Source organism: Carica papaya, chromosome 5 (genome assembly GCF_054855325.1).
Source record: "Carica papaya isolate Zhongbai chromosome 5, ASM5485532v1, whole genome shotgun sequence".
NCBI classification, from domain to species: Eukaryota; Viridiplantae; Streptophyta; class Magnoliopsida; order Brassicales; family Caricaceae; genus Carica; species Carica papaya.
In genome coordinates, this window is record NC_142313.1 from 35,371,106 (window position 1) to 35,443,194 (window position 72,089).

A 72,089-nucleotide genomic window follows, 5' to 3' on the forward strand; every position below is an offset into this window, starting at 1 on the left:
ATTTCGGGTGTTAAGGGTTAACGGGTAGCGGGACCCTATGGATCCCCATGGATACTAGTGGGCTGGTAAATGAGGAAAATATGTTGTGTAACGATTGAATTTCGAAAAACTTGATAGGTATTATGTTATACAGTTTATATATATATGGTTTCATGATGATGATGATGTTATTGCTTTCGTATATTGTTTTATGAATTTCACCGAGGTAAGTGAATGGTAAAGGTTTTATTATTAATAAAAGAATTTGTTGTAAATTATGCTCCATTGGTCTTTTTGTATTTTCTACCCACATTTACCTCCGTGACGGTGAGATATCGTGATGTCTTTACTGGGCTAGTATAGCTCATTCCTTATTTAATCATTTCAGATTAAGAGGACATCGTTCCCGAGCCGGTTCCGCAGGAGGACGACGAAAGGGACGCCTAAAGACTCCATAGTCACATTCGTAGTTTTTACTTTCAAGTTTCTCCTTTAGGTAGTTTGATCTTTTATATTTTGTGAGCACGTTTTTGGTTTTAGTGTAAGGGATGTTATTCAAATTTTGACTTCGCTTCCGCATTTGATATTTATAATATAAATTCCATTTAAATTCCGGGGCTGCTACAGACACTCTATTATCCAAGTGATGAAACATAGATTATAAATGACATGTTTAACTTATATTGAAATATAAATAATAAAAATAATCTCTTGGTAAACGTCTACATAACATGTAAACATCTCATATATTCTTATCATGTATAAATTTGGAAGCAATCCTTTGTTTTAGATCTATGCATGTTTCAATGTCTAATTTTGCTTCTATGTTTCAATGTCTAATTTTCATTCAATTAAAAAAATAAAAATTGAAAGCAAATTTGATTTTTTTAGGGGAGGGTGAGTTATTGTATGATATTGTCATCTAAAACGATAAAGTATTTCACAACAACGAAGTAGCTGACAAGATTGTCTTGGAGAGAATTAGGAGAAGTGAGTAAATTGAGAATGTAATATGTGAGATAAGGAATGTCTTTGAAATTTTTTGATGAGTACTGATTGTCAAAAGGAGCTGACTCGTGGATCTCTGAGCAGCATAAAGTGGGTGGTGGATCCCCGTAAGGGATTCGTGTGTGTATGTGTATATAATGTATTATGTATTTGTACAAATAGACTGTTTGTATTTAGGATTGGGAAGAGGATATACTCGTATGTGTTATGTAATGTCGGTATACCAATTTTCTTCCCCATATATATTCTCCTTTTTTTATATCGGTGATAATAAGCAAAAGAAAATTTTAGGGACAATCGATTAGGGTTTTTTGATAGATACATTGCTTTACAATTATTACGCTAGAAAATTTGTATGGAGGTTAGTCAAATTGTAAGCTCTCACAGTATAAATTATAACGAGACAACTTCAACAACAATGTTAGTAATAGCTTTATACTCATCATTAGTAGATAATTTAATAATTGTTACTTTTTTGCTTGCTAAGATATTAAATTTTAGCAAAAAAAAAAAGCAAAATCATATGTGGAGTGTTCATCATATGTGAATCTGGACTCAGTTAACATTTAATAATTAGTATAGAGTGAAAGGGGATAATGATCTAAGAGACAATATTTTTAAGTCATCTCAAAACTCTCTTTAATAATTAGGTGTATGAAAAAACCAACCGAACTTATTAACAAAAAAAACTATATTTAGTATGGTAAGTTATTATAGAGAACCCAGAACTTATTGATATAAGTCAAGATCAGAGAAGATTGCACAGGAGTTCTTGGCTAATGGTGGACTACAACTCATGCGAGTAAGACATGCTTTGGCAGAACTTGTGCATGTATTTTCTATAAGATCATTGACGTACTTATATTGAAAGAAGATAAAACCGTTCTTTATCCAGGTAGCTTCCATGAAAAGATAATGCAAGCGATCAAATGTTTTTAAGGCAAATTCAGTCAGAGCAGAACAAACTTCTTAAGGATTTCAACAAGCAGCCGTGTTCATGTATCACTGCAAAATATTATTAAATCTTGATTATACATTTGATGAGACTGAAATATTGTTGCAAATTAAGTTATTATCTTTTGTTAATTAATTACTTTTGGTCAATATATATATATATATATATGTATTCATATGTATAATGCTTACTACAATGGGTGCCGACGAAGTCAACTGTCAATGTAGAACTTTGCTAAGCAAATTGCAAGTTTATTTTTTTTAAATATTTTGAATATTTACTAATTGAAGTTAAAATTTACAAATTACTTTTTAAAAATGTTTAACCAAATATTTTTCTATAAAAGAAATTTTTTTTTTCTTCATGTATGTGTGTATATATATATATATTAAATTTCACCAACTTTCAATTATATGTATGTTCCTTTCCCTAACTTAGCAGATGTTGAGGGATTGGTCCATTAAAACCCCACAAATAGAGCATAACAAATCTTTTAAGAAATTGAATAAATAGCCGTGTCTATATGTCATTGTAAAATAAATATTAAATCTCAATTAAATATTTTACTGAGACTGGAACATTATTGCAAATTAAAGCATTATATTTTGTTAATTAACTTATTCCGATAAACTTATACATATATATTTATGTGTCTGTTTATTGTCAATCTAAAAATTTGTCAATCATTTTCGATTCTTTTCATCCATGTAGTGCATATGGAACCAACATAAGTTTAGGAGCCTTGCTCCTGATATAGTTACTAGACTCCAATAATTGTCACACTTGGGTGATGTCCATGAAGCGTGCTAAGAGAATTATAGATAAACTAGATTTTATTGATGGAATTTTGAAGGAACCTAAATATATGAGTAGTCTACTCATAAAGTGCTGGCTCTGATGCAACGACATTGTTATTATATGAATACAAAAAGCATTATCTATAAATATCAAATGTAACATATTTTATGCGGACATGACTTATCAATTTTGGATTGAGTTGGAGCAAAGGTATGTACAGACAATGCTCTCAAGGTTTGTGAGGTAAAGCAATCACTAACCAAAATTATATACAAAACTAGAAGACTATAAGTACTTATTTTTAAAAAATCAAACCAATTTTTAAAGAATTACTTAACTATTAAATGATTTCAAACTGTACATGTGAAGGATTAAAATTTGCAGCAGAGTATCATAAGAGAGAATGAGTGATAAAATTTTTAATAGAATTGAACGAATCGTATAAGAGTATCAAAATACAATTACTACTAATTAAATTGTTTCCTATTTTGAGCAAGGTGTACATAATTATATAACAAGAGAGAAACGCAGAGAAATATCACTAGGTAATTTACTTAGGAGAGCTTTGGTTTTTAGCATTAGGGACTCGAATAAAACCACAAGAACCCTTAGTTCAAACCGAGAGAGATATTACTGCTTATGCTGGAAAATGGCAGATCACTCGCTTGAAAGGTGTTTTAAGGTAAACCCAAATAAATTTGTGTGTTCCAATTCTAACATGTTAGGGCATAGCATGGAAGATTGCTATAAATCGAATGGATACCCAATAAGATACAAACTACATAGAAAGATATGATGGCATCAAGTGTTAATCAAGTTTCATCATCCTTAATATTTGAAGAGATATACTACAAAGTAGGTTGTGATTGGGTAGGAATAATATGAACAATTGATGACTTTAATGAGAAAGAATACCTTCTTCAACACATTTGGTATAATCATTATTATACTAGCTACATCAGCATATGACTTGCCTTTATCGGGATCAACAGCTTTTGTTCACATTTGTAGAACTTTCACTCAATTGTTTGATGTATCAAAAAGTCGCATGTTGTTTTGAAGAAAAAGGATATATATGCAAGGGTTTTGCAAGATTAATCCCTTTTGATGGTAACACAATGCTCCCAACCTTTTTCGATTCTTAAATTTTTTAAAAAATATTCTTATATTCATCTAGATGTTATTGAATCATAACAATTAATTAAACTTTATAATTTAAACAATTAAAATTCAAAAATTCAATAGACAACAATACTGAATTAAATGCAACATAGTATTATTAAATGAATACATGGTATTGTATGTATTTAATATTAAATAAGCAAAAAATATTAATTAAATTATGTATAATTTGATACTAGTATTATCTATTATAAATATAAAATTTTACTAAACGAGTATTAAACACTTTTCTATAAAAGAAAAAGGTTTTTCTTCACGTATATATATATAAATTAAATTTCACTAACTTTCGGTCGGTCATGTCTCTAACTCAGCAACTGTTGAGGGATTGTTCAATTAAAACCTCGATTAAACATTAAAAAATTGAATAAACAGTCGTGTTTTTATTAAATCTCGATCAAACATTTGACCGAACTAGATTATTATTGTAAATCAACATATAATATTTTGTTAATTAATTATTTCCTGTCAATATATATATATATATATACATATATATTCAATGCTCATAACAATGGGTACCATGAGATCAAATGTCAATATAAAATTTTGTTAATTAATTATTTCTGGTGAATATATATATACATATATTCAATGCTCATAACAATGAGTCCCGACGAGGTCAAATGTCAATATAAAATTTTATTAAGTAAATTACAAGTTTCTTTTATTTTTTTGAAAAAAAGATTATTTTGAATATTAACTAATTAAAATTAATATTTAAGAATTAAATACTCATTTGAAAAATGTCTTAATATTTATGTTTAAGAAATGTGTATTTAAAAAGTTTTAACTACTCATTTGAAGGATACAACGTCCCCAGCTAGCAATATAAGAGCTAGCTTTTTATTTTGTAGTTTACATAAAATTTATAACCAGCATGATAAACGTTAGCTAGGGTTTTGGTGTCACTGGTAATGGATTTGGCGGTGGTCTAGGATCTTTCCCTTGAGGTTTTGATATTTCCATCAGTTTCCTAATTGTGTTTTTCACTGATCTTGAAGCTACACCAATTTCTCCGTCCACTAACTTCATCTCATCACCTACAATATATATATATACATATATATACATGTGTATATGTATATATTAAAAGAAGTTAAAAACAATTTGTGGATAGAAAAATCTTATACACCACCATAAAAAATGATTTGTTATGTATACACAGTAAAACAAAGTCATAATTAATTATCTTTTTAGTAACTACGGGAAGGAATATTTGTTTTATCAATATACGTACCTCTGACACTCCATGCAAAAACAAGCATAATAAATAATGCAACAAAGCACGCAGGCCGCCATGATCTCTTCATTGCAAAACCCATATCGCCTTGTGAAGATATATCTTCACCTGTACATATATATATATATATATATAGGCACTGTAATGATCTGTTTACTATTTTCTTTAACTAGCTGTTTCATTTTAAATATTTGCTTTCTTTTTCCTTTACCCAGTCAAAGTAGAATATTTTTCAGTTTTTAACTAGCTGTTTCAATTCGTTGAGTGCATGGATGATTTGTTGTTTGAAAGGGGAATTTATGATATTTAATTAATAATGCACAATTCATTAGTTATGAATAAAATGTATGTATAACTAAATTTAACTTCTTCAATTGTTGTGGTCATATCGGTGATTCTTCAACTTCTCAAGTTCACCATTCTTCTTATCGTTTTGCTCCAGATCTATGATTCTTCATGTTTCATATCCAACACTTGATTTTTTGCTATAATAATTCCTTCAGTTATGAATTTAAATATTTATTAATATAATAATAAATTTTTTCATCCATGAAAACTAATCAAAATAGTTCAAGATCATATATATGTGCAAGGATATTTTAAGGCATAAGGAAAACTTTAAAGAGCTTTCTATTGGCAGGTAGATGACTGAATATACTTCATCTTTATATTGATATTACTTAGATTAGATTTTAAAGGCATGGTTCCATAACTTAATCTTATGGTGATTCAAGAGCAACATAGCATGAAACTTAAAATTTGATTCTAAAAGTATGTTTCGCTTGTATTTAAACTTTTCAATCCCTTTATGATTTGCAATGACATCCTTTTATTGATTAATTTTACTAAGCGATGACTGAAAAACACACTTTTTTTTTTCAATAGTTAACATAATAAGACATATCCATACTAAGGTCCTAATTGATTAATCTACATCACATGGTAAGCATCTCATATATTCTTATCATGTAAATTTTCGAAGCAATCCTTTCTTTTAGATTCGTGCATGTTTTAATGTCTAATTGAAGACTCCTATGAATAAAAAAGAGAAGCTGCATAAAGAAAATGAATTTGAACTTGTTAATGAAGGAATATACAGAAGTTTAATTTAATGTCTAATGTAACTCACAACAACAAGGTCAGTTATCTTATTTCCTGTTAGTGTTTTATCTAGATTTTTAAATTGTGCTAGTGAGTTGCATATGATGGCTGCTAAAAGAGTGGTTAGGTATCTCAAAGAAACTTTAACTTATGGCATCAAATTTAGCAAAAGTCAAAATTTCAAGTTTCATGGATATTCTGACAGCGATTGAGCCGAATCAATTGATGATATGAGAAGTATATATGGATATTGTTTCACATTTGGATCAGGTTGTTTTTTATAGTGCTCAAAGAAATAAGAAATGGTGACACAATCAATAGCTGAAGCAGAATTTGTAGCAGCTGTTGCTGCTGTTAATCAAGCATTATAACTAAGGAAAATTTTGATCGATTTGTAGCTGGAGCAAGAAGAAAATTCTGAGCTTTTTGTGGATAATCAAGCTGTCATAGCTATATCCAAAAATCCAGTGTTTCATGGAAGAACTAAGCATTTTAATATTAAGTTTTATTTTTTAAGGGAAGTGCAAAGAAATAGTGAAGTCATGTTAGTTTATTGCAAAACAGAAAATCAGGTAGCAGATATTTTTACCAAGTCATTTCATGCTAACATATTTAAATTTCTCTTAGAAAAGCTGGGAGTTTGCAGCTCCTGATCTAGGGAGATGTTGATTTATCTCAAGATCTGTTTTTTAAATATCTGTTGAAATTAGTCTTAGTCTTTACCTGATTTTTAAGGGATTTAAATTTATCTTTCTATTACAAAAGTAGCTGATATCTTTCAGAGATATCAGTAGATTTTTTGGCTATTTTTTTGTATTTCATTTCTGGTGTAAGTCTATATATTTGAAGTTGGAATTCAATAAAAATTACACTTTCCAAAAATAAATTTCTTGCTTCTGTTAATCTACGAATTAACAGTGGTATCAGAGCCTTTTTTTCTTAAGGGACTTGTGAGAATTTTAACTGAGTGTTTATGTAACGACCCGGAACTTAAAAGGAAATATAATTATAAATTGAATACGGAAGCGAAATAATAAAGTTAAGGTTACATTCCTTACACAATAATTCAGAATACCCAATATAACTATTGAAATGATCCTTCTAAAAAAATAAATAAAAAACCAAAGAAATAAATGAAAAGCAAATAACTGGGCATCTTAATCGTAACCCTCTTGGAGATCAGGATCTTGATCTTGATCCTCTTGATCTGAAATGATTAATGAAAGATTGAGCTACACTAGTCCAGTAAGATGTCATACTACTCACTGATACAAAAATGAAGGTTGATAAAAATCATAAAAATAACTAATGGAACTCTTAATTTAGGTAAATTTATTTATCATAATATCATTTATTACATACTTACCATAGTGAGATTTTTAAAACCGACCTATAGAGTTAATAACACAAACAATATTACAATCTCATTTTCAATTAGTTAGAACAACAACTTTTCTTTTTTATCTGTCTACTGGTATCCATGTGGGTCCATAGGAATGTCCCACTATACGTGAATACTTACTCAATATTATCAACCAACCGGCCGTCTCCATACCCCATCCAGTATGAGTGCAAAAAATACAATCCTCAATACCCCGTCCGGTATGAGAGTGAAACGGACTGTTCCCATACCCCATGCAGCATGAGTGCCAAAAATATCATCCCTTAATACTCAGTCCAGTACGAGGATGAAACGAGTCATCCCCATACCCCGTCCGATATGAGTGCTAAAGTACCAATCCTCGATAGCTCGTCCGGTATGAGACAACATTTACGGTAGGGTTTCTTATGTACCCGATCCGTTTACCATCTCCCAGGATATCTAGTAAGGCTACCATTCATTCATTCATTTAATTAAGTAATTTTTCGTTTATATTTAATTTTCAGTTTCATAATTTAACTATAATTCACACAAAACAAGCAATACATGCATCAAGAAAGTACAACTAAATCATCATACCAACTCCAGTGTAATATTATGCATTTGAAACAGTAAAATCAATCAAATAGGATCAACAGTGAATAATAACCGGTTCTGACTCTATTAATAACATGTGATTAATTATTGAAATCTTATAAATTGTACAAAATGTCACATTATTTATAATTAAACTTCAATTCTATAACAAAAAATAGAGTGAGGAATTATTACTCGAATCGATGTTTGAAACACTAACCTTTCAGCTAGACTTACTGGCAGTCCTCCAATTTCCTGAATTTTCCTTCGGATGTTAAAACACGCTTCAAGTACCTAGAAATACCCAAAAAAATCCAAAATTGGTGTTAAGAACCTTTTCTGACAAATTTCAGAATTCCGGTACGACAACACCGCCATGCTCCGGCGATGGCACCATCGCTCGTGGTGGTGATTTGCCTCGGACTGACCATTTTTGGTCGACTTTATACTCATTCCTACGAAAAAGCACGTTAAGGGGTCTCGATTGGCCCAAAAAAATAAAAACAATAGAAGCTTACCAACAACGGGGTACTCCGGTGTGACGGCTACACCGACTCACCTTCGCGATTGGATTTTTTCTTTGGTCAATATGTGGAAAACAGAATGGTGAATACAATGGTAGAAAAATCGTACGAAACAGGAATCGGGAAGGGCCTCATCGGAGGAGATTTTTTATTTTTCCTACGGTGGTGGTGTCAGGCTTTACCCGCGATTTTTGACTCATTCACTGTTTTTTTTACTCCAATTTAGCTATGGGGGTGTTCAAAATTAAATTTTGAACGAATTAATTTTTTTTTGCCTTTTTTGGCGGTCGAAGGTGGCTCCAGCGTGGTGGCAAACAGCGCTCGGCTCCCTTCTCATGCGACTGGTTCTTCTTCTCCAGTGGGGGGCTGGCGGCTAGGGTTATGGTTCGATGTGAAGTGAGATATTTATATTTGTATTTCTTTAATCTGAACCGTCCATCGCGTTTGATCTGTATCGTACGATCGTATTTAAAGAGAGAACAAATCTAAATCGTTCATCGCGTTTAATCGTGATTGTCCGATCGCGCCTAAGGAGGAAACGGATCCGGATCGTCTACGCGCGCAGGAACAAATTCCGATTGTCCGATTGCGAGCACGTGGATTGCTAGCATGGCATCGCGTCAGCGTGCCTTGCCATGCGACGCGTTCCAGTTTGTCGGTGCTGCTGACTAGGCGGTCCTATGTGACACATTTTTTTAAATTACGTTTTGACCCTCAATTTATGATTTTTTTTTTCAAAAACACTCCCAGAACTCAAATTTTTACCTTTTTTTTCCAAAATTATTTTCAATTTCATCATCCACCTATTTTTCCTAATTTTTACATTAAATAAAAAGTTATAAATTTAAAAATTATATTTTATATATTAATTTTAAATATTTTAAAATTAATTCTGCGTATTATAACTCTCCCCTCTTAAAAGAAATTTGGTTCCTCAAATTTATCTCTCTCTTACTCAATCAAACAATTGAGGATACTGGACTTTGAAATTTGATTCTAGCTCGCATGTGGCCTCTCCCTACGTGTGATTCTGCTATAGGACCTTAACAAAGAGAATTTTCTAGTTGCGGAGTACTCTGCTCTCTCAGTCCACAATACCGACCGGTACCTCCTTATAGGACAGATCCTCCTAAAGTGAAAAAGGCTCATGGGCCAAGACATAAGAGGGGTTCGGGTTGTACTTGCATAGCATAGACACATGAAACACATTATGGACCCTAAATAGTTCTGGAGGCAGTGTCAGTCTATAGGCGGCGGTGTCAATTCTGTCTAAGATTTCAAATGACCCAATAAACTGGGGATTTAGTTTTTCTCTTTTGCTAAACCTACTGATTTTCTTGAAATGAGTGACCTTAAGGAACATCTGATCACCTTTCTCAAATTCTAAATCCCTCCTCCAGGTATCCACATATTTCTTCTGTATGCTCTTAGCCATTTGGATGTTCTTCCTGATCTTAATTATTTTGGCTGTAATCTCATCCACAAGATCTACACCAAATAATCTTCTATCACTCACATCTTCACAACAAATCAGTGATCTGCATGAGCGACCATACAACGCCTCATATGGAGCCATACCGATACTTGTTTGGCAGCTTTTATTGTAGGCAAACTCTATTAGGGGTAAATGATCATCCCAATAGCCCCCGAAGTCAAGAACACAAACTCTGAACATATCCTCAAGTGTGCAGATCATCCTTTCTGATTGTCCATCGGTCTGATGGTGGAATGTACTAAGGGACAGTTTCATTCTCATGACTTGCTAAAAACTAGACCAGAACCGAGAAGTGAACATAGGGTCTCTATCAGACACTACTATCACTAGCACTCCATATAACATGACTACCTCTCGAATATACATTCTTGCTAACTTATCTAAGGGGTCGGTCATCCTGATAGATAAGAAGTGGGAAGACTTGGTGAGTCGGTCAATAATTACCCAAATGACATTATGTCCTGAGCATGTCCTAGGCAATCCTATCATGAAATCTGTTGTGATATGTTCTCACTTTCACTCCGAAATTGGTAATGGCTTAAGTAGTCTGCTTGAGCGTTGATGCTCTGCCTTAACTTGCTGACATACCAAACATTTAGAAACAAAGTCGACCACATCTTTTTTCATCATGTTCCACTAAAATAGGGGTCGTATACTTTGATACATCTTAGTGCTTCTGGGATACATGACAAACTTTGAGCTATGAGCATCGGTTATGATGTCCATTTTCAGCTCACTGTCACATGGAACACATACCCTGTTCTAAAATCTAAGCAACCCATCGATAGAGGCTCAAAATTCTGAATTTACTCCCTGGTCTGCATCTTTCTTGAGGGCTGCTATGGTGGAATCGGTGGATTGGACTTCATTTATTCTCTATATCAACTTAGGTTGGACAGTTAGGTGAGTCAAACATATAACTCTCTTTAGGCCCTGGAGTCATACTTATTGTGCGACCTCTATTGTCCTGCATTCTGAAACCGTTAAGTGAGCTAATATACATATACTTTTTCTGCTGAGTGCGTTGGCTACCTCGTTTTCCTTACCCTGAGGATACAAGATGTTGCAATCGTAGTCCTTAAGGAGTTCTATCTATCTTCTCTGACGCATGTTGAGATCCTTTTGAGTGAATATGTGTTTCAAGCTCTTGTGGTCGGTATAGATCTAGAAGGTCTCCCCATACAAGTAATGACGCCAAGTCTTCAAGGCATGGATAACCGCAGGAAGTTCTAAGTCATGGGTGGTGTAGTTTTTTTTATGACTCTTTAACTATCTAGACCCATAAGCTTCTCATGCTGCATCAGAACACAACCCAACCCCAAGTAGGAGGCATCACTATAAACTGAATATCCCCCTGTCCCGCTCGGCAACACCAATACAAATGTAGTGGTCAACCGCATCTTTAGTTATGAAAAACCCCTTTCACAGTCTTCGTTCCACTTAAACTTGACATTTTTTTGTGTGAGCCGAGTCAAAGGAGCGGCTAGGCTAGAAAATCATTCCATGAACCTGCGGTAATAACCTGTCATTCCTAGAAAACTACGAATCTCCTTGATTAATGTTAATTTTTTCCCATCCGAACACTACCTCAACTTTTTCTGGGTTCACTAACACTTCATCCCTTGATATGATGTGCCCTAGGAAGGTAGTTTGCTCGAGCCAGAACCCACACTTACACAACTTTGCATACAACTTCTTTTCTCTGAGAACCTGCAAAACTTGAGTCAGATGGTGAGTGTGGTCCTTTCTACTTTTTGAATATAATAGAATATCATCGATAAATATAATGACAAACTGATATAGGAATTGTTTGAAAATCTTGTTCATCAAATCCATGAAGATGGCTAGTGCGTTGATTAGTCCAAATGACATGACAAGAACTCATATTGTCCATACTTGGTTCGAAAAACTGTGTTGGGAATGTCTTCTGCCTTGATCTTTACCTGTTGTTAACCTAAACGTAGATTTATTTTGGAGAAGACCTGGGCACCCTACAACTGATCAAAAAGGTTATTGATTTTGGAGGGGGTACATGTTCTTGATCGTGACCCTGTTTAGTCCCCTGTAATCAATACATAATCTTAACGTTCTATCTCCCTTTCCTTGCAAATGGGACTCTAGCACTCCAAGGAGAAACACAATGTCGGATAAATCCACTGTCCTGCAGTTTCTTGATCTATTTTTTTAACTCTTCTATTTTTACATGACTCCTTCGGTAAGGAAAAACTGAGATAGGCTGCGTGGCAGACTGATGGTTTATGGTGACTTCAACTTCCCCGTCCACTGATGGTCCGAGATGTTCATCAGGAAACACATTTGGAAAGTCTAAGACTATCGAGATCTCTTGAATACAGATTTTTTTCTTAAGTTTATATATTGTAGAGAAAACAATCGAGTTAAAATGCTATGTGCTAAGGAATTTTTTAGGGGAGAATAAAATTCGAAACTTTTATTAGCTTCTAAATGACTTTTTGTCAGGAGGCTTAAATACAATTTTTTTCTCATGGAAACAATCTACAGTGGCGTATACGTCGCTAGCCAGTTCATTCTTGAAAATACATCAGGGTCCTTTATGTCAATCTCTATCAAGTCCATCATGGGTGAAACTGAGTCTTGTGGAACCATCGCCAGATGTTGCTGGGGAGCAACCGGTGGCCCTGTAACAGTGCTGGATGATACGATGGGAGCTCCAAATTGTATTGTGGCGATGTCGGATGATACGACGGAGGAGTAGGGTTGTATCAAGGTGGTGTTAAATCCTCTCATTGTAGGGGTGGCTCATAGTGTTGAAGTGGTGGAGGGTCAGATAGTTCCCTCCTCACTTCCCTAGCCCACTGAGCAGAGATGCACCTCTTTAAAATATCGAAGAGTAGATTAACATCCTTTCGAGGCGACCCGTTTCAGGTTGCCATGTTCAGTAATGGACCTCATCTCCTCATGTCTTTCTACCTATTTTTCACAATGAATGGTTGGGTGATAGTTTATATTTGGTGTTTTGTAAGAATTTTGTGTAAGAAATGGTTCTGAGGAATCCGGCTCTGATACCAACTGTAACGACTCGGAACTTAAAAGAAAATAGAATTATAAATTGAATGTGGAAGCGAAATAATAAAGTTAAGATTTACATTCCTTATACAATAATTTAGAATACCCAATAGGACTTCTGAAATGACCCTTTTAAAAGAATAAACGAAAAATCAAAGAAATAAATAGAAAGTAGACAACTGGGCATCCTATTCACAACCCTTTTGGAGATTAGGATCTTGATCTTGGTCCTCTTGATATGAAATAGTTAATGAAAGAGTGAGCTACACTAGACCAGTAAGAATATCACACTACTCACTAATACAGAAATAAATGTTGGTAAAAATCATAAAAACAACTAATAGAGCTCTTAATTTAGGTAAATTCATTTATAATAAATAAAATCATTTATTACATATTTACTGTAGCGAGATTTTCAAAACCGACCTATAGAGGTAATAACATAACCAATATCACAATCTCATTTCCAATTAGCTAGAACAAAAACTTTTCCTTTTTATCTGTCTACTAGTATCCATCAGGGTCCATAGGGATGTCCCCACTATGCGTGAACCCTTATTCAACATTATCAACCAATCGGTCGTTCCCATATCCCTATGGTATAAACGCAAAAAATACCATCTCCCAATACTCGGTCCGGTATGAGGGTGAAACAGGTCGTCCCCATATCCTGTTCGGTATGAGTGCAAAAAATATCATCTCTTAATACCCCATCCGGTATGAGGGTGAAACGGGCCGTCCCCATACCCCGTCTAGTATGAGCGTCACAAATATCATCCCTCAATGCCCCGTCCGGTATGAGGGTGAAACGGGCCGTCCCCATACCCTGTCTAGTATGAGCACCAAAAATATCATCCATCAATACCCCGTCCGGTATGAGGGTGAAACGGGTCATCTCCATACTTTGTTCGATATGAGCACTAAAATACCAATCCTCAATACCCCGTTCGATATAAGACAATGTTCACGGTAGGGTTCTCTATGTACCCGGTACGTCCACCATCTCCCAGGATATCCAGTAAGGCTACCATTCATTCATTCACTAAATCAATCAATTTTTTATTTATATGTAATTTTTAGTTTCACAATTTAACTGTAATTCACATAAAACAAGCAATACATACATCAAGCACAACTGAATCATCATACCAACTCCAGTGTAATATTATGCATTTGAAATAGTAAAATCAATCAAACAGGATCAACAGTGAACAATAACCGGTTTTGACTCTATTAGTAACCTGTGATTAATTATCGAGATCTTTTAAATATTACAAAATATCATATTATTTATAATTAAACTTCAATTCCATAAAAAAGAATAGGGTGATGGATTCTTATTCGAATCGATGTTTGAAATACTAAGGTTTCAGTTGCGCTTACTGGCGATCCACGAATTTTTTAAATTTTTTTTCGGAGGTTAAAACACGCTCAAGTACCTTGCTTCAAGTACCTAGAAATACTCCAAAAAACTCAAAATTGGTGTTAAGAACCTTTTTTGGCTAATTTTGAAATTCTTGCACGGCGGCACCGCCATGCTCCAGCGATGGCACGGGCAGCGATTTGCCTCAGACTGACCATTTTTTGCCAATTTCGGTTGATTTTCGTCGGTTTTATACTCATCGCTGCGAGAAAACACGTTAAGGAGTTTTGGTTGGCTGAAAAAAATAAAAGAACAGAAGTTTATCGGCGACGAGGTATTTCGATGCGATGGCTCCACCGGCTCAACTTCGTGGTTGGGCATTTTTCTTCAGTCAACCTATGAGAAATAGAATGGTGAATACAATGGTAAAAAAATCGTACGAAACGGGAATCAGGAAGAGCCTCATCAGAGGTAGTTTTTTATTTTTTCTACGGCGGCGTCGCCGGGCTTTACTCGCGATTTTTGGCTCATCCATTGGTCCTTTTACTTCGATTTGGTCATGAGGGTGTTCAAAATCAAATTTGAGCAAATAAAATTTTTTTAACCTTTTTTGGCGGTCGGAGGTGGTTCCAGTGCGGCGGCGGGTATCGGTCAGCTCTCTTCTCTGACGATTGGTTCTTTTTCTCCAACGGGGGGCTGGTGGCTAAAGTTGGGGTTCGGTGTGAAGTGAGATATTTATATCTGTATTCCTTTAATCTGGGTCGTCTATCGCATTTGATCTGGACCATATGATCAAGTTTAAAGAGAGAGCGAATATGGGTTATTCATCACGTTTAATCGTGACTGTCCAATCGTGCCTGAGGAGGGAACAGATCTGGACCGTCCACACGCACAGGAACAAATCCAAACCGTCCGATCACAGGCACGTGAATTGCTAGTGTGGCACCGCGTCAGCGTGCCTTACAATGCGGCCGCTCCAGTTCGTCGGGGCTGCTGACTGGGTAGTGCTATGTAACACATTTTTCTTAAATTGCATTTTGATCTCTAATTTATTATTTTTCTTTCAAAAATACTCCAGAACTCAAATTTGCATCATTTTTTTCCAAAATTATTTTTAATTTCATCTTCCACCTATTTTTCTTAATTTTTACATTAAATAAAAATTTAAAAATTTAAAAATTATATTTTATACATTAATTTTTAATATTTTAAAATTAATTCCGAGTATTACAGTTTACCCAAAACAACAAACAAATCTACTTTTGAAAAATACCATTAAAACAGTGGAAGGTGAGAGTTCTTTTCAAGCCATGGCTCCACCAATGTTTGATGGAGAAAACTACCAAGTGTGGGTAGTGAGAACGAAAGCTTATTTGGATGCATGTGACTTATGAGACACTATAGAAGAAAAAAATGAAGTGCCTACTTTACTAGAAAATCCAATCATTGCTTAGATCAAAATCCACAAGGAGAAGAAGACAGGAAAATCCAAACCTAAAGCTTGTCTTTTTGCTATAGTTTCTCCAATTTCAGCAGAATAATGATTTGTAGCTCAGCTAAAGCCATATGGGATTTTTTCAAGAATGAGTATGAGGGAGATGAAAGAATTAGAGGAATGAAGGTGCTGAATCTGGTCAGAGAATTTGAGATGTAACATATGAAGGATGCAGAAACTGTTAAGGATTATTCTTATAGGTTGATTAGCATTGCAAACAAGGTGAGAATACTTTGAGCGGAACTCACTGATAGTAGAATAGTTCAAAAAATACTTGTATCATTGTCTGAAAAATTTGAAGCCACCATTGTTTCTTTAGAAAACTCTAAAGATCTATTAAAAACTAGTTTGGAAGGATTGTTAAGTGCACTTTAGGGACAAGAACAAAGAAGGATGTTGAGGCAAGAGGAAACTATTGGAAGAGCTTTGCAAGCCAAGTTGCGGCTGAATTCTGGAGGTAGAAGTAAGAAATGGAAAGGAAAAAAAGGGAGTCTCAGTAACTTTGAAACTACATCAGCTGAGAACAATACCAATGCTACAAATAAAAGAGGAAAATATCATCCTTGTCAGCATTGTGACAAAAAGAATCATCTATACTACAAGTTTTGGAGAAGCTAGATATGAAATGCAGAAAATGTCAAAAGCTTGGGCATGCAGAGATTATTTGTAAGGAAAAAGAGATATAGGAGTAGGGAGACACTCAAGTTGCAGATCAACAAGAAGTAGAAAAACTATTTGTTGCATCTTGCTTTACATCCAGCATTTAAAGTGATAGCTGGCTCATTGATAGTGGTTGTACAAATCACATGACAAGTGATGAAAGTCTCTTTAGAGAACTTGATAAATCAGCAACATCAAGGGTAAGAATTGGAAATGGAGAATACATATTAGTAAAAGGAAAAGGGACTATCGCAATTGAAAGTTTCACAGGTACAAAACTTATTTATGAAGTTCTGTATGTCCCTAAAATTGATCAAAATCTACTCAGTGTTGGAGAATTGCTAGAGAAAGGGTTCAAGCTTTTATTTGAAAATAAAATGTGTTTAATTATTGATCTAAATGGTCAAGAATTATTCAAAATTAAGATGCAAGGCAAAAGATTTTCTTTAAATCCATTAGAGGAGGAGCAGGTGGCATTTCCTACTCAACTCAGCACAGCAGAAATGTGGCATAAAAGGTTGGGACACTTTCACAAAAGCTTATTGTTTATGTAAAAAAAAAAAAGAAATGGTAAAAGGACTATCAGACTTGGAGGAGCATGTTTCAAGCTATAAGGCTTGTCTATTTGGCAAGTAAATTAGACTTCCATTCAAAACATATACTTGGAGAGCTAGAGAGAAGTTATAACTGACGCATACTGATTTTTGTGGACCACAAACAACTCCATCACTAAATGGCAACATGTATTATATAGTTATTATTAATGATCTAACAAGAATGTGTTGCATTTATTTTATGAAGTTTAAGTCAAAAGTTATTGGAATCTTCTTGAAGTTTAAAAAAATGGATTGAAAACCAAAGTGGCTGCAAGATTCAAGTAATCAGATCAGATAATGGAACTGAATATACATCATAAAAATTTAATTCTTTTTGTGAAGAAGATGGAATTGAGCACCAATTCATTGTCCCTTACTCTCCACAACAAATGGGGTTAGTGAGAGGAAGAATAGGACAATCATGGAGATGACTAGATACTTGCTGCATGAGAAGAATCTATGAAAAAAATTCTAGGTAGAAGTAGTAAATACTGCTTTTTTTTGCTGAGTAGATTACCTACAAGAGCATTGGAAAGAAAGATTCCATTTAAGGTTTGACATGGTGTTAAAACTATTTTAAAAAATCGTAAAATATTTGGATGTATTTGTTTTCTTATGTTCACAGGTTAAAAGGGATAAACTTGATGAGAAGGCTGAACTTGAAATATTCATTGGTTATAGTTTAGTTTCGAAAGCTTACAAAATTTTTAAACCTCAGTCCAGGAAGATTGCGATAAGCAAAGATGTTCAATTCCTTAAACATGATCAATTGGACTGGAATGAGGAATCTCAAATCAAATATCATATCTTGCAATTAGATCCAGATGAGTTAGAAGATGAACAACCTATAAGGGGAATAAGATCACTTTCAGATATTTATAAAAAATATAATATTATTGTTTTTGAGCTTGCAAGATATGATGAAGCAAAAACAGATAAAAAATGGATAGATGCAATAAAGGAGGAGTTGACGATGATAGAAAAGAACCAGCCTTAGAAGCTAGTGGAGAGGCCCCAAGATTGAAAGATAATTGGGGTTAAATGGGTATTTAGGACAAAGCTAAATCCTGATGGCTCAATAAACAAACACAAAACAAGGCTGGTTGTAAAAGGTTATACACAATGAAGTAATCAAGGAGAGAAAGTTTGTGAGACAAGAAAAAAATCCTATAATTTTCTTCACTATTTTCATGGGTACAAATGTGCCAAATATATAGGTATTTGGCCAAGATAAAAGCGGTTAAAAGATGCTAAAAAATTTGAGGGTTTGTAAGCAATATTGGGATATGAATTGCGAGTATGTTTAGAGAATTGACATACTTCATATTGAAATGAACTTGGATTTTTATTTTTGAATAAAGCAGGAAATATTTTTCAGTATATATAGTTTGGATGTCCTAATCTATAATGCCATAACATAATAGATTCGTCAATATTAGAACATCCTACAGATATTGAATTAGCACATACTGCACTTAAAGTTTGTCTATTAAGAGGTGAGATTTTGACTAGTAAAAGATAAAGTTCTGAGTCTTTCTTAGCATTACCAATCATCGTCTCTGTGGCCAAGTCCTAAAAAGTACAAGAATCACTGTCAAATTTAATAACACAGTTCAAGTTGTTGTACAATTTACTTACAGATAGCATATTGTAGTCTAGATTAGGCATATAAAGAATGGACTGAAATATCAAATTTGTTGATATAGTGGTTGAGCCAACTCCTGGAACTCTAGAACTTGTTCCATCAACAATTATGATGGATGAGATTTCTTTACATTTCTATACCGATGAAGGAGTGTAATGTCTCCTGTCATATGATCAGATGTTCCTGAATCAATATTCCATATTTGCTTTTTCACAGAGTGAGCAAATAAACTGAGTAAACAATTACCTCTCTGAGCAACGGAGGCATTACCGAGAACACCTTTCTGAGAAAATATTTGCACGAGAGCCTCTAATTGGGCTGGACTGAAGGGAGAACTCTCAGTAGTACTAGCTGCTGGGGATAATTCTTCTGAAATTACCATGTTGCCCTGAGTGTTATTTTTGTAATTTTTACTATTTACTAGCTTTCCATGTAATTTCCAGCATTTATCCTTAATATGACCCAATTTTTTGCAGTAATCACACCAAGGTCCCCCTTTTTTTCCTCCAGCTTCAGAAGTACGCCCGACGAAAGCATAAGCATGCTCGTGATTTAGGGCACCAGGCTGAGGTTTTCTGAGCAGCAACTTCCTCTGAGCAGCAAGGGCAGAAGTTGTGTCCGTCGGGTTCGTGCTAGTGTAAAAATCACCCAGCATGATCTTCTTTCTACTCTCTTCTCGACGGACTTCAGAGAGAGCTTTTTTGAGATTTTGTAGCGAATTTGTACCCAGAACGCGACCATGAACCTCATCCAAGTTTTTGTTGAGTCCCATTAAAAATTGGAAGACCCTTGTGCGTTTAGTGTGAGTTTTAAAGAGTTTCCAGTCTTCGGGACAATTCCACGAGTGTTCATCGAAGACATCAAGTTGCTGCCAGTGCTGAGAGAGTGCATTGTAGTACTGTGTTACAGTGAGCTCCCCTTGTCGCAGGTCGTGCAGTTGAGTCTCAATTTCGAATATGACAGAGGTATTGTCTTGGCTGGAGTAAAACTTGTGTGTTGCCACCCAGATGTCGTGCGCGGTTTCATACAGTAAGAAAATTTTTCCTATCTCTGTTGTCATTGAGTTGACTAACCAAGACATTACTTACTAAATTATTTTCGGCCTTCCATGAACGAGCACTTGGATCATCCGCTGGTGGTTGAATAGCTTTTCCTGTAAGGTATTCATCCCTGCTTTTCCCTCGGATGAACATGAGAACGAATGAAGACCATCAAAGATAATTACTCCCATTCAGTCTGTGTCTAATGACAAATGAAGGTGTCTGGTCAATGTGAGAATGGTTGATAGGTATTGGATTGAAGGAACCCGAGACATGATCAATATGAGAGGAGTTTTGCTCATCCATGGCCATTTCGGCTTGAGTTGGATGATGAAAGATTTTAGATTAGAGTTGTGGCTCTGATACCATGAAGTAATCAAGGAGAGAAAGTCTGTGAGACAAGGAAAAAATCCTCTAATTTTCTTACTATTTTCATGGGTACAAATATACCAAACATATAGGTTTTTGGCCAAGACAAAAGCGGTTAAAAGATGTTAAAAAATTAGTGGAGAGAGCACCCAGCTGTCCTAACAATATCAACTGTCCTAATCACTTGAGAAAAGACTAAGTTGTCCCTAATGTAAGTATACATATGTATAAAAGACTAAGTTTTTCCTAATGTAAGTATACATACATATATTTATATTTATACATTCATATATATGAACATTCTACACACAAGTTTGGGGTGTAGATTTTTCTAAAACTTTTACCCCAGTGGCCAGATTGGATACAATTAGAATGCTTTTGGCTTTAGTAGCACAAAAGGGATGGAAGATCTTTTTAAATGGATGTGAATTATGCCTTCTTGAATGGTATACTATAAGAAGAAATTTATGTTGAGCAGCCACAAGGTTTCAGTGTACCGAGAAATGAAGAAAAAGTCTATTTATTAAAGAAAGCTCTCTACGGACTGAAGCAGGCTCCTAGAGCTTGGTATAGCAAGATAGATTAACATTTGCTCAACTTAGGCTTTGAAAAGAGTTTAAGTGAATCAACTCTTTATGTCAAGAAAGTTGGCTCTAATATAGTTATCATTTCTCTTTATATAGATGATTTACTTGTCACTAGAAATAATGTTGTACAGAATAAAAGATTCAAGAAAGAGATGATGAAGGTCTTTGAGATGACAGACCTTAGAGAGATGACTTATTTTTAGGTATGGAGATTAAACAAATGCAAAATGAAGTCTTCATTTGTCAAAAAAAAATATCTGAAGGAGATTTTAAAAAGGTTTAAAATGGAAAAATGCAATAGTGTGAAGACTCCTATGAATAAAAAGGAGAAGCTACATAAAGAAGATGAATCTAAACTTGTTGATGAAGGAATATACAGAAGCTTAATTTGATGTTTAATGTATCTCACAGCAGCAAGGCTAGATATCTTGTTTCATGTGAGTGTTTTATCCATATTTTTGAATTGTGCTAGTGAGTTGCATATGATGGCTGCTAAAAGAGTGGTTAGGTATCTTAAAGGAGCTTTAACTTATGGCATCAAATTTAGCAAAAGTCAAAATTTCAAGCTTCATAGATATTCTGATAGCGATTGGACCGAATCAGTTGATGATATGAAAAGTAGTTCTCGGTACTGTTTCACATTTGGATCAGGTTGTTTTTAATGATGCTCAAAGAAACAAGAAATAGTGGCACAATCAATAGCTGAAGCAAAATTTGTAGCAGCTGTTGCTATTGTTAATCAAACACTATAGCTAAGGAAAATTTTAATCGATTTGTAGCTGGAGTAAGAAGAAAATACTGAGCTTTTTGTGGATAATCAAGCTGCCATAACTGTATCCAAAAATCCAGTGTTTCATGGAAGAACTAAGTATTTTAATATTAAGTTTTATTTTCTAAGGAGTGTGCAAAGAAATGGTGAACTCATGTTAGTTTATTGCAAAAACAAAGAGTTAGCTGGAGATATTTTTACCAAGTCATTTCATGCTAATAGATTTGAATTTCTTTGAGAAAAGCTGGTAGTTTGCAGCTCCTAATCTAGGAGGAGATGTTGATTTATCTCAATATCTGTTGAAGTTAGTCCTAGTCTTTAGCTGATTTTTAGGGAATTTAAATTTATATTTCTGTTGCAAAAGTAGCTGATATTTTTCAGAGATATTAACAAATTTTTTTGCCATTTTTTTGTATTTCAGTGCTGGTGTAAGTCTTTATATTTAAAGTTGGAATTCAATAAAAATTAGACTTTTCAAAAATAAATTTCTTGCTTCTGTTAATCTACAAATTAACACTAATTTTTCTTCTAATAGGATAGTAGTATATTTCATTCAATTAAAATAATAAAAAGGAAAAGAAAATTTGGTTTTTTTTAGGGGAGGGTGAGTTACGACATGACATGTTCATCTAAGTCAATAAAGTAGTTCTCGACAACGAAGTAGCTGACAGGATTATCTTGAAGAAAATTGGGAGAATTAGAAAAAATAAGAATATAATATGTGAGATGAGGAACATTGTTGAAGATTTTCGATGATTATTAATTGTAAAAAAAAAGCTGACTCGTAGAGCTCCGAGCAACACAAAGTGGGTGGTAGAGCTCCATAGGGGATTCACATGTGTGTGAGTATATGATGGATTATGTATTTATACAAATTACACTATTTGCATTTAGGGTTGGGAAGAAATATGCTCATATATGGGTATGTAATATAGGTACATCGGTTCCCCATATATATTCTTCTTTTTTTCTATCAATGATAATAAGAAGAAAGGGAAAAATTTAAAGGCAATCGATTAGGGTTTCTTATCCTCTAAAATCATCTTCATCTTCTTCTTCATTTTTTGGTTGATTACAAGATCTTTTATGGTATATGAGTTAATAATGGAGAACAAAAACTTCAACTTAAACTCTGTTTAAAACCCACCTTCATTGAGTGGAATAATCTTCGATCCTTCTTATCCAAGTCGTTTGTATGAAGCCAACATAATCTCAGGACCCTTGCTTGGGAAATGACTACTGGACTCTAATAACTATTAAATATGGGCGAGGCCCAGGAAGTTACCATGAAAATTAAGAATAAACTAGGTTTTATCAATAGAAGTTTAAAGTTAATATATATGCAAGCAATCCACTCATAAAACACTAGCTTCAGTGCAAAAATTTTGTTATTATTTGGATACAAAAAGCATTATCTATAGATAACAAATATAACACATTTATGCTGATACAACTTATCAATTTTGGACTGAGTTGGAGTAAAGACATGCACAAACAATGCTATCAAGATCTGTGAGGTAAAGCAATCGATAACCAAAATCATGTATAAAACCATAAGACTATAGATACTTATTTCTTAAAATTCAAAGCACTTTTTGAATAATTGCTTAACTATGAAATGATTCCAAACTGTACATCTGGAGACTTAAAATATATAGTAGAGTACTAACAGAGAGAATTGATGATAAAGTTTCTAATAGAATTGAACGAATCGTATAAAAATAAAGAAATACAAATACTACTAATTAAATTATTCCTTAATTTGAATAAGGTGTACCCAATTGTGTAACAAGAAGAGAAACATAGAGAAATGTCTCTAGGTAATTCACCTAACATAGCCTTGGCTTATAACATCAAATACTTGAACACAACCACAAGGGCCCTAGTTCAAATCAACAGAGATATTATTGCTTGCACAGTAAAATGGTATATCACTAAGTTGAATGGTGTTTTAAGGCAAATTCAAATAAACTTGTATGTTCGCGTTCTAGCATATTTGGCCATAGCATAAAGGTTGCGATAAATTGCATGGATACCTAAAAGGACAAAAACTACATGAGAAGATGAAGGCATTGAGTGTTAATCAAGTTTCATCATCCTTAATACTTGAAGGATATATACAATAAAGTAGGTTGTGATTAGGCAGGAATAGTATGCATAATTGATGACTTTAATGCGACATAACTACTCTTCAACACATTTGGTGCAAGTCATATTATACTAGCTACAACAAGACGTGACCTGTTCTTGCTGAAGATAAATGGGTTTCATTCACAAATGTAGAACCTGAACTTAATTTAGGAGAGAGTTTTGATTTGTGGTACTATCGTCTGGGATATTCTGCACTATATAGGTTAGATTTCTTTTAACATATTTTAAAAAATGTTAAGCATGAATCATGTTATATTTGTTCTCTTATAAAGCTTATTAAATTTCCATTCCCCTTTAGTTAACATAAGTCAAAATATTGTTTTGATCTTATTTACTGTGATATTTGCAGATCTTATAATAAACTTTCATATGATGGATATATATTTTATTTTTATTATGGATGAGTTTAGTAAATATTTTTAGGTCTTTTTATTCAAGGCCAAATCAAAGGAAGGTTCTGTTTTATAAGGCTTCTGTGCTTTTATGGAGATACCAACTCAGTGTGAAAATATAAATTATTCGTAGTGATAATGGAAAGGAGTTTGAGATGAGAGATTTCTACCTAAAGAAGGAAATTGTACATGAGATAGTTGAGAATCCTACGGAATTCAATATAGTAACTTTTTGGAATCTTGGTTCTCATTATCACACTCTATTATTCCCCCATATTCAAATAAAAATTTACACCATGTAGGTAAATCAACACAATCCATCTCTTTAGGGTTCTAAATTCAATTATTGGCTCACTTCAGTTCCCTCTGTGATCTCAACAAGTATGGCTCCCAGACACCAGTATTACCCATTAAATGACACCAAATCTCTTTAATCATGCCAAAAGTTTGGAGAATCCAACAATGATATACTATAAAGTCGGTGCAAAGGTTGGTGAAATTTTAATTTATTGGAATAGGGATTGTAACAAAAAAACTTCAACAGGAGTGTTAGCAACTGCTACCCTTCTCAATAACTTCGTGGTGAGATAATGTATGGGATCCAAATTGGACATGAAATTTTAAAATAAATTGAAAAGAATTTAAGAAATCAATTAATTGTCTAATTCCACCTTTAAAATTTTTTACAACACTAAAAAATGCCAAAGGCATTGAAGAAAACTTAAATTGAAGCTGGAAGCATGGAGGAACAAAGTAGCACAAACATGTTATTTTGCCAACACCTACACTAGATGCATTGTGTGTACAGGTGCATACTTAAAAGATGTGTCTTGTGTGGAGAGACAACGTACGTATCTCTCGCACAAGGATGTGTCTTCTATGGACATGGTTAGTGTATGCGACATAAGCACACACCCCCACCCTGCATGCGACTCAATCTCCTGTATAGTGAGTGGCATTTCATGCCACTAGGATAAGCTTTAAAATCTAATTTTGACTTGAGTTCATGTTGTTTTAGATAGTTTGCTACTCAAACTTTTGTATTTAATTTTATTTGGATTTAGAGTCTAATATATTAAAATTAGGACTATTTGCATATAAGCACATGTTGAATTGATGAAAATAAACATAAGAAAAATTTCTATAACGTATGTATTTTATTGTCTACTGTGCTATTTTCTTTTTTGATGAATCTCTTTCTTTGTTATTTTTAGTATATAAAAAAAACCGCTTATTGTTTTGAAGAAGAAAGATCTATATGCTTGACCTCTTTGATGGTGGCACCATGGTCCCGATCTTTTTCTATTCTTAATTTTTTTAAAAAAATTATTGTATTCATCTAGAGATTAATTAAATTTTAAAATTTTAAAAATTGGATAGAAGAAGGTTAATAATAATTTTTGTTTTTATTTTATAATTAATAACAATTTATTTGATGGAAAATAAAAAATAATTTATTGATAGAAAAAGCTTATACACCACAATCAAACATTTATGCCCACAGGCCTTGGTGGCTCCGGACGCCATGGAGCTGGTGGCGGAGGTCTGAAATCGATCCTTCGAGGTTTTGGTATGTCCATCAGTTTCCTGATTGTGTGTTTCACTGATCTTGATGCTGCGCCAATTTCTCCATCCATCAACTTCATCTCATCACCTACAATATGTATATATATATAGATATATATATATATATTGAAAAAAGTAAAAAAGTAATTTATTGATGGAAAATGCTTACACACCATAATAAAAAATTTATGCTCACAGAGTTCATATATACAACCAAAATCACCTACAGTATATTCTATATTCATTTACAAACACATATAAAGATTTGAATTTTGATTTTTTTAAAAAATTATCTTTTAGTGCTAAGGGACGGAATATTAGTTTTATTAATATACGTACCTCTGAGGATCCATGCAAAAACTAGCATAATGAATAATGCAAGAAAGCACACAGGCCACCATGATCTCTTCTTCATTGCAGAACCCATACCGCCTTGTGAAGATATATCTTCATCTATACATATATATATAGCCACTGAAATCATTTGTTGAGGTGTTTCCTTTGGCTAGCTGTTTCATTTTAATTTTATGCTTTCCTTTTTCCTTTACCCAGTCAAAGTAGAATTTCTTTTGCTCTTTAATTAATCAGATTAAGATTTATTGGTTTTGAATTTGGATAAATAATATACACAGAAAGAAATTCGTTGAGTCTATGTAAGATTTGTTTTTTTTAAAGGAGAAATTTATGATATTTAATTCATAATGCACTATTAATTCGTTTTAAATAAAATGTGTATTTGACTAAATTTATTTTTTTAATTATTGTTGTAAGATAAGTGATGCAGAATACTAACTGTAAAATAAAAATAAAAAAAAATTAATTAAAATAAGTATAAAGTTGTTGCTTAGTCTAATTTAAACTTTTAAAAAAATAAAATTGAATTCAAACCAAAGTTGTGCATTAAAATTTTGAGAAAGTAGCAAAGGCCCAAACATACACTTTATGGAATGGATTACTTAGTCTAAGACTATTCAATTTAATCAAAGATTAAAAAAATCGAAACTAAATTATTTTATTAAAAGAAATTCATAAGCATTTTTTTAATGAAAAAATAAAATATAACAGAGAATCCATATGTCAAAAGTCAAAAGTCAATATTTTAACCTCACTTAGTTTAGCTAACCTCATCTAGTTAAGCTTAGTTAATTTGGTTAGATGAGTTCAGTTAGTTAGTTTATTTTGGTTTATAACTTAAATATAATTAATGTTGTTAATTATGATTAAGTGTCGTGTACAAATGCTGAAACTCATAAATCAAAGTAAGATGCAAATTTCATTCCCGAAGTAACTTTACTTTCTTTCTCCTTTCTTTTCCGATTAGTCTGTCATCATTTCTTTGTCGCAAGTATTCCTTCGTTCTTCAATCTTCGTCGTTCTCTAGTTTGATTTCTTGATAACATTTAACATGTATTAAAGCACAATTGTTCCTTCTGACTAGTTTTCTTCTTCATTTACTCTGCCAAAAGATAACAGAAAGAGAAAAAGAAACCCTAAATGTGAAATCACGAAATTTTTTAGATCTTACTTACAAAGATTAAAACAAGAGCTCAATAAATTACTAGAAATAATCGAACTCTATCTAACTAAAATAACAAAGCTTAGCTAACCGAGATCAAAATGTTGATTTTTGATTTTTGATACATGGACTCTCTATTAAAATTAATTAAACTAATTGAGGTTTTAATATTGACCTTTGACTTTTGGCACATAGACTTTGTCAAAATGACTATTTTTTATAATTCAAATGGTAAGTAAATCTGTAATACCCAATTCCGAAATTTAGTCCGGGATTAATTTTAAAATTAAATAATATATATATAAAAATATAATTTTAAAATTTATAAATTTTTATTTAATGTAAAATTAGAAAAAAAATAGGTAGAGAATGAAAGTAAAAATAATTTTAGGAAAAAAGGGTGAAAATTTGGGTTCGGATGGTATTTTTGAAAGAAAAATAAAAAATTAGGGGTCAAAACGCAATTAAGGAAAAATGCATCACGTAAGACTGCCCAGTTAGCAACCTCGACGAACTGGAGCACCCGCGTGGCAAGGCACGTTGACTCGGTGCCACATAGGAGGCCACGCTAGAAATTCACGTACCCGCGATGGGACGGCCTGGATGCGTTCCCGCACGGGTGAACGGTCCATATTCGTTCCCTCTTCAGGTGCGAGCAAACAATCGCGATTAAATGCGATGAACGGTCCAGATTCGTTCTTTTTTTAAACACGATCGTACGGTCGAGATCAAATCGCGATGAACGGTCCAGATTTATATTCTCTTTAAATGCGATCGAACGGCTGAGATCAAATGTGATTAATGACCCAGATTTAAGGGAGACAGATATAAATATCTCACTTCACACCGAATCCAAACCCTAGTTGCCAGCCCCCCGCTAGAGAAGAATAACCAGTTGTCAGAGAAGGGAGCCGACCGCCCCTGTCACCGTGCCGGAGCCACCCCTGACTGCCAAAAAAGGTAAAAATTCTCATATTCGCTCGAAATTTGATTTTGAACACCCCCATAGCCAAATCAGAGCAAAATAAACTGCGAATGAGCCAGAAACTGCAGTGAAGTCCAGCAGCAACCCCACGAGAAAAATCAAAAATCGCCTCTGATGAGCCCCCTTCCCGTTTCCCATTTCGTGCGATTTTTCCACAATTATGTTCACATTCTGTTTTCTACAGATTGACCGAAAAAAAATGTCCAGCCACTAAGGTGAGCAAGCAGAGCCGCCGCATCAAAAAATTTTGCTGTCGGTAAATTTTTGTTTCTCAACTTTTTTCGGCCAACTGAGGTCCCTTAACGTGTTTTCTCATAGGGATGAATATAAAACTAGCTGAAATCAGCCAAAACTAGCCAAAAAGGGCTAGTCTGAGGCAAACCACTGCCGCGGGCAGTGCCGTCACTGGAGCACGGCAGTACCGCCGTGTCGGAATTTTAAAATTAGCTAGAAAAGGTTTTTAACACTTATTTTGGGTTTTTTTTTGGTATTTTTAGGTATGTGAAGTGTGTTTTTACCTATACAAGAAAATTCAATAAACTTGAAGATCGCTAGTAGGCGCAGTAAAAAGTTCAGTATTTCGGACACCGATTCGGGTAAGAATCTCTCACCTTATTCTCTGTTATAGAATTGAAGTCTAATTATCAATAATACGGTATTTTGCGTAATTTAGAAAGTATCGAGAATTAATTACATGTTACTAATGGTGGTAGAACTAGTTATTTATTATTGTTGACTTGTTTAACCGATTGTTTGATTTTACAACTTTAAGTGCATGATAATATACTAGAATTAATAAAATGATTCAGCTATATTTCATTGATGTATGTATTGTTTGTCTTGTGTTGATTTATGGTTAAATTGTGAAATTAAAAATTAAATATAAACAGAAAATTGATTGGTTAAGTGAATGAATGAATTGTAGCCTTACTGGATATCCTATGAGATGATGGATGGACCGGATACATAAGAAATCCTACTGTGAATGTCGCCTCATACCAGACGGGGTATCGAAGATTAGTATTTTTAGCGCTCATACCAGACAGGATATGGGACGATCGGTTAGTTGACAGGGTTGGATGTTGGTTCACGCGTAGTGGGACATCCCCATGGACCCCCATGAATACCAGTAAGCAAATAAAAAGAGAAAGTTGTTATTCTTGCTTATTTGAATATGAGATTATGATGTTGTTGAGCTATTATCTCTATAGGTCAGTTTTAGAAATCTTGCAACGGTAAGTATGCAATAAATGATTTTACTTATGATGAATGAATTTACTTAAATTAAGAGCTCCATTAGTTATTTTTATGATTTTTACCAATCTTTATTTCTGTATCGGTGAGTAGTGTAATATTCTTACTAGGCTAGTGTAGCTCACCCCTTCATTAACCATTTCATATCAAGAGGACAAAGATCCAGATCTTGATCAACAAGGGGATTGTGAATAGTTCACCAGCCGGACTCTCTTCAAAGGCTAGTGAAGGTCGTCCTAGGATACCTAATTATTTACTTTTTATTTATTTCTTCGATTTTTTACTTGTTCTTTTAGAATGATCATTCCCGTAGTCCTATTGGATATTCTAAATTATTGTGTAAGTAATGTAAACCCTAACTCTATTATTTCGCTTCCCCATTCAATTCATGTCTTTATCTATTTTTCAGTTCCAAGTGTTTACAGTTAGTATCAGAGTTGCATTCCTCGGAACTATTTATTACACAAAAACCTTAGGAAACACCAAAAAAATGAATTATCACTCAACCATCTTTGTGAAATGGAGGTACAGATAGATGAGTAGAGGAAGACCCCCACTAAACCGAGCAGTCTGGGAGGGTTCGCTTTGAGAGGATATTGACCGACTATTTAAAATGCTAGAGAGACTCATCGTTGCCCAGCAGGCCCGGAAGGAAAGGAGGGAGCTACTTGACCTTCCCCCACTGCCACAGGTTGACCCACCCCTGTAGTGGGAGGATCTTAAGCCACCCCTGTAGTGGAAGGATCCTGAGCCACCCCAGTATGACTCTACTCCTCCACAGTACCATCCGGCACCACCACATTATGATACAGTGCCCACCGTATCACCTAACACCATCACAGTATAGCCTGGTGCCCTAACCACATTACCCGGCACCACCACAGTACAATTCGGTGCCCCCACTGTATCATCCAGTACCACCACAAGGTCATTTGGTCTATCCCCAGCACAATCTAGTCCCTCTTCCATGGGACCCAGTTCCTCTCATGATGGACCTAGACTACATTGAGAGATATAAAAGACTAAACTCATTTACTTTTATAGGAGCATCCTCATTTGAAGAGATCGATTACTTGTTAGTTAAGACAGAGAAGACATTCACGACTCTTGGGGTAATTACCGAACAGAGAGTCTGTAACACCCACACAAAAAAATAATAAAATAAAATAAATAAAAAATTTGTGTGCAATTAAATAATTAATAAAAATAATTTTTTATTAATTTAATTTATTTTATTTTATTTTATTTGGGGTAAAAATGAAGTAAAAATTGAATGAGGATGAAATTAGAAATAATTTTGGGAAAAAGGGGTAAAAATTTAGATTTTGAGAGTATTTTTGAAAGAAAAATTAGAAACCAGGGGTCAAAGTATAATTTGAAAAAGTTCTGCCACGTGGGACGCTCGGTCAGTAGCTCCAACGAACTAGAACGCGCCACATGGCAACTTTTACTGACGCGGTGCTACACGGGAAGCCACGCAGGGGATCTATGTGCCTGCGATCGAACGACCCAAGTCTATTCTTGCGCGCATGGACAGCCTGGATGCGCTCCCTCCCAAACGCGATCGAATGACTAGATTCAAACGCGATCGGACAGCCCAAAGTGGATGCGATGGACGATCCAGATTAGATCGCGATGAATGGCTCAGATCAAACGTGATGGACGGCCCAGATAAAAAACAGACGGATATAAATAACCCTATCCGCACCAAACCCTAACTCTAGCCGCTAGCCCCCCTCGCCGGAGAAGACAACCCAGCCGCCGGGGAGAAAACTGCCGCCACCTACCGCCACACCGGAACCCTTTTCGATCGCCAAAAAAGGTAAAAAAATTTCATTTTGAACAAAATTTAATTTTAAACTCACCTATGGCCAAATCAGAGCAAAAAGACCGGCCAATTGACCCAAAAATGCAGGCAAAGCCCGGCGGTGATGCCGCGGGAAATTTCACAAAATGCCTCCAATGAGGCCCTTCCCGATTTACGTTATGTGTAATTTTTCCACCGTTGTGATCACCACGTTCTTCTCTACAGGTTGACAAGAGCAAAACACCCAACCGCAACGTGAGCCAGAGGAGTCGCCGCATCAGAGAGCCCCACTGCCGGTGAGTTTTAATTTTTTGTATTTTTTCGGCCAACCAAGACCCTTTAACGTATTTTCTCACAAGGATCGATGTAAAATCGACCGAATTCAGCTGAAAACAGCCAACCCGAGGCGGACCATCACTGCGGTCGGCACCGCCATTGCCGGAGCACGGCATAGCCGCCGTGGCAGAATTCCAAAATTGGCCAACTGCGCCTTGGGACTGATTTTGAGTTTATTTTAAATATTTGTAGGTACTATTAGTGCGTTTTGATTCCTGGAGAAAAATTCAGAGAACCTAAGGTCCTCCCGTGGGCGCAGTAAATAGTTTAGCTTTTCGGATGTCAAATCGAGTAAGGATCCCTCACCCTATTCTCTATCATATAATTGAAGTCTAAATCAATGATAATATGGTATTTGTGCAAATTGAATAAATGTGCATAATTAATTACAGATTGCTAATTGAGCCCGAATCGAAAATTGTTCTTTGTTGATTTCTGTTGATTTATTTTACAGTCTAAAAGTATGATAGTATCTGGTTTATTAATTTTATTATTTTAATGCATGAATTGTTGTCTTACATGACTACTATTTGATTAAAAAATTGAGATATGATTGCATTCCCTGATGCATGTTTATTTGCTTATGTGATCATAGTTGATTTGAAAAATGGAGACTAAAGAAAAATGAAAAAGTTGTGTGATTAAATAAACAGATGGAATGACAGTCTTATTGGATATCCTGAGAGATGATGGACAGACCGCGTACATAGAGAACCCTACCGTAAACGTTGTCTCATACCGGACGGGGTATGAAGACTTGATAATTTGGCGCTCATACCGAACGGAGTATGAGGACGGCTCACTTCACCCTCATACCGAACGGGGTATTGAGGTTTAATAAATTGGCGCTCATACTGGACGGAGTATGAGAATGGCCCGTAATTGAGATTGTTAAAGGAAAGGGTTTACGTATAGCGGAGACATTCCTATGATCCTCCATGGATACTAGTAGGCTGGTGAAAAGATGACAGTTATTGTTTGCTTATTTGACGATGTGTATATATTTATGATATGTACTATGTTGTTGTTCCGACTGATTGCATATGAAATTATATTGTGTGTTATGTTATTGACTCTATAAGTTGGTTTTTGAAAATCTTGTTACGGTAAGTGAGCGGTGAATGATTTTATGATTGATAAATGAATTTACTAAATTTAGTGCTCCATTAGTTGTTTTTGTTTTATACCCACATTATTTCTGTGTCGGTGATATGGTGTGATATCATTACTGGGCTAGTGTAGCTCATTCCTTGTTTAACCATTTCAGATCAAGAAGATTAGGTTTCAGAGCCCTATCCGCAAGAAGACTGTGAGTAGATGCTCAATATTTTCTCTTTTCTGTTTATTTCCTTATTTCTTATGTTTCTTTTAAAAGAGTAAATTCCGTAATGTTGTTTAGTACTTTTAAGTTATTGTGTAAGGAATGTAAACCTTAACCCTTTTATTTTGCTTCCGCACTTAAGTTATTATCTATTTCTTTTGGATTTTTGGGGCCATTGCAGTTGGTATCAGAGCCGCGTTCCTCGGAGCCATTCCTTACACAAAATTCTTAGGGAACACGAAAATAATGGATTATCACTCAACCACTCCTTGTGAAATGCAGGTACGAATAGATGAAGAGAAGAAGACCCCACTAAACTGAGCAACCCCGGATGGCTCGTTTAGAGAAGATGTTGATTGGATATTTAAGATATTAGAGAGACTCATTGCTGCCCAGCAGGGCCGGGAGGAAAGGAGGGAGCTACCTAATCCTCCTACACTACCATAGGTTGAGCCACCCCTGCAACGAGAGGATCCCGAGCCACCCCGATACGACCTTACTCCTCCACAGTACCACCCGATACCACCACAGTATGATCCAGTGCCCCAGCTACAGTACCACTTAGTACCGCCACAGTATAATCCGGTGCCCCCACCATATCAGCAAGTACCACCGCAGGGCCACCCAGTCCATCCTGAGTATGGCCCAGTCCTTCTTCCACGGGACCCAGCTCTTTCCATGATTGACCCAAACTACATAGAGAGGTATAAAAGATTAAACCCATCTACTTTTGCAGGGTGATTCTCTTTTAAAGATGCTGAGTACTGGTTAGCAGAGATAGAGAAGGCCTTCAAGACCCTGAGAGTGACAATAGAAAGTCACCCTTGCTACCTGCATGCTAGTGGGAGAAGCAGATCGCTGGTGGGAACTCAAACAGACCATCCTACCTGTTCCAATTACTTGGGAATAGTTCATGGTGGCTTTTTATACAGAATACCTTCCAGAGCATCTCTGACATCTAAAGGAGATAGAGTTTGTACAGTTGGCCCAGGAGAACATGACTGTGTCAGAATATGCTCGCAAGTTTCTAGAGTTGGGCCAATATTCCCCTAAGACATTGTTGGATGAAGGCAGAAAGGCTAGAAGGTTCGAGTGGGGTCTCCGCCAAGAGATCAGATAGTATTTGTTTGTGCTGGAGCTCAGTACTTATTTGGCCGTTCTGGCCAAGACACAGCTAGTGGAGAGGAGCTTCTGCACCCTCTCACAGGCAGTAGAGAACCTCAAACCCTCAGCTCTACCCCACAGACCAGAGCCTACTGCGTCTGTTCAATAGAACAAGAGGCCCAAGCCGGTGATCCAAGCTCCCCCTCAGGCTCTAGTGGTAGGACGCAGTAAGATCTGTCAGCATTATGGCAGGGATCATGAGAACCGACCCTACTATCACTTCAACAACACCTGTCGCATATGTGGTAGTGCCCAACATTATGCGAGAGAGTGCTCAAAGAACCAGAATCAGGATAGATCTCCTATCCAGAGTAGATCTTACAATCTCACCCAGTAGGATACAGAAGCTAACTCGGACGTGGTACAGGGTATGTACACTATCTGTAACTATCTTGCTCATGTTTTGATTGATACTGGTGCATCACATTCATTTGTTTCACCTATTTTTGCATCAAAATTTAATGTATTACCTAATAAACTTGATTCTGTGTTGTTTGTGTCTACTACTGGGAGTATGACACTATTGGGAGAAGCGGTATACAGAGCCTGTGTCATAGATATAGTAGATAGGAAATTGAGTGTGGACCTAATAGAATTAGACATAGGGGACTTTGATGTAATTTTAAAAATGAACTGGCTAGCGACATAGCACACCACTGTAGATTATTTTAGCAAGAAAGTTGTATTCAATCCTCCTAATGAAGAGCCATTTACAAATTAATAAAAAAATCGTTTAGTGTTTTTTCTCTCACGGTAAATTTTCTCATTATCAAGTACTTTAGCCCTGTTGTTTTCTCTAACTAAAAAATGTGAAAAAATTAGTTAAGGATTTAATTGAAAATAATTTTGGGAAAAAATGGTGAAAATTTAGGTTCTGAATGTATTTTTGAAAGAAAAATCGAAAATCGGGGGTCAAAACACAATTTAAAAAAATTACACCACGTCAGATGCCCGTTCATTAGCCCCGACCAACCAGAACGCACCAGGTGGCAGAGGCGCTGACGCAGGAGGCCACGCAAAAGGGAGCCACGTGGGTGATCCACATACGCGCAGTTGAACGGCTGAGGTCCATTCCCGCGCGCACAGACGGTCCATATTGAATCGCACACGGACGGTCCAGATTGAATCGCGTACGGAGGGCTCAAATTGAATCGCGATGACAGCTCAGATTCACTTCTTATTTAATCGCGATCAGACAGTCCAGATTAAAAGCGATGGATAGCCTAGATCAACAGCGAATGGGTATAAATAACCCCATCTGCACCCAAACCCTAACTCTAATCGCCAGAGCCCCCCGTCGAGGAAGACAACCCGGCTGCCGGGGAGCCGAATGCCACCACTCGCCGCGGAGCCAACTGCCGCTGCCCGCCGCTGCACAGAAACCTTTTTCGATTGCCAAAAAAGGTAAAAAAATTTCCTCTTACATGAAATCGGAGAGAAAGAACCGGCCAATTGGCCGAAAAACGTCGCCAAAGCTCGGTGTCACCGTCGCGGAAAATTTCACAAACCACCTCCGATGAGGCCCTCTCAGATTCTTGTTTCGTGTAATTTTTTCACCATTGTGATCACCGTTTCCTTCTCTACAGGTTGACAGGAGCAAAATGCCCAACCGCAAAGTGAGTCAGAGGAGTCGCCGCACTAGGGAGCCCCGCTGCTAGTGAGTTTCAATTTTCTACGTTTTTTCGGCCAACCGAGAGCCTTAAGTGTGTTTTCTCACAGGAACCGATGCAAGTTTGGCTGAATTCGGCCGAAAATAGCCAACCCAATGCAGATCTCTTGCGGCAGCACTGTCGCCGGAGCACGGCGGAGCTGCCGTGCCAGATTTCTGAAATTGCCCGAGTAGGCCCTGGGTCTGATTTTTGGGTTATTTGTGACATTTGTAGGTACCGTAAGCGTGTTTCAGTTCCCGAAGAAAAATTCAGGGAATCCAGGTCCCGCCCGTAGGCGAAGTAAGTCATTTAGCTTTTCGACGTCAAACCAAATAAGGACCCCTCACCCTATTTCCTATCATGGAATTGAAGTTTGAATAAATAATAATACGGTATTTTGTACAAATTAAATAGATGTGCATAATTAATTACGGATTGCTAGTGGAGCCCGAATCGGACATTGTTCTCTGTTGACTTCTGTTAATTTATTTTACATCTTAAAAGCATGATGATATCTGGTTTATATATTTTATGGTTTAAATGCATGTATTACTGCCTTACTTGACCACTACTTGATTTTGAAATTTAAGATATGATTGCATTACCATATGTATGTTCATTGTTTATGCGATTATGTTTGATTTGATAACGAAGACTAAGGGAAAACGGGAAAGGGGTGTGATATAATAAACAAATAAGATGACAGCTTCATTAGGTATCTTAGGAGATGGTGGACGGACCGGGTTCATAGCAAACCCTACCATGAACGTTGTCTCATACTGGACGGAGTATGGAGACTTGGTTATTTGGTACTCATACCGGACGGGGTATGGGGACGACCCGCTTCACCTTCATACCGGACGGGGTATTGAGGTCTAATATCTCGGCGCTCATACTGGACGGGTTATGGAGTCGGCTATGTAATTAAGACTGTTAAGGGAAAGGGTTCACGCGTAACGAGTACATCCCTATGGATCTTTATGGATATTAATAGGCTGGTGAAACGAGAAATGGTTACGATTTCATTTATTGTTAATAAATATGAATTTATGATATATTTTATGCTGTTGGTCGTACATGAAATTATGATCTGTATGATATTATTATTTTTATAATTTGTTTTCATAAATTCTCCAATAGTAAGAAAAATGATAAATGGTTTTATCTTAAATAAATGTATTGGTGAAATTATTTATTATATATAATTTTAATTACTTATTTTTCTCAAAACAATCTATTTATTCTATATATCTTCCACCAAAGATTAAAGTATTATATTTTCAATATAAATCTTTTTAGTTTTATATAATTCTTGTTCAAAGAAAATAATACTTTAAAAAAAATTAAGTGACATTTTTCCAGATCCACAAAATTTAATCTCGAATTTTATTATTTGCTAGCAAAATTTTCATTTTTCATCCTCGAACTAAATATAATTTATAATTTAATAAAAAAATTTCAAGCCACTCCACCCACCTGAATAGTGAATAAAATTGTAATTCCCACCTTAATTACTATTGTTTTTTTTAATTTTTGGATTACTTCTACCACCAATTTGAATTTTTGAAGATATAGTTCTTCATAAAAAAAATTAAATTCTATCTCTAGAAAATGTATACTAAATGTAAAAATGATAATACAAAAACTACTTAGAATATACATTTAAATAAATAAATTAAATTAAATTAAACTAGAGTTTACTTTTGTCGACAGTAGAAGAAGAAATCCTTCCAAATAAATACCTTAACATTTCCTTCATACAAGTTTCCTGGCAAACATGTAAAAATTCTTACAACAAAATGGCGTTCCAAAAACAGGGGAAACAATTGAAAAGTTTAGGTTCCTGCTATTGGCTATAGAAGTAGCTATTTTTCCTTCTCAAGGAGATTCGATGTTCTAAACACTGCATCTCCTCTGATGAAACTCCACCATACACAGGTAAGAGGGATAGTGGTTGCGTGCCAAAGAGCATGGGCATCGACAAAACCTCGATATGGAGGAAAATCATAGATTTCTAGCAGCATCGCTAGGCCTCCACCAATGACTACCACCCACAATTTCCAACGAGAAGGGTGCCGGGTCACACCAGCCCAAGTTGCCCAAAGAATTAATTGAGCAGCCGCCATGACAACACAAACTTTCATATTCCACCCTGTAAGATGTCATAAATCTTGTTATTACCACAAGGAACAACTATAGTGCAGGGAGAGATTAAATCCTAAGAGAAATGACAGGAAACTGGAAAACCCGCTAACAATGCTAACTGCAGTAGCAGGTTAATTTGACTACTTTTTCTGTTCGAAGTGTTTGGCTTTGTGAGCCCCAAGGGACAGGATATCTAATCCCTATTAGAGGAATACGCATCCAAATAGCAAATATAGATCCATGGGATTAGCAAGAGTAATAATATTATTGACTAAATAGAGTAAACATGGTTGCCATGGCCCAAAACTATGCTGTCTTGATCAAGTATAATTCACTAGATTAATCTTATCAAAAAGAAAATGAACATACAAATACATGAACAGCCTGAATCAAGTGATAGTTTCTCATAAACAAAAATTTAATTCGAGACTGTTGCTATATTTTAGAATTGAATATATGAAAGGACAGAGAAGGTACCATAATCAAGGGCATAGAAGTTGATGTATAATATGTGGGTTGTTACAAAAGCAAGCAGAGGAGCAGCAACCATGACTCTTGTAGCCTCAGCCCTCACATTGAAGCTTCTTAGTATGGCTAAAATAAGTGAGTACCCAATTAATGCCACTGCAGATGAATAATCTAGTCTTTCTGTTAGTCCCACATCTCTGCAGTTCAAACAGATAAATTGTATAAGAGATGATATGCAGTGCAAATAAACTTGTTAGAAGAAATGGAAAAAAAAAAGAGGAAAAAAGGGATGAAGGTGAGGAAATAAGCAAGAAAAGAAAAGAAAGAGCCAAAGAAGAGAAGGCTAAAGATAACCGCTGAAATTATTGGTTCCCACATACCCTATTCTTTTTATTAGTAATCTTTATCTAGTTCTAATCTCATCTATAGAGGAGACCAAAAGAATAAACAAAAACAAAATTTTATTATAAATCTCAAGCAAGTTTCCTTGTTTAACTAAGACTCAGTTGTACCTAATCTTGGATGGCTTTGTATCACCATGAGAATAGCATGGAAATCGAGAAAAGGAAAACAATTGTATCCCAACCCCTGTACAATCCAAATTCTTGAATCATATATGCATAACATTTTTTTTAAAAAAAAAAGGAAAACAAAAGGAAAAACTTACCGACTGTGGAAAATAGCACTCCAGAACCATGAGTTCATTGACAAGAATGCATAGATGTGCCACAAACCTGCATACTCATAGTACACTTTCTTATCTGGTTTCAGAGGCAACTTATAGTACACCAAGATGAAAAATGATAGCCATCCATGGAAATGCATTGCTAGGTTGAGCATAGAGAAAGCCACAGAAATAGGCTCCTAAATCAATGAATAAGGATGTCAGAATGTTTACTATAGAAGACCATGATCACACTGCAAGAAACCTAGAAGAGATTAGTACATAGGCAAAAAGCATGTCAGAAGGCAGACCTGAATCCCAAATACTCGCTTGAAGGGCCATTTACCATGATATTTAACAGGTCCAAGACCAAGCCCTTCTCTTTGCTTCTCTCTGTCAATCATACAGTAGTAACGACAATCACTTTGACAATCCCATTGCTTCCACTGCAGGTAAAGAGGCTCTTGCGTGTACCAAGGACCATCATAGGATGCAGCATCCGAAAAAAACTTGCAGTGTGGAAAACATCGTTCTCCAACACATCCACTTTTTTCACATTCTTCTATACAAGCTCTAAAACCCAAAAGATACCAAATTTAAGAATCATACTGTAATCAAGTTTTATGAGACATTGCCATAAATGAAAAAAAAAAAAAAAAACTTACATGCAAAAGTCTTAACCTTTCAAGGCTTGCCAAAGCAAATTTTGATGAGGCCATCATATAAATCATGATTTCTAAGCGACACCAGAGAAAATTAATGAATGGTTTAGCTTGGACAAGGAGCTTTACCACAACTCCTAATTCCAATTATCTCTTACTCTTAGAAAAGGAAAAAAAAAAAGCAAAATTTAGTGTTTTATCCTTCTGAGCTTGAGCAAGAGCAGCAGCTGATGATAAGTGGGAATAGTCTTGCAACCTCTTCCACACTAGACTACTTTCCGTATCTTAAAAAAAAAAAAACCATTCTTCAGAACTGGTAGGGCAGTCACCATCTAAGCAGATTCAAGGTGCACTTCTCAATTGATAAAAATAGCGATACCAAAATCCAGTATTTTGGAATTCCAAATGGAAGCTGTACTTCATGCATTACTGAGATAACTGGGATACCTTTTATTTATGAAGATTTAAAGGTGTTAAAAGGCATAAAGGGGCCCCCACCATTGTACCCAAAGTTTTTACATTCTCTTAAAGAGAATAGATCGCTAAGATTAATTTATGTATGCCTTAATAAGAAAAGATTTATTAGATCAACAACATCAGCACCATCATAAAAGGGTGGCCCTTAAACCAAGTATGAAGCGTTTTGAGCCAATGGTCCTGAACTGAAACAAAAAGGAGGAATTTTCAGAATTCCTATTTTTCTCCTCTTTCTAAGTCGTCCAAACTTGATGTGGGGATGAGGGATAAAAACTTCCTCCTAGACTTCACTGCTGGAATCCCATTCCATGCCCATAACTCATCCTCAGACCCATTAACCACCCAGCACAGATTTGGGAGATGGAGGACAAAGATTTTAGAAAACTGTATATGATCCTCTAACAATGAGCAAATGAAACAACTACCTCGATAGAGTGTATCATCTTTTTGAAAGTCCAGTTAAAAAGTCAAGCTTGCTTCTAGTTAGACGAATTTCAATATTTATATCATGCTGTGTGATGATAGATATGAATGTGAAGCACTGGCTGTCAAGATGTTCTAGTATTTTGTGGAGGTTACAAGGGAATTCCCATAAGATTATGTTTTCATACATAGAAACCATGATTAACCTTGTTTTGGAAGAAGATTATGACAATGATATCGATATTCTTTAAAAAAAAAAAAATAGGCATCCATATTCTATTGAGTTGTTCTCTCCAATCTTACCATAGACAATGTGAAGTAATATTGCTGAAAATTTGGCAGAAAAAGTTCTTAAAACTTATTCATCTAAGCTTCAATATAGAGGTATCTCCATGCAAAATAATAGAATGATAAATGACTATGATGTCCAACCAGCTAGCATAGGTTTCTAGACTATTACTAGATTAGGGTTATTATATTTTCTTAGGTTTTTACTTCTTTTTTAATTGAGAATTTTATTTTGTTAGTCATTTTCCTATTTATGTGGATGATTAGGTACCAGTATGTACTTCTTTTGAGTAAAAAATACTAATGCTCTCATTGATCCTTATTAACCCTGTTCTTGAGGTTGTGATAATTGCCATTGTGTTTAATTTATGGAATTGCTTATGGGATTGTGGATGGCCAACCATTGTAATTATTTTTACAGAAAAAGAAATATTATTACAAGGATCACTTTGACAAACATGTCTAGCTTTGTGTTGCAATGGGTAGTGCTAACAAGAATCCAAGACCGACCAAGAACAAATCTTCCCAATGGCCTTCATAAGGCTCCACCAATGATCAACGTAACTGCCTAAAAACCAATCTCCTTATAACACTTCTTTTCCTCTCAGTCAATACCACCAACTTACCAATATTGTCCCCTCTAGTGGCAACCTAAATAAACCTTTTTTTCTTCATCCACGACAAAATTCCTCTTTCTTTTTTGTGAGGGAAGGACAAAGATCCTATCTCCCAATAGACCACACAAGGAACTGAAGGACCAATTTATCCAGCTAAACAATGAAAATGGCTACAAGACCTCTTTCCATATTCCCAAAATGAAATCAAATGATTTACTGTCAATTACTCAAACTACCCCCTCCCTTCTAATTGGAAAAGAACCTATCAAGAAGCTAATATAGCTCAAAACTTATATGCAAGTTTTATCTCTTCCGTATGTAATAATTTCACACTGCTTTTAAAGGAAGGTTGGCAAAAAAATAAGCCACAGTCTAATTAACTTTTTATTGCTCCTAGAACTTCAACAAGGGAAACAATCCGCACATTACAACATTTCATCGGAAAAGTTCTTTATTGTATATGTTGATAGAATTTTGATCTACAACTAAAATAAGAGTCCACATTAAGATCATCTTCTGCAAGTTCTTGAAATTCTGAAGGCCTAGATTTATGCCATTCCAACAAACCACCAACCTTGCAATTGCTATATTTCTTGATTCCTTATCATCCTTTTGTAGTTAACTAAGCATTTGAGTACCCTGACCTCCACATTTCTATTTCCCTTTCCATTTTCCTTTCCATCCATAACAAGAGGGCTTGACAATTTTGAAGCTTGGATAGTACGAGAGCACCTAAATAATTCTGTCGCCTGCTCTTCAAAAGTCAAAACCATCTAAATGGACCTTAAGTAGCTTGTTAGTTTACTTTGTTATGCTTAAAACCAAGGCAAATATAGAATGTCCATAAGAGGACAAATCAATGTGACACCCAACTGACATCCCTAGCAAACACCTTGCACCAAATCCTAGCATTCATGTAACCAACCACTCAACAGTAGCCACTGACCTAGATTCAAGATTGCCAAGCTAGATCTTGATAGAACAGGGAATCTAGGTGGTGAAGCATTATCTTCATCTACCAATTTTCTTTGAAAAAAAAACGTTACTAGTTAGTTAATGACATACAGTTCTTTGTTATCCAATGGAATTGCAGGACTTATTAATATATAAAGCTAAAAATTATGTTACAAAATGATGTCACTGTACATCAAAGATATTACTCAAAGTGAATATAGAAGGAGATCACTTGTAATTTAAAAATTAATCTGAACAAGTTTGTGGTAATGTAGAGTTCAAAATATCAAAACAATATAAAAAATCAAGAAACATTAGAGAGAATACCTGTAATGCAGATCAGCATCACCAGCACTAGCATCTGAAACGCAAACTAGGCATACAAGCACCAGACAGAATACGGCTGGATGGTGGTATACCATCTGATTGTAATATGAATTAAGCATGAAAGTTAGAATAGATTATGATGAACATTGAGCTCTGTAAAATGAAGATCTCAATATTCATAATCCTCTATGTAAAAAGAATGACAGTACCTTCACTACTCCGTTCAGAGAAGAGATGGAAGTAATAAAATCTATCCTTTATAAGAACTTAACAAATTAAACTTGTTCAAAACACGTGGGAACTTGCTTGCTCCCACACACACATCTCAAGCGCGCGCACACCCAAAGATACAAATATATATGTATATATATATATATATATATATTGAAAAAATCTAGAAACAATAATATCTATCTGATGCAACTTTTTAGGTCACAATCAAATTAGATATACATCCATGTATAAACTGCTATCACTCTAAATTATTACATATTACTCCGGAAATAATGGAAATATCATATTCAATATGCAAGAAAGATCAGCAAGAATCCCAAGTATCTCTGATTCTGGTATCGTTGAAGCAAGCAGAACCCCCTCAAGATCCGGTCAACTATTCAGCATCAACTTCTCTGTTTTTTTTATTATTTATTTCCAGTATTATCTTACCTTTTTGTTAAGATTTTCTTGGTTGCTACTAAGCCGTTGTGCTCCCTGGATAGCAGGGAAAAGTTGTTGTTTCCATTCCTATTTAAAGTCCCATCAGATTATAGATGAGGGGGACTAAATTAACAAGAAAATTGTGGGTTTTTCTATCCCAAAAATAGAAATTTTCGTGCAATCCTTCTTGCGTTTTTTTGGGCATCTATCATTTTGATATCAGAGTCATGTCGCACAAGGAAATGATTGAGAATTTGGAAGAAAGCGTTGGAGGACTACAGGACATCTTCAGCCGGATGGAGCTTGGAGTCACCGATAAACTTCACCAAATGGAGGATACCCTCAAACGATTAACAGAGACTCTGTTAATCAACTGTGAAGGCTCTAGCTGCAATACCCCAAACTGAAATAGAGGAACACGACCAAATCGCGACGAAGGAGCTGAGTGAAATGACAGTGGCCGACAACCATTCTTCTCCAAACTCACCAAGCTGGAATTTCCTATCTTTTCCGAAGATGACCCGACCGAATGGCTCAACTGCGTCACACAAGTCTTTTAGTATCAAGGAATTCCCGAAGAGCAGAAAGTCCAACTAGCTTCTTTCCACCTGGACAGCGAAGCCAACCAGTGGTGGCAGTGGCTTCGCCGGATTTATCAAGAAGAAGGAAGAGTGGTGACATGGACAGGATTTAAAGAAGAGGTTTGGGCTCGTTTTGGGCCGTCCAAATGTGAAGATTTCAACGAAACCCTATCCAGAGTGAGGCAGATCGGGCCCTTACGAGATTATCAAAAAGAATTTGAGAGGTTGGGCAACAAAGTGAGAAGCCGGACCCAAAAGGCCTTGGTGGGTACATTTATTGGCGGGGTGAAGCCTAAAATTGCTGAAGGTATTCGGATGTTCAGGCCCAAATCTTTAAAAGAGGAAATCAGCTTGGCCTGTATGAAGGAGGTGCAAGTGGGTCGACAGAGAAGGTTCAATCAGGTCAGACGTAACCCGATCAACCCGTCCCCAACCCTAGCTGCAATTCCGCCCCGAAGCGCCTCTCATGGGAAGAGATGCAGCGCCGTCGAATGCAGGGCCTCTGCTTCAACTGCGATGAAAAATTTACCGTTGGCCACCGCTACCGCCGAGCTCAAGTCCTGCTCTTAGAAGGAACCGAAGAAGAAGAAGAAGAAGAAGAAGAACCGAAAGAAGAGGAGCCCGAAATTTCTCTTCATGCTTTCACTGGTTGGTCCACCCTAAAAACGATGCGTGTTGATGCAACCATCCGCAGTGAACGCATTGTCATCCTCATCGACAGCGACTCAACTCACAACTTCATCAGTGAACGAGTCGCGAGCTTGCTGAAGTTACTAGTATTTCCGACTCAAGCCTTCTCGATCAAAGTTGCGAATGGTAATCCAATGAGATGTCACGGACGATTTGAAAATGTGTCGGTTAACATCCAAGGTATACTCTTCCATTTGACTCTTTTTGCTTTGCCATTAACTGATCTCGATCTTGTTCTTGGAGTTCAATGGTTGGAAGCATTGGGAGCGGTTATGTGTGATTGGAGTCGGATGACCATGGAATTCCAGTGGGATGGTCGACTGCGACAGTTACAGGGCCTTGACGCTCCACCTCTCTAGATTGCTTCAGCTGAAGAAGTCGCCAAAAGCACGCTTCGACACTCCTCTCTGTTTGCGGTGTATCTGCAGACAGAAAACACCTCTCTGATCCACCTCCATCCAGATATGCAAGCTCTCTTGGATCAGTACCAGGATCTTTTCAAGGATCCACATCAATTCCTCCCAGCCGAGACGTTGATCACCGTATCAGTTTGAAGAAAGGGGTTGAACCCGTCAATGTCAGGCCATACAGATATGCCTATTTCCAGAAAAATTGAAAAACAGGTGAATACCATACTTGATTCAGAGCTGATTTGGCCAAGCGCAAGTCCATTCTCCTCACCGGTGCTATTTGTACACAAAAAAGATAGAACTTGGAGGTTTTGTACAGACTATCGGGCCCTCAATTCAGTCACCATCAAAGACAGGTTTCCAATCCCTACGGTTGATGACATGCTGGATGAACTCCATCGAGCTGCTTTCTTTACTAAACTCAATCTCACCACAGGTTACCACCAAGTAAGGGAACATCCATTAGATATTCACAAGACGGCCTTTCGCACTCATAATGGTCATTATGAATATATCGTCATGCCATTTGGGCTTTGCAATGCCCCTTTCACCTTTCAAGCAGTCATGAACAACATCTTCCGCCAGCACCTCCGTAAGTTTGTTTTAATTGTTTTTTATGACATCTTGATATACAATCCCAACTGGGAATTGCACTTTGAGCAGGTTAAGCAAGTTTTTGACATCCTCCAGCAACATTAATTTTTCATTAAGCTAAAAAAATGTGTCTTTGGGCAAAAGGAACTTGAATACTTGGGGCACATAGTCACATCGCAAGGGGTCAAGGTAGATCAAACCAAAATTAAGACCATATTAGATTGGCTTCGACCAAACAACATCACTAAGTTAAGAGGATTTTTGAGTTTGACAGGTTATTACTGAAAGTTCGTTCGGCAGTACGGAATTCTTGCTCGACCCTTGACTAATCTCCTAAAAAAGGAACAATTTGAGTGGACCGAGGAAGTAGAATCAGCTTTCCAAAACCTCAAAATTACTATGACCACAACTCTTACCTTGACACTCCCGAATTTTGAAGAGCCATTTATCATAGAAACTGATGTTTCTAGTTGCGACATTGGGGCAGTCCTCACTCAGCATGGGCAGCCTATAGCTTACTTGAGTCGGGCATCAGGCGTTGCCAAGCAGTCATGGTCGACATACGCCAAAGAGATGCTTGCCATTGTTATTGCCATAAAATTGTGGAGTCCGTATTTGATGGGCAGAAAGTTCTATGTGCACACGGATCAGAAAAGTTTGAAGCATTTGCTGGACCAACGAATTACAATCCCAGAACAGTAAAAATGACTCACTCAGTTGTTTGGCTACAAATATAAGATCGTGTACAAACTAGGAAAAGACAACTCTGCCGTCGATGCTCTATCTCGTAGGGAAGATAGCCCCACCCTGCACGCTATCTCTATGCCCAAAAATAAACTATGGAACATCATCCAGGAAGCTGCGGATCATCCCTATATGCAGACAGCCCGCAAGTTAGCCACTAACTCAGCAGGTGGTTCCTTTTCACTCAAGAACAGGTTGATTTATTTTAAGCATCAAATTGTTGTCCCTCCTAAATCAGAAATCACACAACAATTATTGCAGGAATTTCACTCATCATTGACCGGTGACCACTCGGTTTTTCAACAAACTTACAAAAGATTGACCCAACACTTTTATTGGCCAGCCATGTACTAAGATATTAAAGAATATGTAGCGGCATGCGACACTTGTCAACGAGTCAAAGCCGAGACACTCTCACCAGCCGGCCTTCTCCAACCGTTGCCAATCTCTTCCCAAATATGGGATGATATTTCCATGAATTTTATTGAAGGACTGCCTATCTCAAATGGAAAGAATACTATCTTGGTTGTGGTTGATCATCTTAGTAAGAGTGCGCACTTTATCGCTTTGTCTCACCCTTACACCGCTAAGACCGTGGCAGAAAAATTTGTGGACAATGTGGTAAATTTATATAGTATGTCTCGCTCCATAATTAGTGATAGGGATCTAGTCTTTACTTTACTAGCCGCTTCTGGCAAGAGTTTTTTAAGTTATCTGGCACTCAGTTCTGAATGAGCTCCTCCTACCATCCGCAAACACATGGACAATCAGAAGTTGTGAACCGCAGTGTAGAACAATATCTATGGTGCTTAAGCCACCAACAACCACGCAAGTGGAGTTCTCTCCTTCCTTGGACTAAATTTTGATACAACACAACCTACTACTCCTCTATCAAGATGACGCCTTTTCAGGCCTTATATGGGAGACCACCACCGCCCATTCCCCGTTACCAAGACGGCTCAACCCTTGTCAATGAAGTTGACCAATAGCTTTGTAACCGGGATGCCCTCTTCAAACAACTTTGAACTAATTTACAAGTAGCCAACAGTCACATGCAAGCCACTGCCAATGCCCATCGACATGAAGTCAAATTTCAGGAGGGCGATTGGGTCTTTCTCAGGCTCCGACCATATCGTCAGCAAACAGTTTTCAAGAGAGCCTTCCAAAAGCTCGCATGTCGATACTACGGGCCTTATCAGATCCTCCATCGAATTGGCCCCGTTGCTTACAAGCTTATACTTCCACAAGGGTCGCGTATCCATCCCGTTTTCCATGTCTCCATGTTAAAAAAATATATTGGTGACGCAATTGCCCCTACTGAAAATCTACCAAAAATATATGAAGATGGGGAGCTACTACTGTAACCCCAAACCATTTTGGAGACCCGATGGGTCAAAAGGAGAGCAAAAATTGTTGAGGAAAGTCTTTTCCAATGGAAGAATTTGCCCCCAAAAGAAGCTACCTGAGAAAATAGCAAAAAACTAATAGATAAATTTGGCCACTTGAACCTTGAGGACAAGGTTCCTACAAAAGAGGGAGGCAATGATACAACCAGAAGATCAGCAAGAATCCCAAGTATCTTTGATTCTGGTATCGTTGAAGCAAGTAGAACTCCCTCAAGATCCGGTCAACTATTTAGCATCAGCTTCTCTGTTTTTTTTTTATTATTTATTTCCAGCATTATCTTATCTTTTTTTTGAGATTTTCTTGGTTGCTACTAGCCGTTGTGCTCTCTAGATAGCAGGGAAAAGTTGTTGTTTCCATTCCTATTTAAAACCCCATCAGATTATGGATGAGGGAGAATAAATTAACAAGAAAATTGTGGATTTTTCTATCCCAAACATAGAAACTTTCATACAATCCGTCTTGCGTTTTTCTGGGCATCTATCAAATTCTCATTACAACACGTCCTTTTTCCACTCCATTTGAAATTATATTTCTTTTGCAATCTCTGCTTCTTTTTTCTACTAATTCCATTATTTCTTCCTAAATCTTCCTTTAAACATGGACATTCCCAAATCTTGTAACCTAATATAGAATCACTGTTAAGAACCTATGCCAACTCACAACCTAACACTAAAATTAAAAGTAGTTCACCCTCGAGTATTGCTCCACTGCTGCACTAGATTCCACTGCTGATCTCGAAGAGCGACAAATTCATTCAGCTGACTCTCGTGCTTCTTTGATCATAAATTTAACCAATGGAATTTCCAAACATCTACTTCTGCCTTTGGAAAGAAATCAGAAACTACTTTCTTATTCAACTAAATGGACATCTCCAAATCAGACCATAAGAAACGCATCTTCAGCAACCACAATCTCAAAATTTCATGAATTGACCCAAAAAAAATAGTTCATAAAAAGGAGATTTGCATAAAACCTAAACGAGAACACAGATTTACCAAAACAAGAAGTTTCTCTTTTCCAATTTCTATTCAAATCTGCCATGCAACTAGTCCATAAAGACACTCCTTTAACCGAAAATTTTATGCCCGGAAAGATCATGCATATTTAATTTTAACAAGATGCTCACCTGAAATCGAGATAAAAAGAAAAAGCTAATCGTGGAATTTGGAGACGTAGTCGTTGGTGACGCTCACGGCTAGAATTGTTGGCTAGCTATGTAAGAGCTGCGTTCTGTGAGCAGTAGTAAGGGCTTCCGATAAGAAAACAGGCAGCTGATGTAGTGGGAAGAAGGAGAAGACTTTAGCTTCGTCCTGCGCAGACAGGCCAAAGATGAGAACGGGATTTCTGAATGGGCATGTTTGTATCTGCAGCAATAAAATTAAAAATCTCGTCTTTAAGAAATTATAGCATGTATAGAAAATAAAATGTACTTTTTTTAAGGAAAGAAAATAGAAGAATTAAATAATACTATATGTTTCATAAGTGGATATTTGTATTTCAATAACAACTTTTTTAAAATGGTCATTTTCTTTTTTTGAGATACTTATTAAATAAAATAAAATAATTGTATAGTAAATCAGCCACCTGTTGACATGTGAAATTGCCAACTGTCAAAAGCAACCTGTTTATTTATGAGCAGGTTGTCTTCTTTATATCTTTTTTAAAATGTTCAAAAAATTTGAAAAGAAAAGTTGGAATCAATAAATTTAAGAAGGTAGTGAGACAAATCAAAGCCAAAATGTATCTTCTATTATTTTCATTGATTAAATGGACCAAAAAAACAAAAAATGAATAAGGAATAAAGCACTTTTTCTCTTGTATACTTTTAAAATTGAATCTCTTGTATAAAATTTTTATATCTATAGCTTATGAGTAGAAAGAATTTTAAACTCATATAATAAAATAAAATATATTTATAAAAAAATAATGATTGATTAATGTAATATAAATATTTTTTTACGATAATACGGAGTATTATATTCGTTAAACTATTTATACTATTTTAAGCAATAGATAGAGTTAATTTTTGATATCATAACTTAATAATATTATAAATACTAATACTTGACGATTATTCCCTCAAAACCATATGTTAACCTCTCATATATTATGAAATGTTATAATTTTGTATAAATTGTTAACAATTATATTATGAAATAATATCAATTAGTTATTACTTACTAATACATAACACTGTAAATTAATATATAAAATCTAATAATTTGGTATCATATGTTAATTTTATCCTAACTAATTTTTTTTCTTTAAAAGAAGTGACAAATGCGAAATGTTGAAATCAATTTCAGTTTACTCACAATTCACATATTATTAATATTACTATTACTTTCATTGTTATACTTTTACTCATATTATCTTAAACGAATAAATATATTTTTGTAAATCAGAGCAGTTACAAGCATTAAATGCGTAAAATTTTATATAATCTTAACATTTTAACATAACTTCTTTTTTTTTTCTTACTTTTTTTCTTCCTTTTTCTTTTGTTTTTCTCTCTTTTTTGGTGCCTCATTTCCCCTTGTTGTTTTTTACTTTTTTTCAAGATTAGATACTGTTAATTAGAGTGTCCAAAATAATTTTTTCCTAATTGAGGTTAAATCTCTAGTTTTGCTTATGAATTTGTGAGTGTCTTCTCATTCAGTTATAAGAGAAATCGTTAGTATCTACTACTTATCCAAATAATGTTGAATGTTTAAACTTACTAATGCCCCAACCTTTTGCAGTATTAGTAATTTAAGACTTGTAGAAAATATATAATATAAAGACATTCCCATAAAGAAGACATCTAAATAGAGGGTGGTGGTACTAAAATATTTAAGGGGCTTAATTGGAGATGGTGAATTATTTCCATCGTTTTTTCTTTTTTTGTGGGTTCTTTTTAAGTTATATGGGTGGCAAATCAAGGACAAACAAAAGATTGGGAAAAAATTATTGGATTATCATGGATTTTGAATTTTGCTCCTAGTTTAAGAGCACAGTTGACTTATAAAGCTGCCTCTGCTTTATCTTGTATTGTTTTTCTCTTTTGGTTTTTGGTCTTTGAAATATGTCATTCTAATCTAATATTGATTTTAGTATCTTAATTGTTATTTGCTCTCATAAAATCTTCTTTTATTACATTCTTATCATTTTTTTTTTGCTTTTACTTTTTCTTTTTTTTTCTTCCATTTTCTACTTTTTTTTCTTCTTACTCTTTTTTTTTTTACTTTTTTTTTCTTTTTCATTTTCATTTTTTCAATTTCATTTGTATCTCTTTCTTTTTTATTCCATCTATCCCATTAACATAACGTTCCTCGAGCTTCAGCTCTCTTTTATGATCCCAAAGAAGCATCATTCATTAACTCTCTTTTGTGATTTAAAAAAAAGCATTATTTGAGTCTTATTTGTGAGCTAGAGAAGCATAATTCAATCTCTAACTCTTTCTTGTTATTCAAGAGGTACATCATTCAATATGAATAATTCTTGTTTCAACATGATAATGGATATTTCTTTATTATTGTTATTCATTTTTTGTAATTCTCTTTTCAAAGTAATAGGAGCTCTTAATCATATTCTAAATTATCAAATCTGTTTTTACTAGGGGGCTCAATTGATTTCCAAAAAGTTTTTTAAGTAATTAAGTATATGAATATTATGCCACTTTAGGGAGATAGACTTGAAAAACAAATCAATTGGACAACAAATGAGAGACAACCAAGGTAATTGAAAATATCTCTAATGCGAGAGGGTATGGGGATGATCGAATCAACTCCTATAACCCACTCAACATTATGCAATACCAAAACTTTAACCGCCTAGAAAAACTACTCCCTCTAATTAAAAAAGAATGCAAAAATAAAGACTAAGAAAAATACCATGAACTTATCAATAAGTTGATCCCCGCTTCTTAGCTCAGCAACACTTCTAAAGACTCCTGTTCTTCGAAAAACTTGAAGAAGCCAAATTAGTAAAAATAGTAATAGAAAAAAAGACTAAACTTTCAATAATTCTCTCAAATTAATTGTAATTGATGTGTTTACAACCTATGGAAAAAAAACCTATTTATAGCCTTTTATTGGGCAATCTAGATGAGTATAAATTCTTGCATAAAGTAAAAAAATAATATCCTAAATAAAATTCTATGTAATTTTAAGATAATTGTATAATAAAATATTTATTCTATCCCATCTAAATACAAAAAATTAATTAAATAATCCTAAAGATATAATCTACAATAAAATAATAATAGGATAAAGTCTTGGGATTAAATTTACATAATAAAATAATATCTTAGGATATCTCTAAGATTAAAATATTATATAATTTCATCATTGGATAGACTTGATATTTAAAAATATTTAATAATAATAATTAAATAGTATAGGATAATTACAATGTGAATTTGCTGAATTTGGGATTAAAAATCACATGGAGCATGTGGTGAAAAGAAGTCAAAAAGATTCCCATCTCTTTTTTTCCCCCACATATGTCACATACCTCACTCGTGCGGGCTAGGAAAGCTCGCAGGTGTGTGCGCGCTTAGGTCAGGCCCGTGTGCGCGAGTAGCCTTCGGGCCTTATGGCTCCGTGGCCCGCCTAGGTTTCTCCTCGTCTGGGCCTGGGGCTGCTGCTAGGCCAGCTTACTCCGAGCGATTAGCCCTGTTTTTTCTCCTTCATGTGTGGGCCCGCTGGGTCGAGCCTTGGGATGAGAGCTAACCTTTGGGTCTTCCCAATGGGCCCCCGTTGGCCCACCTATAGGGATGTGCGACATGGGTTGTACGTTTTTCTCGGGTGTGCGGCCTGCCAGCTTGTAGGTTAGGTCTAATGGACTAGGAAGTGGGTCAGGTAACTCGGGTCACCCACCCATGGGTACCTCCCCTCCATGCACGGTCTCGGACACATTATCTTCATCTTCTAGGATCAATCCAAAAGCCCATAACTCATCGTCGTTGCTGCTTCCTTGGGTCGGTTGTCTTAGTGGCCCATTAGACTTCCCGATCTTGATGGCATTGATGATCCATCTTACCCGATCTAAGTTTGCACAAATTAAATCCTTAGGCTTTGTGGGATATAGACTTGTTTTCGAATCTCGATTTTGTTTCCTTGGTCCATGCTTCTTCTGGGCTTTGTCTTCAGGTTGGCACAAATTCTGATGGTTATTTCCTAAATAACTGAAAAACTCTCCTAGGGTCACGTCATCCCCTCCTTCTTCAAAAGGATTCATCCTCGAATCCATCTCGCTGCGTAGTGATCTTGGATATAACCTGAAAGCTTAAAAGTAGTGGAAGGTGTTATGATGGTATCGAGGTTTGGTGGAACACATGCGTATCTAGAATTGTGCTAGTGTCTCAGTTCCTAAATTCATGTTGTCCTACTACACTTGTATATGCTACCACACTCACTCTTTGGTCAAGTTGAGCGTTGGAATTGGGATCCCTTGTTTGAGTCCCTGCAAGTTAGAAAAATTTGCCAAAAGTTCCTAACATACTCTAAATTCCCAAATGGTGCAAGCATGAGTCGATTGTGCAATGCGGCATGAATGATGCATATAGAATGAAAAACAAAAAATTTTCACTTACACTTAATAGATGACTTATTTTTCCTGTCGATGGTTTTCTAACAATCTAGTAGGTGGTTACTCTACTTTTGCTATGCAAAATACAAAAAACATATCAATTGCCTTATTGGGTGCAATTGGGATATTTTTATAATTTTGAGATATGTAATTTTTTAAAATAATAAATATGAACCACTTGAATTGAATGGACAAACATGAATTCAAGCAAGATGTAATACAAATTAACAAATCAAAAATTAATTTGAATTATTAATTAAAGAACAAAAATGATGAAAGCAATAAAAATAGATTTGGGTTCTAGGAGCCTAAGCTCAGATACCAGATGACACGGGAAGGTATGGGGAGGATCGAATAAACTCCTATAACTCATTCAACGTTATGTAATATCGAAACTTTAACCGCTTAGAAAAATTCTCCCTCTAATTGAATCTACAATCTTAAAAGGAATGCAAAAATAAAGATTAGGAAAAATAAACAAGGAAAGAAAAAACACAAAGGACTTACCAATAAATTGATCCCCGCTCCTTAGCTCAACCAAATTTCTAAAGACTTCTGCTCCTTGAAGAACTTGAAGAAGTTAAATTTGCAAAAATACTAATAGAAGAAAAGCCTAAACTTTCAAGAATTCTCTCAAATTGATTGTAATTGGTATGTTTACAACCTATGAGCAAAGACCTATTTATAGTATTTCTCTAATAATTTATATGAGTACAAACTCTTGCATAAAATAATAAAATAACATCTTAGATAAAATTTTATCTAATTCTAGGATAATTACATAATAAAATATTTATATTATCTCATTTAAATACAAAAAAAATTAATTAAATAATCTTAAGGATAAAATTTATAATAAAATAATAATAAGATAAAATCTTGGGATTAAATTTACATAATAAAATAATAGCATAGGATACTCCTAAGATTAAATTAATTATAATTTAATCATTGGATAGATTTGATATTTTAAAACATTAAATAATAATAATTTAAAAATAAAGGATAATTACTATGTGAATTTGGGATTAAAAATCACATGGAAGCATGAGGTGAAAAGAAGTCCAAAAAACTTGTCACCTCTTTTCTTCCCCAACACACCTCACCCATGCACGCTAGGGAAGCCCGCTCGCGTTCGTGTGGCTCAGGTCGGGCTCATGCATGCGCGCGGCCTTCGGGCCTTACAACTCTGCAGCCCACCCGGGTTTTTCCTCGACTGGGCCCAGGGCTGCTACTGGGCTAGCTTGCTAGGCCGACTGCTAGGCCAGGCGATTGGCCTTGTTTATTCTCTTTTAGGTGCAGGCCCGCTGGGTTAGGCCTCAAGATGAGGGCTAGCCCTCAGGTTTTCCCGATGGCCCCCGTCGGCCCACCTATAGGGAAGTGCAACATTGCAGAAAGTTCTTCTCAGGCACGTGGCCTGCTAGCCCGCAGTTGGGCTTAATGGGCCGAAAAGTGAGTTGGCCGACTCAGATCACCTGCCCACGAGTATCTCCCCTCTGTGTACAGTCTTGAACATGCTATCTTCATTTTCTAAGATCAATCTGAAAGCCCACAACTCATTGATGTTGATGTTTCCTTGGGCCGATTGTCTTGGTGGTCTATAAGGCCTCCCGGTCTTAATGACATCGATGATTCATCTTACCCGATCTAAATTTAAGCTTGCACGGACTGAATCCTTGGGCTTCATGGGATTGGGTCTTGTCACTGAATCTTGATTCCATTTCCTTGGTCCAAGCTTCTTCTGAACTTTATCTCTGGGTTGGTTCGAATTCTGATGGTTGTTTCCTAAGTAACTGAAAACTCTCGTAGGGTCACGTCAATCTCATTAAATGCATAAAATATAAGTGAAGATTCCATTTTTTAATTTTAATGTTCTTGTGCCTAGATTGAACATAGGAATGATTATAAAAGAATGGAAAACATTCACCAATTATTTCAAGATTACTTTTTAAGTAGAAACATATCATCATTGAATTAATCCACCACAACATTAGTCAATACTTATTCACAAGGCAAGTTAAAGATAACTTTTATGACACATTGGTGATTTTCTCATGAAAATTCTTATTGTGCTCGAGTTTAAGTGATGTTTTATACCTTGATTGCATGCATTTAGGGTCTTGCTTTGAAGGTTTAGGCAAGGGAGAAATGATTGAGTTAGATAGATAACAAAGTTAGCTTGTCTTGGATTGTTCATATATTGGGTTCCACAGCACATGGGATCTCATTTAGCTTTCCTTGTTGTTAAGAATTATTTTTTGAGTGAAGTGTCTTTTATTGAATATTACAATCCAATGTATACAAGTTTTCTAGGACAAAAGTGCAAAAAAACAATTAATTATAGAGGAGGTAATTTACCCTTATACCATGATTTTTTTCCTTTGTAGCATCCTAAACCATTTCCTCTTTAATACTCTAATTTACCTTCTCTCTAATGTTCTGATTTACTTCCTCTTAATATCTTGATTTATTTATCTATTTAACACTCTCTTTCAAGCTGAAGAATAAATATTTTCCATTATCAGCTTGCTAATAAGAGCTTGGAGTGTTGTATTATTTATGTCATTAGTTAATATATCTACTAATTGAGAATTTATGGGAAGGTATGAGGTACATATTAAGTTGTTGTCAAGTTTTTTTATAAGATATATATCAATCTTAATCTGTTTATTCTGATCATGTTGCATCAGATTGTGAGTGGTGTTTATGGCTGACTTATTGTTACAATATATTTGTGTAGGATTTTTTCACATAATTATAAATCTTCTAAGAATTTTTTTATCCATAGTAATTTACATATCCCATTTGCCATTATCTGAAACTCTTATTTGAAACTTGATTTTGCAATTATATTTTATTTCTAATTTTTTTATATGACTAGGTTGCCTCCAAGAAAGATACAATATGTAGTAAATCTTATATCTATAACCAATCCTGCATAATCTGCATCAATGTAGGTTTTTACGAGCAGTTTGATATTCTTCTTAACATAATTCCTTTCCCTAGTGACATTTCTAAGTATTGCAGTACTATATAGGCTGCTTGTAAGTGCATTTCTTTCAAATTTTTCATGAATCAATTTAAAATACTTACTACGTGGATGATATTTCTTCTTGTGTGAGATAGGTATATCAATATCCTAACTAATCTCTAATATATTTTCTTGTTTACTAGTGTATCTTCCTCTATCATTCCTAGTTTGTCATTAAGCTCAGCTTGTCAGTGTCTTTTAATTAGTCATGAATCTATTTCTGTGGAAAAATAAAATTTTCATAGTTAGAATGGATAACTTCAATTCTTAAAAAATATTTTAATTTACTTAGTTCTTTAATTTTGATTTCTTTTACTACATATTATTTTGGTGTTCGTTGTTCTTTTTCATCATTTCTTGTCACAATAATATCATGAACGTCTACTAAGAAAGTTGTAACTCCCACTGTCTTTGAGTATTTGATGAAAAGAGTATGGTCTATCTCATATTTATTATCACCCTAGTAAACCTGTCAAACCATGCTATTGATGATTGCTTAAGTCTATAGAGAGTTTTCTTTAGTTTATAAACCTTATTTAGTTCTGTTTCTCTCTCAAAACTAGGTAGAATATTCATGTAGATTTTTTCTTCTAAATCTCAATGCTAAAAGATATTTTTTTATATCAAACTGTTGTAATTGTGAGTCGAAGTGGACGTCTAATGACAATAAGATATGCTTAACTCCCATAGTACGAATGTCTCCTGATAATTCATTCCATATGTTTGTGTATAGTATTTTGCCACTAGTTTTGCTTTATATCTCTTGATTATGCCATCTACTTTATGATATTTTAATTATAGAACTACCAAATAATTATTCATAATGTAAACTCTTAATAATATTTTAAAATTCATATAATTTATTTTATACTAATTTTTTCCATTAGTGCTAAAATGAGTTTAGCCTTGCTTTAAAGTCATGATGTTTGAATTCTTAAACTCTTATAATTTGTTTATTTGAATAGCTAGTCATAATATATGAATTCCACATTAAAAAAAACTTTGTTGACTGTTTAGATTTCTAAAATTAGATTGACAAGTTATTTGAACAATACAAACTTGTGACATTTTTCACTAAATAGAAAACCAAACAACAATGTAAAAGGCCAATATGTTAAATAATGCATTCAATCCAACCAAAAGCTCTTAAAAAAAGCCAACCTATAACTTGAAAGGATTAATGCTAAAGAAAGTCCCTTTATATCACTATAATTCACCTTAGTTGTGAACCTTTGGAGTTACTTTTTCACCTTCTTTTTCTTATGATATTATTTTTTGAGAAAAATCCTCATCCACATGATGTAGGAAAAGTAGAACGAGAAAGAGATATAAGCATAAACTAAAGAAGAATTAGGTTTAAAAAGGATTAAGGTATAAGACATGGCCAGAGAAAATTAGAAGAAACAAAAGAAGCATCGAAGTACTAGAAACTTGTAATAGATAACTACCAATTTTTTAATGCAATGTAACTCAACACACTACCAAAAAAAAAAAGTTCTGCAGTAACAGTAAAAAATAACTACCATATGCTAATTTTCTGTTGACCTAGCTTCTGGGAGCTATATTAATGGTCAATTCGTTTATTCTGTTTATGGGATTTATACATACAACAATTAAAAGAGTTGGAATAAGATATAAGGTCTTTAAAAACATAAATTTCCATTTATATAAGTCATGAATCTATAGCAACAAAAACTCCATTATTATAGGTTGTTGAGAGATAAATATTGCCATCTTTTTTATAGATGGATTTTCCATTGGTAAAAATCTTTTTTCACCTCTGCTTAATGTGCAAAATTCAAAAATTAATATTTATATTATTAATTTAAATTTTTTTATCGCTTTAAACTAATGAAAAATAGTATAAAATTTATAAATACATAACTAAATATGTAAATTTTAATGATAATGCTCTAAGTTATCCATAACATTTCTTTACACATCAATTCATAAAAGCTTGAATAACAAAGTGTGTTAATATCCACCCACTTTGTCTTTTACACTAACTTTTAGCTCATAATCAAAAATTTACTCGAGCTCTGTACTTAATGATCTTCAAAAACCTATACAACCTGAACATAAACCCAAAAAACAAACATCAGTATTGTTAATTAAGCCACATTTTAAGTTAACGAATGAAATAACTAATACCTTTAGTTTCCAAGAACAATCATGTAATATATATAACTTACTCCATCTTGCACCACCTTACAAATCAAACTCAAATATCCGCAACCCATTTCATAAGCCAAGCATGAAAGTTTATGGAATTCTAAAGCATGTGTACAATTATCTTATTAGTTAAAATTATAGTCGGGAAAAATTGAAATTTTCTTATTAGTGAGTACAAAGCCACGTGATGTGTAATACTTTTAAGAGTGGATTTCAATAGCTGTGAGTTGAGCTGACACACTGTAATGCATTTGTCCTACAGAAACAACACATAACAATCATTAATCATTCATACCAGTGAAAAACATACTCAAGATTATATAAGATGATTCCCTTTTCTCTAATGAATTTTACCAAAAAACTTTGGAATCATAAAATGCTAAATGCTACTGTTTCTAAAATTTTAAAAGTAATTACACAGTGAATAAGCATATTCATAACATAGAAACCAAGAACTAGAACTATCAGGTCATGAAGGAAAAAAAGAAAAATTAAAGAAAACCATAATCCACATCGCTTATAATTGTTGAATCATGAGTAGAACCAAAAATGGATTGCAACAAAATGAAAGCATATAAAAGAAAAAGAGCAACACAAAGAAGGCAGTGGAGTAGTGAATCAATTAGCCATCTCCAATCATTAAATCCATGTTAGTATATTGAGAGAAGGAAAGAAAACAAAGATATTGCACTAATACCATTGCACTATGAATTCCCAAAAGAGAGACAAGAGTGCCTTTTTGTGTGTAAACAAGTCTTACTTTACTCTCTTCTTTCTTTTAACCCATATGACTCGAAATGCAATTTCTCTAATCTTAGCAAAGATGTCTAAAACCAACTCATTAATTGATTTCTTTATGTTATTTACAATTTAAACACAACATCATAATGATGACTATAAATGCGGTAAGTAAAAGAGAAACCTAATTAAGAAGGGCAAAAGAAATCATGATATAATGGCATGCATAAAAGTGCAAAAATCACTAAAAGTTGTAACTTGAGTTTCAATTACTTCAAAATCAAACATTTTTGTAATATAAATTGGAAAGTTGAGTAACTGAAATATCATAACAATGACAAGTATTATATTATGGAAGTGCAGTATGAATAGCAAATTAATTTTCAATTAAATATGAAATCCTAATTAGTATTACATTATTAAATAGTTGAAAACTAATTAGTATTAGACTTCTAAATTATATAGATATTTTTCATTAGTACTTGACTACTAAATAATGTAGGATTTTTAATATTCTAGAATAATATTCTAATTAGATTTAGATTTCAAATTAAATCAACATTTATAAATAAGAATTATAACCTCTATATAAAGGAGTATGTTTGATATTAATAAAGATAAGTTAGAATATTATTTTAAACTACAAGATTAGAGCTCTCAATAACGAGATTCAAGGTAGCAACTCCCTTTGATGAGCTGTAATTTATTTTCATAAAATATGTCACTCTCGTAATAAAAATAAGAGTATTAACCCTTCGTTAGAAGACGAATTTGTTGTTAACCACCTGGTGACTCGATCCATAATAAGGGAACATGACAATTTGGTATTAGAGTAAGGCACCATGAACGACCAAAGTTTATAGAAGAGCTGCGAAATTTAAAATCTTGGATGATGGCTTTTGAAGCTGTAACAAAAAAGAGTTTGCACTAAATCATCCAGCAATTAGAACTTCTTCTCAGCTCAATCGTCCAAGTCCAAGAAAAAGGAGAAATTGATAACGTGAAAACTGACAACGATGGTTCAAATTAGAATCAGGGAAGGGAAAGGCGACTAGTGTGAAGAATCCAGCGTCAGTTCCCATAACAATGGATGGATTCTTCATTATACAAACCTTGATATTCCCACCTACAATAGATCGAACAACCTATTGGCTTTGCTTCATCATTGCAAGAAATAGTTTATTAATCAAAGAACGTCTAAAAATGACTGTCGCCCATCCACTTGTTAGGCGATGCTCAACTTTGGTACTGCAAACTGCAACAAGAGGATACGGGGATGTCATGGGGCCAGTTTGTTGAACTATGCACATTGCAGTTTATTCTGTCCCTACAAAATAATTCATTAAGAGAGCTAATCAACTTGAAACAAATAGGCATAGTGAAGGACAATATACAACAATTTCAGAGATTTTTGATACGTGCCCGTAAAGTGCAGCAAGACTAGCAAGTTTACATGTTTACTACGGGTCTAATAGATTCAATCAGGCTAGAAGTCAAGATGCAATCACCCACCACTCTTATGCATGCAATGAGCATGAGCATAGCTTTTGAAAAGAAATAACAGTTGTGGGATATGACTGAATAAAATTATAGTGACCATTTTCAGCTCGTGACGAAGTCTAATAATTTAATTCAAAAAACACCACAGGGCAGTAATGTCACAACACAATCTGATATCGATTCGTCTCCATTTATAAAGAAACTAATAAGGGCATAAATGACATAAATGAGACTGAAGGAGTTGTGTTATAACAGAATGAACCATTTGTTCCAGGTCACCAATGTAAATGACTATTCTTGCTCGAGATTGAACGTGACATTGGTCTTAAGCAACAAGAAAAGAGCAACAAACTAGCTATATCCACAAATCAAGTTTGAGGACAAGCTTTAAAACTAGGGAAGAGTAATATTATAGATGCAAATATGAAAGGTGTAGTAAGAGTAGGAAATTGATGTTCAATTAAATATGGAATCTTAATTAGTATTAGATTCCTAAATAGTTAGAATCCTAATTAGTATTATATTCTTAAATAGTTGGAATTTTAATTAGTATTAGATTCCTAAATAATATATATTTTTCATTAGTAATTGATTCTTACATAGTGTAATATTTTCAATATCTTAATAAAGTATTTCTAATTAGATTTAAATTCCAAATTATATTAACATTTCTAAATAAGAATTATAACCTCTATATAAAAGAGAGTATTTGATATTAATAAAGACACGTCAGAATATTATTTTATACTATGAGATTTGAGCTCTCTCTAAAAAAACTAAGGTAGAAGCTCCATTTGATGAGCTGTAATCTATTTTCATAAAATAGGTTGCTCTCGCAATAAGAACAAGAGTGTTAACCCTTTACTAGAAGATATATTTATTGTTGATTGCCTGGTGACTTGATCCTTAATAAGAGAATATAACATCTTCAGAGTAATTACCATTTAGAAAACTAACAATTTCAACATCAGGAGCTTATAGAAACATACTTTTTAATTAAATGAATAACCATCTAATTCATATATCATAATGAATATATAGAAAGATATCATTATCACTTGACTAATTACACGAGAAGCAAACTTTAAAAAATCTTGTAGTCCCCTACTTAAAATTATTTTTTCCATCATTCTGAACAATGATGTAAGTATCCTTAGTAAATCTTCATTTTTTATTCTTAAAGAGTCATATGGTGGATCACATCCAGACAGGATTAGGAAGAAACAAATTCCCTTGGATGTGCAATAGGCCCTATGCAGAGACACCCCCTTTCCTAGCATCACTTTTAACTTTTGAGAATATATCATTTTTAAATAATTGTCCTTGTATGTCCTATGAAATTCTTGCTTCCTTAGATATACGTTTACATTTTCTCCTAAATTTTATAATAATATAAAAATAGGAGTATAAAAACTAATATAAACTAACATGAAAATAAACAATTACTTACAATATATTCAGTATCCCTCGTATTTACAGAATTCTTATCTTTCCAACTCCTACAGTCCTTAAAAAGTTCTTCTCGATTCAAAAGCATTCCGTTATTGTCTTTCATTCATAGTAATTGAGAACTTGAGTATGTTCTAGTAGATGAAGTATAAAAATGTGTAATACTTGAAGATGCAATGTTTAATTTTTTATGTTTTGGGGTGATACTTTAAAAGTTGCATGGGAGATAAATAATAACATAATTAAGTCAACTATAAACAATTAACAGTGAGTACTTCATTAAATAAAATATCTTGTAATATAAAAAAAAACATCTAATGGTCATCAAGTTCATTGTGTTCCACATGTTCATTTTCTAAGTTTGGTGTAATAATAAAACAATTTTTATCATCATTATTAACCTTTTGTCTAATCCATTATTCTTTTTTCATTGTTTTCCATCAAATGATTGTCCTGATGATCCATATATATAACTAGTAGCACATATGATATACATTTCTAACTTTTATGTTTTTAACAAGCAAACTTTTACATAACATATCAAGCCCAAATACCACTAGCCCAACAACCTTTTGCATCCAAATCATTGGCTCTCAAAAGTTTAAACTCAAGTTATTGGTAGTGTATTACTTAAATCCTCATATGGAGCTCAATAATGACAATGATGTGGGACTGGAATCACAATCTCTACCATTCAAATCCAAGACCATACATTAAACAATCACAAACTAAAAATCTCAATTACCACAAAGTCAAAGATCTTATAAGTTAGAATCACCGATTGGCCCATGTTCTAATACAATTTCTAACGTCGATTCTTTGAACATTGACACAATTAATTGATGATTGGACTAAGGTAATTGGAAAAAAATAAAATACCACAAGAGTTACCTTGATAAGTTAAATCAGTTCCTTACTTAACAAGAAGGATGAAGAACACCTTATAAGTTAAAAGCTAAAACACTTTATATTTTATTGCTTGAAGATTTGATGCCTACAACCAAGATTTGGAGGCATATTTATAGTTATAGGCCAAGTGAAATATAGTGAAAGAAGATCTCCTAATTAATTTTAAATGATTGCCTATGAAATTCAATCACAAATAAAATAATAAAAAATTATATTTAGGAAAGATTTAGACCAAATAATGTAGATATGCCGCCCCATGAGGAAACCTCTTAATTTTTTGAAGATCCCTTTTAGTTTGATGAAGATTCTTGAGTGGGAAAAAGGAAAATTAGAGTGGACCAACTTGAAAAAAAAAAGGAATGCCCATGATCTCTCTCAATCCGTCCATAATCTCCCTTGAATATGTGAAGATCTTGTGTTGAATGCTTATGATATTGGTTGCCTTATTTGGAAGGATAGGATCGGTTAGGGAGGATCTTTTTCAATTGAATGTCGATTCTCCTTGAATTAGTTGGTTGTTGTTTGGAGGAGATATGGAAAAGAAAAGAAACTCCATTGCTTGAGAGAAAAATCTCTCTTAGATGGGAAAATTCTCTCACGGGTAGGAGAAATTTTCCCATGTGCTTGATTAAGCTCTTTCCTTTATTTAGATGAATATGTATGGTCGAATGGCATCATTCTTCTTCCTTTGTGGCCTTCCATACTTGGTCCAAGCCTTTCTTTCTCACTAATCTACTCTTGGATAAATAGCTGGAAGGTTTACTTGAATTTCTCAACTCTTGTTCTTGTAATAGGCTCATTAAGCATCATGATGCTTTTCCCAAGTGGTCTAAGTCCATCATTTGTGATGTTCACGCTTGCTTGATTTTATTCTCTTTATATATCCTATGTTCATGGGCCAATCCATTCTGCTATTGGCTTGGACAACCCTTGCAACATGGATCCTCCTTAGAATAGACGTTGCGCCATGGATCTTATTTTTTATCGCTTGGATCCTTCTTTGGACATGTTTGGCCAGTTGTAACTTCTTTTGAATAGTCCAACCATGGTCTCCTTGGCTTGAATGGTTATTGGAAAAGTTCAAGCCGTCCATGCTCACATAATTGCCTTCTTCTTCGAAAAGATTAATTCTTGAATCTAAACCTACATCAAAAAGAGAAAGATCATAAATATTAAAAGTAGAAAAGATGGTATATTCACTAGGTAGGTTTATTTTGTGGGTATTGTAATTGATACGCTCTAAAACCTAAAACGGACCATCACCCTAGGATCTAACTTACATTTCTTTCCTCATATGCACCCATACCCAATCACTAGGTTAAAACACTGATATACTATATTTTTAATACCTTTCGCTACTTAAATTTGTAAGAATTTTGAATAAATATTGAGTTAAAAATCAATTTATGAACAAAATTTTTTATGTAGGTTGAATTGGTGAGGAAAAGAGAAAAAAAAAAGCTGAAGAGAAAAAAAAGAGGAAGAAGCCCAAAAGCCTGGACCGTGAAGTCCACACCTAGAACCGTGGTAGTTAAACCTAGCTTCACTATTCAAAATAGCCTCGTTTGAAGTTAGGAACCAAAAGAAGAGGATTGAGAGAAAAGGGTCATGTTTTGTAGATAAAAGCCAGAAAAAAAAAAGAGACATGTACTCCTCTAGAAGCAGGAGAGACACGCCAAAAAAGAAGAGGAGTGTGAAATTGAGGGATTTGCATATTGGGAAGGACTTTAGGCTTGAAATTCTATCTCCTTCTATGTATAAGAGATGGGACCCAAGGTTGAGAGAAGACAGCGAGCTTGGCAGAAAAAAAGCTTGCAGAGGAGAAATAGAAAAGTGAAGATGTAAGCTTGGGGACAAAAGCACAGGTGAACTTGGAGAAGAGCATAACACAACTCAAAGGGGAAAAATATAAGCAAGTTGGCAGAATTGAAGCTAGAAAAATTGAGAACATAGTGGAGAGAGAAGGTGAGAAGAGAAATCACGTAATATATTTATTTTATTTTTTGATTTACATCTTTTTAGTTATAAATTTTTTAGCATTTTATGAAAAAATCTGAATGCTAGTGTTTATAATTTTTTCAAAAAATTGTTTTTGACTATTACATGCTTATTTTATCGCAATTACAAGTATTGTTTCTCAATTCACCATGAGCAGCTGAATTTTTTTCACTGGAGTGATTGACCTAGCTTGAGTTAAAGATATGTTTAAGGTTTGATTTTTTGCTTTCTTTTTGTTGTAGTTTAACAATAAGAGCCTAAATCGTTTGTGAGAACTGACCAACTTGCAGCTTTATTTATTATTAATGGTTTTAAAGTAAAAATAGTGAAATTTTATTAATTAGATTTATATTGTCAAATGTTAATCGAGACTTGAACAGAAGTAATATAATCAAGTTAACATAGATTAATTGAAGTATTAAAGATTGAATTAAATAAAATTAATAATTACTATAAAAAGCTAGTAATTGTTCATTGATAGACTTGGGGAATACCTAGAGATAAACTAAAAGTATAATAGAATACTTCAACCACTGGAACTAGATTAGATCAATTACATATTAAACTCGAGCATACCCAAGACTTAGGTGAAATCAATTACTTTAGTGACTTATTTTGATAAAGTTCTCCACTTTAGTGACTTCTACTTGATTTTAGTAAGTTATTTTAATTTTTTTTATTTACAACTTTAATTTCAAATCCTAAATAATAATAGGTTTTTCTATAATTTTAGTCCTTGAAAAACAATCTCTGCTGAAGGTACTCTTTTTATCACTATATTACTTGAACGACTCTATGTACTTGGGAATTCATCTATCAAGTCTTTTAAGTTGTTGTCGAGGACTGTTGGTGTCAATATCAATACTAAGGGTTTTATTATTAATCTAGATTTTATTTTTTAGTTTAATTGCATTTTAATTTTTTTTAGCAAATTACTCTTTTTCTTTATCGTTTTCAGCTGGTGTTTGAGCCGATCGAATAATGCAAAACTACTACCTATAAATCCAAAATTGAGAAAACTTGTTGACAACTGAATCGAGAAAGAAAGGAAACAGTTAGCGATAAAAAAATGAGTAAAATTTGAGATGGCTAAAATGAAGAAAACAGACGAGCTGGGAATTTTTTCAATAAAAATAATAGAAGAGAACTCAGAGACTTTGCTACTATTCTTTTAGGAGCTTTATGCAGCATAGTTTGACCAAATGTTAATGTGGACAACTTTGATATCAAACACACCTTTATTTAGATGGTCAAAACCAAATGTTAATGATCCTAATGCGCGTCTCTCCAATTTTTTTTTTAGAAATTTGTAATACTTTTTAGCAAAAGGGTGTTACTAATGATGTAGTTAGACTTAGGCTTTTCCCTTTTTCTTTAAGAGACAAATCTAAAAATTGGTAAAATTCTCTTCTTGTAGGTATAAATATTGCATGGGACGAGCTAATTCAAAAGTTTTTAGTTCCAGTCAAGATAGTAAAGATGAGAAATGATATCATAAGTTTCTATCAAATTGGATGGAGATACGTAATAGGCGACATGAGAGTGGTCCAACGAGTTGACTAGAAAATATTCTCCTCATGGGTTACCTAAATGGTTGTTGGTCCAAACTTTTAATAATGGATTGAGCCAACAAACTAGCATAACAATTGACGTGGCTACTAGAGGTGCTTTGATGGGGAAGTCCATAGATGATGCTTATAAACTATTGGAAGAGATGGCCATGAACAACTATCAGTGGCCAACAAAAAGACTTCAAACAAAACAAATGTTAGATTATATAAGATTGATGCATTGATAGCTTTTTATGCAAAAATTGATTTTTTATTTAAGAAAATTTGTCAAAAGTGTGATACCCCTGAACCTGTTTAATATCGAAAGTTATATTTTTAAAAATTTTAATATTAATTTGGCAATTTAAAATATTATTATACGTGATTTATATTATTATTTTAGCCAAAAAATGTTTTAAAATTTTAAATAAAACAATATATATTTGAGAAATAGACATACGGGTGAGATTTTAATGAATGATTATTAGTATTTGTATAACAGGTTTAATAATAGATTTGTTCAAATAAATATTCTAAATTAACTTGTGACAAGTATTCGTGTTCCTGAATAAGGTTGGATAATTGGGTTGATTATATATAGATTTTTATTAAAGTGTCTGAATAAGAGTTTCATTTAAATATGAAAGGTTATATCCCTAAATAAAGTTAACCAGTCTTTAGAATTAACTCGCCAATCTTAACTCAGATTTCATTATCAATATTGATATTTAGGCAAGTTTAGAGAGATTGAGGACTCTAACATTGTTTTATTGATTGATTTATCTTTGATTTACTATGATTATTTAATTTTCTACAAATTTATTTAGTTTTATAATTTATTTTAATAACCTTTCATTCGATTATTATTTCTCAAATAACAATTTTCAGTAGAATAATTAGTTTATAAATTTTAATTTTTGTGGGACAATACTCAGATTCACATATTTGTATTACTGATACGACTAGTGAACTTACTAGTGTTGTTTATGATGCATCAAGTTTTTGGTGTTGTTGCTAGAGACTAAAGATTTATTTAGAAATTATTATTTTGTTATTAGCTATTAATTTGAGATTTTTGATTTTTAATTTATTTTTTTTGTTTCAGGTTTTACTAGTATATGACAAGAAATTCTAATGAGCCATCAACATAATCATGATCCGGATCCTGAACAAGCTTTTCATTCAAGAAGAAGAGCAAATCGTAAACTCAACATGGTGGAGAATCAAAACAACCTTCTTGAAGGAGACGAGAATAATAATGGTTCTAAAGGTGCTCAACCTATTTGCACCATGAGAGACTATGTCGTGCCATCATTGAAAGACACAAGTCTGAGCATTTTGAGATATGTTGTTCAAGCTAACAGCTTTGAGACAAGTTAGCAGTACTACAGTTGATCCAACAGACTTGTAAATTTGGAGGATTGCCTAGTGAAGATCCACACTAACACATAACTAATTTCCTCCAAATTTGTGATATTTTCAAATACAATGGAGTTTCTAAACATGCAAAGAGGCTTAGGCTTTTTCCTTTCTCTTTAAGGGATAAAACACAATATTGGTTGCAATCAATACAACCGAACTCCATAACTACTTGGAATGCATTGTCGCAAAAAATTCCTTTGTAGGTATTTTCCTCCTTTAAAATTGCACAATTAATTAATGAGGTTGCTAAAATTTTTGTAGGGAGATTTAAAGACCCTATATGAGGCATGGGAGAGATACAAGGATATGCTAAGAATATGCCTTCAAGAGGAATTCTCTATTTGGTAGAAAGTACAAACCTTCTCTACTAGAATTAATAGCCAAGTCAAAAGGATGATAGATGCTTCATGTGGAAGTTCACTATATATGAAGTCATCTAAAGAAACTTATGAATTAATAGAGGATATGGCTGCCAACTCAAGTGAATGGCCTACTGAAAGACAATCTACAAATAAGGCAGCTAGAATTTATACATAAATGTTTTTACAGCATTAACCGTTCAAATGGAAATATTGAATAAGAATCTACAAGGGCTAAAATTGTAAAAATCAGTTGTAATGGCAGTTAATTGTGATTCTTGTGGAGGAAGGCACTCAAATCAAGAGTGTCAAGTAGGTAATACATTTGCTGCTAATAATGCGCCTAAACAAGCTAACTTTGTTAATAATTTTTGCAAGAAAAATGACTCTTTCAACAATATTTACAATCTTAGTTGGAGAAATCACCCAACTTTCTCATGGAACAACAATATAATCAAGGGAGACAACCATCACCAAGATTCTAACCTCAACAGCATCCTCCACCAGAAGAAAAAAAGTCTAACTTAGAGGAGCTGATGACAAAGTTCATTAATTCTACTGAAGCAAGGTTGCAAAATCATGAGGCTTCCATGAAGAATCTATAGACACAAATTGGACAGTTTGTCAATATTACTGCAGGTCGAACTCAAGGTTCATTACCAATTAACGTAGAGACTAATCCCAAGGAGCATGTCAAGGCCATTAAACTAAGAAGTAGGAAGGTGTTGGAAGAACAAAAACAAAAGGAAAGAACTGATAAGGTGATTCAATCAAACCCAATTGAGGTAAGTGGGGAAGAGCAAGGTAAGAAAAATACTAACTCTACAATTCTCAATTCAAACTCTAGTATAGATGTTAATAAGTTTTCTTACCCAAATAGAATTAGGAAGGATAACAATGATGTTAAGTTTGCTAGATTTTTAGAGATCTTTAAGAAATTACAAATTAACATTCTATTTGTTCATGTTTTGATGCGGATGCTGTAATATGCAAATTTTTTTAAGGATATCCTTTCTAATAAGAGAGAGATTAAGGAATATGGCACAGTAATACTTATTAAAGAGTCTAGTTCTATTATACAAAATAAGTTGCCTACAAAACTTAAGGATCCAAGGAGTTTTTCTATACTTTGTGAATTAGGAAATTTTAAATTTAAAGTGGCACTATGTGATTAACTTAATGTCATTATCTGTTTGTTGGAGACTCAACCTTGGAGAGATGAAAAAGATAAATATGGTTCTGTGGTTTATAAATAGATCAACTAAAATACCAGTGAGAATCATTGAAAATATGTTGGTAAAAGTATGAGAGTTTATTTTCCCTATAGATTTTGTTATACTTGATATGGATGTTGAGTTTGATTTATCATTGATCCTAGGTAGACCATTCTTGCTGACAACTAAAGCATTAATAGGTGAAAAGAATGGTAAACTAACCCTTAGTTTCAATGAGGAGGAAATAGTCTTTGATATCAAGAAGGCAATGAAAAATCCTTCTATTAGTTTGGATGATTTGTGTTGCGCAATTGATATTATTAGTAAGTGTGCAAATGAACAACAACAAATCATTCTAATAGAGGATAATTAGACAAATGTCTCAGGCTATCAAGCACAACTAAAGAGGAGGGTCCTGATTTAAAAAAAGAAGTGATAGAGTTGGAAAGTGAATCTCTATTAGATGTTGTGCTAGGAACAGAGGAGTCATATGTGGAGACAACAAAAATGGAGCTTAAGCCTTTACCTAATCATTTGAATATGTATTTCTTAATTATTTTTGTTTTTTTGACAGAGTTAGAGGAAGAGATGTTGGTTGAAGTCTTGAGGAGGCACAATAAAGCAATTAGGTGGTCAGTCTCTTAAATTTAAGGGAATAAGTCCAATAATTTGCATGCACAAGATTCTCATAGAGAATGACTTCAAGTCGACTATTCAACCACAAAGGCGTTTGAATCCAACCGTGCACGAGGTAGTGAAAAAAGAAGTAAAGTTACTTGATGCAGGTATTATCTATCATATCTCTGATAGTTCTTAGGCTAGTCTTGTTCAAGTAGTTCCTAAGAAGGGAGGTATGATTGTAGTTAAGAATAAGAATAATGAATTAATCCCAACTAAGATAGTAGCAGGATGATGAGTGTGTATAAATTATAGAAAATTAAATTTAACCACTAGAAAAAACCACTTTCCTTTACCATTTATGGATCAAATGTTAGAAAGGCTAGTAGGTAATAGGTTGTTTTTTAGATAGTTATTCTGGGTATTTTTAGATTTTTATTGTCGTGGAAGATAAGGAGAAAACAACTTTTACTTGTACTTATAGTACTTTTGCTTATAGATGTATGCCTTTTGGATTATGCACTGCACTGACTACGTTTCAGCTGTGTATGATGTCTATTTTTCATGAGATGATTGAAAAATTTATGGAGATTTTTATGGATGATTTCACTCTCTATGGAATAACATTTGACTCTTGTTTACATAATTTAGAGTTAGTTTTGCAGAGATGTGAGGAGACAAACATGCTGCTGAATTGGGAGATATGCCATTTTAAGGTAACAAAAAGAATAGTTCTTGGACATAAAATTTCTAAAAAAAGAATTGAGATAGACAAAGCAAAAGTGGAGATGATAGCAAAGTTGCCACCACCAATAGATGTCCGAGTTGTTTGGAGTTCTTTACGCCAGCATGTTTTTATGAAGATTTATCAAGAATTTTTATAAAATAACCAAACCTTTAAGTAATTTACTTATGAAGGATGCTAAATTTAACTTTGATAATGATTGTTTGCAGGCCTTTAACATATTGAAGGCGAAGCTAGTGACAACCCCTATGATCATAACACTAAATTAAAGAGAGCATTTTGAGCTTATGTGTAATGGTAGTGACTATACAGTAGGAGCTATCATTGGGCAACGGACTAATAAAGTTTCTAAAACCATTTATTATGCTAGTCATACTCTCACAGGCCCACAACTCAATTACAGTAAAACTGAAAAATGAGCTCCTAGCAATTATTTTTGCATTTAAAAAATTTAGATCATATTTAATAGGTTCAAAAATAATTGTTTTCACTAACCATGTAGCTTTGAGGCATCTTTTTGCTAAAAAGGACTCCAAACCAAGATTGATTCATTGGGTGTTGCTACTATAAGAGTTTGATGTTAAGATTAGAGATAAGAAAGGAGCAGAGAATCTAGTAGCTGACCATTTATCAAGACTAGAGAATCCGTTACCTACAAAAGAGGAGATTTCTAAACTTTTTCCCAATGAGAAGTTATATGTTGTGTTTTACATCTCTTTTAAATTGCCATGGTATGCTGATATCGCTAATTTT

General features: G+C 34.5%; 2 protein-coding genes and 1 pseudogene across 2 annotated transcripts; 1 reads left to right on the forward strand and 2 right to left on the reverse strand.

The window, feature by feature from the left end:
* The first annotated feature begins 16,765 nt into the window (after positions 1-16,765).
* LOC148265805 (uncharacterized) lies at positions 16,766-18,398 on the forward strand (annotated as a pseudogene).
* A 754-nt stretch (positions 18,399-19,152) lies between these two features.
* LOC148265806 (uncharacterized) lies at positions 19,153-20,398 on the reverse strand. Its single transcript, XM_088220538.1, has 2 exons — positions 20,272-20,398; positions 19,153-20,096 (listed from the first exon to the last, which is right to left on the reverse strand). The coding sequence occupies exons 1-2, from the start codon at positions 20,396-20,398 to the stop codon at positions 19,153-19,155; spliced, it is 1,071 nt and encodes a 356-aa protein (XP_088076664.1).
* Positions 20,399-37,613: 17,215 nt separating this feature from the next.
* Positions 37,614-49,447, reverse strand: LOC110813225 (Per1-like family protein). The gene is made up of 6 exons (XM_088220419.1): positions 49,187-49,447; positions 42,978-43,072; positions 39,541-39,802; positions 39,233-39,429; positions 38,575-38,762; positions 37,614-38,104 (listed from the first exon to the last, which is right to left on the reverse strand). The coding sequence occupies exons 2-6, from the start codon at positions 43,070-43,072 to the stop codon at positions 37,818-37,820; spliced, it is 1,029 nt and encodes a 342-aa protein (XP_088076545.1). The 5' UTR covers positions 49,187-49,447; the 3' UTR covers positions 37,614-37,817.
* Positions 49,448-72,089: the final 22,642 nt, after the last annotated feature.

Coding starts and splice junctions, on each gene's coding strand:
- LOC110813225 (XM_088220419.1), bottom strand. CDS start 43,072: ATGGTATACCACCATCCAGCCGTATTCTGTCTGGTGCTTGTATGCCTA. Junction 39,803..42,977: donor GATGCTGATCTGCATTACAG/GTATTCTCTCTA, acceptor TTTGGGTTTTAG/AGCTTGTATAGAAGAATGTG. Junction 38,105..38,574: donor CTTCTATGCCCTTGATTATG/GTACCTTCTCTG, acceptor GACATCTTACAG/GGTGGAATATGAAAGTTTGT.
- LOC148265806 (XM_088220538.1), bottom strand. CDS start 20,398: ATGGCCATGGATGAGCAAAACTCCTCTCATATTGATCATGTCTCGGGT. Junction 20,097..20,271: donor TAGACACAGACTGAATGGGA/GTAATTATCTTT, acceptor CAATGACAACAG/AGATAGGAAAAATTTTCTTA.